This window comes from Salvelinus alpinus, chromosome 4 (genome assembly GCF_045679555.1).
Source record: "Salvelinus alpinus chromosome 4, SLU_Salpinus.1, whole genome shotgun sequence".
Classification (NCBI taxonomy): Eukaryota; Metazoa; Chordata; class Actinopteri; order Salmoniformes; family Salmonidae; genus Salvelinus; species Salvelinus alpinus.
Window position 1 is genome coordinate 102,989,649 of NC_092089.1, and position 70,518 is coordinate 103,060,166.

Genomic DNA, 70,518 nt, shown 5'->3' on the forward strand with positions numbered 1-70,518 from the left:
CGCACAGATAACGGCATCGTCCCGCACCCTCAAAGCTCTCAATGCTATCCACTCGATGATGGACACCCAGACACCGCCTGGGCTACTCCGACACCAACACTTGTCAACGTACCCCCTTCGGCACAGGGGGATACAACGGGGGAGCATCTCTGAGCGGGCCCTCCCATCACGAGCGGAGGCCCCAAGAACGGAGCATGGGAGAACCGAATTGGGAAGCTGTGTGGCACCTATACGGCACCACTAATCCCAATGACCATCGCAACAGATACTACATGGGACACCAGAGGACACCGGTACGCCATCGACAGCGACAGGGCGTTTGGGTAGCTGGGTGGACTTGTCTCCGTCGAGGGAGCCTCAGACACAGCAACGGGTGGATTGTTCACCGATCCGGTACCGCTGCAACGATGCCTCTAGGGGCTCTTCTTCACACAGCACGGCACGAAGCAACGTGGGAGCAGCAACACTACACAGCGGAGGGGGTGGGGCGGACACCAGCCACCCCTACAACAGAGAGGCTATGACCACGGCCTCCTCTGACTACTCCTCTCTCCTCCCCTTCTTCTCCTCCTCCCCCACCCCTCCCTTTCCTAGCGCCGGGCCAAACAGGGACAGCACCACTGCTACAAACCCAGGAGCACACCCGTTGCCCTCCAAGGCGCAGCTGCCAGCGCCTTCACCCTTCCCCTACCTTTCCCCCGTTGCCGCGCTGGGGCCACCAGGGACAGTGGAGAGGCGACAGACCCGATGCCCTTGAAAACGCTCTACCAACTCTACGGGGTTACCCACCCTCTTCCTCCTCCCTCCCCTCCCAACAGGCACCCTACGGTTGACAGGTACGGAGCGGATTGCACATGGCAAAGGGCACCGTATGCAACATCAGACGCAACATGGTACCAGTAGGAGACGACGGAGGGCAGACTTCCGACCAACGACCCGAAGTACTCTAGGGCAGCGTCTTGGGCATCAAGTTCACGGCCAAGCTCATCAGAGCCCGATACCACCTGGAGGAGATCAATAAACACCTCTCCGTCAGGCCCTTGCCGCCCGACTATCAACGAAAGGCAAGGGAGCTGATCGCCCTGTTCACCCTATCGGCGGCAACAGAGGAGACAACCGACGAGCTGTCGGTTGCTTTGTCGGATTGGCTGTGGCATAGCCACGAGGGAGGTACTACAGGGAGGAGGAGCAACGGCTGGACACGGCTCTACACAGTTACACAGAGTGCACCGACTGGAGGGAGGCTTGGTACCTGTGCAGCCGATGGGCACAGAAGCTGCTCAGCGGACCACTACGAGAGTCCCTCCTCGACAGCATCCGCAGCACGTTCCCAAGCCTCCGTGGAGGATGGTCCATGAGGGACACGAGCAGCAATGAGAAGGCATTTATTTTTAGGAGGGCCTGCAGATCTATGTCCAGAGAAAGCGTCCAGGGTGAAAAAGTTTAAATGAAAAAGACAAAACTAAGACCTTGGGAAACTTGTTAAATTCAGAGTTTGATTAAATAGTTAATAAAATAGTGAAGTGAAGGTAGTGAAGTGTAACCAACAGTACAGCAGCACGAGACATCGCGGAAGTATTGCATCATCAGTCATAATAACATCTGGCACGTTCTATCAGGGATGGAGTGGTATAGGGCCATAATAACATGTTGTATCAGGGATGGAGTGGTATAGGACCATAATAACATGTATCAGGGATGGAGTGGTATAGGGCCATAATAACATGTATCAGGGATGGAGTGGTATAGGGCCATAATAACATGTATCAGGGATGGAGTGGTATAGGGCCATAATAACATGTATCAGGGATGGAGTGGTATAGGGCCATAATAACATGTTGTATCAGGGATGGAGTGGTATAGGGCCATAATAACATGTATCAGGGATGGAGTGGTATAGGGCCATAATAACATGTTGTATCAGGGATGGAGTGGTATAGGACCATAATAACATGTTGTATCAGGGATGGAGTGGTATAGGGCCATAATAACATGTATCAGGGATGGAGTGGTATAGGGCCATAATAACATGTTGTATCAGGGATGGAGTGGTATAGGACCATAATAACATGTTGTATCAGGGATGGAGTGGTATAGGACCATAATAACATGTTGTATCAGGGATGGAGTGGTATAGGTCCATAATAACATGTTGTATCAGGGATGGAGTGGTATAGGGCCAAAATAACATGTATTAGGGATGGAGTGGTATAGTTCCATAATAACATGTTGTATCAGGGATGGAGTGGTATAGGGCCATAATAACATGTTGTATCAGGGATGGAGTGGTATAGGGTCATAATAACATGTTGTATCAGGGATGGAGTGGTATAGGGCCATAATAACATGTATTAGGGATGGAGTGGTATAGGTCCATAATAACATGTTGTATCAGGGATGGAGTGGTATAGGGCCATAATAACATGTATCAGGGATGGAGTGGTATAGGGCCATAATAACATGTATCAGGGATGGAGTGGTATAGGGCCATAATAACATGTTGTATTAGGGATGGAGTGGTATAGGGCCATAATAACATGTTGTATCAGGGATGGAGTGGTATAGGGCCATAATAACATGTTGTATCAGGGATGGAGTGGTATAGGGCCATAATAACATGTTGTATCAGGGATGGAGTGGTATAGGGCCATAATAACATGTATCAGGGATGGAGTGGTATAGGGCCATAATAACATGTTGTAACAGGGATGGATTGGTATAGGGCCATAATAACATGTTGTATCAGGGATGGAGTGGTATAGGGCCATAATAACATGTTGTATCAGGGATGGAGTGGTATAGGTCCATAATAACATGTATCAGGGATGGAGTGGTATAGGTCCATAATAACATGTATCAGGGATGGAGTGGTATAGGGCCATAATAACATGTTGTATCAGGGATGGAGTGGTATAGGGCCATAATAACATGTATCAGGGATGGAGTGGTATAGGTCCATAATAACATGTTGTATCAGGGATGGAGTGGTATAGGGCCATAATAACATGTTGTATCAGGGATTCAGTGGTATAGGGCCATAATAACATGTTGTATCAGGGATGGAGTGGTATAAGTCCATAATAACATGTATTTGGGATGGAGTGGTATAGGGCCATAATAACATGTTGTATCAGGGATGGAGATGTATAGGTCCATAATAACATGTTGTATCAGGGATGGAGTTGTATAGGTCCATAATAACATGTATCAGGGATGGAGTGGTATAGGGCCATATGAACATGTATCAGGGATGGAGTGGTATAGGGCCATAATAACATGTATCAGGGATGGAGTGGTATAGGGCCATAATAACATGTATCAGGGATGGAGTGGTATAGGGCCGTAATAACATGTTGTATCAGGGATGGAGTGGTATAGGGCCATAATAACATGTATCAGGGATGGAGTGGTATAGGGCCATAATAACATGTGTCAGGGATGGAGTGGTATAGGGCCATAATAACATGTTGTATCAGGGATGGAGTGGTATAGGGCCATAATAACATGTTGTATCAGGGATGGAGTGGTATAGGTCCATAATAACATGTTGTATCAGGGATGGAGTGGTATAGGTCCATAATAACATGTATCAGGGATGGAGTGGCATAGGTCCAAAATAACATGTTGTATCAGGGATGGAGTGGTATAGGGCCAAAATAACATGTTGTATCAGGGATGGAGTGGTATAGGGCCATAATAACATGTATCAGGGATGGAGTGGTATAGGGCCATAATAACATGTTGTATCAGGGATGGAGTGGTATAGGGCCATAATAACATGTTGTATCAGGGATGGAGTGGTATAGGGCCATAATAACATGTATCAGGGATGGAGTGGTATAGGTCCATAATAACATGTTGTATCAGGGATGGAGTGGTATAGGACCATAATAACATGTATCAGGGATGGAGTGGTATAGGGCCATAATAACATGTATCAGGGATGGAGTGGTATAGGTCCATAATAACATGTTGTATCAGGGATGGAGTGGTATAGGACCATAATAACATGTATCAGGGATGGAGTGGTATAGGGCCATAATAACATGTATCAGGGATGCAGTGGTATAGGTACATAATAACATGTTGTATCAGGGATGGAGTGGTATAGGGCCATAATAACATTTTGTATCAGGGATTGAGTGGTATAGGGCCATAATAACATGTTGTATCAGGGATGGAGTGGTATAGGTCCATAATAACATGTATCAGGGATGGAGTGGTATAGGTCCATAATAACATGTATCAGGGATGGAGTGGTATAGGGCCATAATAACATGTATCAGGGATGCAGTGGTATAGGTACATAATAACATGTTGTATCAGGGATGGAGTGGTATAGGGCCATAATAACATTTTGTATCAGGGATTGAGTGGTATAGGGCCATAATAACATGTTGTATCAGGGATGGAGTGGTATAGGTCCATAATAACATGTATCAGGGATTGAGTGGTATAGGGCCATAATAACATGTTGTATCAGGGATGGAGTGGTATAGGTCCATAATAGCATGTATCAGGGATGGAGTGGTATAGGGCCATAATAACATGTTGTATCAGGGATGGAGTGGTATAGGGCCATAATAACATGTTGTATCAGGGATGGAGTGGTATAGGTACATAATAACATGTTGTAACAGGGATGGAGTGGTATAGGGCCATAATAACATGTTGTATCAGGGATGGAGTGGTATAGGGCCATAATAACATGTTGTATCAGGGATGTAGTGGTATAAGACCATAATAACATGTATCAGGGATGGAGTGGTATAGTACCATAATAACATGTATCAGGGATGGAGTGGTATAGGGCCATAATAACATGTTGTATCAGGGGTGGAGTGGTATAGGGCCATAATAACATGTGTCAGGGATGGAGTGGTATAGGGCCATAATAACATGTTGTATCAGGGATGGAGTGGTATAGGGCCATAATAACATGTTGTATCAGGGATGGAGTGGTATAGGTCCATAATAACATGTTGTATCAGGGATGGAGTGGTATAGGGCCATAATAACATGTATCAGGGATGGAGTGGCATAGGTCCAAAATAACATGTTGTATCAGGGATGGAGTGGTATAGGGCCAAAATAACATGTTGTATCAGGGATGGAGTGGTATAGGGCCATAATAACATGTATCAGGGATGGAGTGGTATAGGGCCATAATAACATGTTGTATCAGGGATGGAGTGGTATAGGGCCATAATAACATGTTGTATCAGGGATGGAGTGGTATAGGGCCATAATAACATGTATCAGGGATGGAGTGGTATAGGTCCATAATAACATGTTGTATCAGGGATGGAGTGGTATAGGACCATAATAACATGTATCAGGGATGGAGTGGTATAGGGCCATAATAACATGTATCAGGGATGGAGTGGTATAGGTCCATAATAACATGTTGTATCAGGGATGGAGTGGTATAGGACCATAATAACATGTATCAGGGATGGAGTGGTATAGGGCCATAATAACATGTATCAGGGATGCAGTGGTATAGGTACATAATAACATGTTGTATCAGGGATGGAGTGGTATAGGGCCATAATAACATTTTGTATCAGGGATTGAGTGGTATAGGGCCATAATAACATGTTGTATCAGGGATGGAGTGGTATAGGTCCATAATAACATGTATCAGGGATGGAGTGGTATAGGTCCATAATAACATGTATCAGGGATGGAGTGGTATAGGGCCATAATAACATGTATCAGAGATGCAGTGGTATAGGTACATAATAACATGTTGTATCAGGGATGGAGTGGTATAGGGCCATAATAACATTTTGTATCAGGGATTGAGTGGTATAGGGCCATAATAACATGTTGTATCAGGGATGGAGTGGTATAGGTCCATAATAACATGTATCAGGGATTGAGTGGTATAGGGCCATAATAACATGTTGTATCAGGGATGGAGTGGTATAGGTCCATAATAACATGTATCAGGGATGGAGTGGTATAGGGCCATAATAACATGTTGTATCAGGGATGGAGTGGTATAGGGCCATAATAACATGTTGTATCAGGGATGGAGTGGTATAGGTACATAATAACATGTTGTATCAGGGATGGAGTGGTATAGGGCCATAATAACATGTTGTATCAGGGATGGAGTGGTATAGGGCCATAATAACATGTTGTATCAGGGATGTAGTGGTATAAGACCATAATAACATGTATCAGGGATGGAGTGGTATAGTACCATAATAACATGTATCAGGGATGGAGTGGTATAGGGCCATAATAACATGTTGTATCAGGGGTGGAGTGGTATAGGGCCATAATAACATGTTGTATCAGGGATGGAGTGGTATAGGGCCATAATAACATGTATCAGGGATGGAGTGGTATAGGGCCATAATAACATGTATCAGGGATGGAGTGGTATAGGGCCATAATAACATGTTGTAACAGGGATGGAGTGGTATAGGGCCATAATAACATGTTGTAACAGGGATGGAGTGGTATAGGGCCATAATAACATGTTGTATCAGGGATGGAGTGGTATAGGGCCATAATAACATGTTGTATCAGGGATTGAGTGGTATAGGTCCATAATAACATGTATCAGGGATGGAGTGGTATAGGGCCATAATAACATGTTGTATCAGGGATGGAGTGGTATAGGGCCATAATAACATGTATCAGGGATGGAGTGGTATAGGGCCATAATAACATGTTGTATCAGGGATAGAGTGGTATAGGGCCATAATAACATGTTGTATCAGGGATGGAGTGTTATAGGGCCATAATAACATGTTGTATCAGGGATGGAGTGGTATAGGTCCATAATAACATGTATCAGGGATGGAGTGGTATAGGGCCATAATAACATGTTGTATCAGGGATGGAGTGGTATAGGGCCATAATAACATGTTGTATCATGGATGGAGATGTATAGGTCCATAATAACATGTTGTATCAGGGATGGAGTGGTATAGGGCCATAATAACATGTATCAGGGATGGAGTGGTATAGGGCCATAATAACATGTATCAGGGATGGAGTGGTATAGGGCCATAATAACATGTTGTATCAGGGATGGAGTGGTATAGGGCCATAATAACATGTATCAGGGATGGAGTGGTATAGGGCCATAATAACATGTATCAGGGATGGAGTGGTATAGGGCCATAATAACATGTTGTATCTGGGATGGAGTGGTATAGGGCCATAATAACATGTGTCAGGGATGGAGTGGTATAGGTCCATAATAACATGTTGTATCAGGGATGGAGTGGTATAAGGCCATAATAACATGTTGTATCATGGATGGTGGTATAGGGCCATAATAACATGTATCAGGGATGGAGTGGTATAGGGCCATAATAACATGTTGTATCAGGGATGGAGTGGTATAGGGCCATAATAACATGTTGTTTCAGGGATGGAGTGGTATAGGTACATAATAACATGTTGTATCAGGGATGGAGTGGTATATGGCCATAATAACATGTTGTATCAGGGATGGAGTGGTATAGGGCCATAATAACATGTTGTATCAGGGATGGAGTGGTATAGGGCCAAAATAACATGTTTTATCAGGGATGGAGTGGTATAGGGCCATAATAACATGTATCAGGGATGGAGTGGGTATAGGTCCATAATAACATGTATCAGGAAAGGATTTGTATTGGAACATAATAAAGTTATCTGTTCATGCTCACCTCACCTGAAACTACACACTGCAAGCCTAGCACACTTTCATCATCATTTAGCTGCTACAGGCTAGCGATTAGCATGTCTCACTATGAAATGTGCTGATAATACAATGATCTGATAAGGTCTGCTGATGGCGATCTCTCTCAATAGCAAGGCCATGCTCACTGAGTCTGTACATAGTCAAAGCTTTCCTTAATTTTGATTCAGTTACAGTCGTCAAGTTTTCTGCCACTGTTATACTATCTGTTTAGGGCCAGTCACAGTGGTCAGGTATTCTGCCACTGTTGTACTCTCTGTTTAGGGCCAGTCACAGTGGTCAGGTATTCTGCCACTGTTATACTCTCTGTTTAGGGTCAGTCACAGTGGTCAGGTATTCTGCCACTGTGGACTCTCTGTTTAGGGTCAGTCACAGTGGTCAGGTATTCTGCCACTGTGTACTCTCTGTTTAGGGCCAGTCACAGTGGTCAGGTATTCTGCCACTGTTATACTCTCTGTTTAGGGTCAGTCACAGTGGTCAGGTATTCTGCCACTGTTATACTCTCTGTTTAGGGCCAGTCACAGTGGTCAGGTATTCTGCCACTGTTATACTCTCTGTTTAGGGTCAGTCACAGTGGTCAGGTATTCTGCCACTGTTATACTCTCTGTTTAGGGTCAGTCACAGTGGTCAGGTATTCTGCCACTGTTATACTCTCTGTTTAGGGCCAGTCACAGTGGTCAGGTATTCTGCCACTGTTATACTCTCTGTTTAGTTCCAGTCACAGTGGTCAGGTATTCTGCCACTGTTATACTCTCTGTTTAGGGTCAGTCACAGTGGTCAGGTATTCTGCCACTGTTATACTCTCTGTTTAGAGCCAGTCACGGTGGTCAGGTATTCTGCCACTGTTATACTCTCTGTTTAGGGCCAGTCACAGTGGTCAGGTATTCTGCCACTGTTATACTCTCTGTTTAGGGTCAGTCACAGTGGTCAGGTATTCTGCCACTGTCATACTCTCTGTTTAGAGCCAGTCACAGTGGTCAGGTATTCTGCCACTGTTGTACTCTCTGTTTAGGGCCAGTCACAGTGGTCAGGTATTCTGCCACTGTTATACTCTCTGTTTAGGGTCAGTCACAGTGGTCAGGTATTCTGCCACTGTGTACTCTCTGTTTAGGGTCAGTCACAGTGGTCAGGTATTCTGCCACTGTGTACTCTCTGTTTAGGTCCAGTCACAGTGGTCAGGTATTCTGCCACTGTTATACTCTCTGTTTAGGGCCAGTCACAGTGGTCAGGTATTCTGCCACTGTGTACTCTCTGTTTAGGGCCAGTCACAGTGGTCAGGTATTCTGCCACTGTTATAATCTCTGTTTAGGGTCAGTCACAGTGGTCAGGTATTCTGCCACTGTTATACTCTCTGTTTAGGGCCAGTCACAGTGGTCAGGTATTCTGCCACTGTTATACTCTCTGTTTAGGGCAAGTCACAGTGGTCAGGTATTCTGCCACTGTGTACTCTCTGATTAGGGTCAGTCACAGTGGTCAGGTATTCTGCCACTGTTATACTCTCTGTTTAGGGCCAGTCACAGTGGTCAGGTATTCTGCCACTGTGTACTCTCTGTTTAGGGCCAGTCACAGTGGTCAGGTATTCTGCCACTGTTATACTCTCTGTTTAGGGCCAGTCACAGTGGTCAGGTATTCTGCCACTGTTATACTCTCTGTTTAGGGCCAGTCACAGTGGTCAGGTATTCTGCCACTGTTATACTCTCTGTTTAGGGCCAGTCACAGTGGTCAGGTATTCTGCCACTGTGTACTCTCTGTTTAGGGTCAGTCACAGTGGTCAGGTATTCTGCCACTGTTATACTCTCTGTTTAGGGCCAGTCACAGTGGTCAGGTATTCTGCCACTGTGTACTCTCTGTTTAGTTCCAGTCACTGTGGTCAGGTATTCTGCCACTGTTATACTCTCTGTTTAGGGCCAGTCACAGTGGTCAGGTATTCTGCCACTGTTATACTCTCTGTTTAGGGCCAGTCACAGTGGTCAGGTATTCTGCCACTGTTATACTCTCTGTTTAGGGCCAAATAACATTCTAGTTTGCTCTGTTTTGTTGTTGATTCTTTCCAATGTGTCAAGGAATTATCTTTTAGTTTTCTCATGATTTGGTGAGGTCTAATCGTGTTGCTCTCTTATGGCTCTGTGGGGTCTGTGTTTGTGAGCAGAGCCCCAGGACCAGAAGGTTTGATAATCACTTTGTTTTAGGTGGTGGTAGAATTTAATTGCTGTTTTCTGGATTGTGATAATTACTGGGAATCGTCCTAATTCTGCTCTACATGCATTATTTGGTGTTTTAAGGTGTACACGGGATATTTTTGCAGAAGTCTCAGTTTGATGTTTGTCTCATTTAGTAAATTCTTGGTTGGTTGAGTGGACCCCAGACCTCACAACCATAGAGGCCAATGGGTTATATAACTGATTCGTTTATTTTTTGCCAGATCCTAATTGTGATGTGAAATGTTATGTTCCTTTTGACAGCGTAGAAGGCTCTTCTTGCCTTGGATCTCAGATCAGTCACATCTTTGTGGAAGTTATATGGTGTTGATGTTTAACAATAGCTATTGGTTTAGCTATGTGTGTGTTCTCTAGGGCAACAGTGTCGAGGTGGAATTTGTTTTTATGGTCCTGGCAACTGGACCTTTTTTGGAACACCATTATTTTTGTCTTATTGAGATTCACTGTCATGGCCCAGGTCTGACAGAATCTGTGCAGAAGATGTAGGTTCTACTGTAGGCCCTCCTTGGTTGGGGACAGAAGCACAATATCACCTGTTATGTGGTGTTGCTGTTTAGGTATAGTGTGTGTGCTCTTGGGCAAAAGTGTTGAGGTGGAATTTGTATTTATGATCCTGGCAACTATGCTGAACAAAAATATAAATGTAATGTGCAACAATTTCAATGCATTTACCAAGTTACAGTACAAGGAATTCATTAAATTGAAATAAATTGATTAGGCCCTAATCCATAGATTGCACATGACTGGGCAGGGGCACAGCCAATCCGATTGAGTTTTCCCCACAAAGGGCTTTATTATAGCCATAAATACTCCTCAGTTTAATCAGCTGTCCGAGACGATCCCGTAGCTGAAGATGCCAGATGTGGAGGTCCTTGGCTGGCGTGGTTACACGTGGATTGCGGTGGACATTCCTGCAGTCAGCATGCCAATTGTACGCTCCTTCAAAACTTGAGACATTTGTGGCATTGTGTTGTGTGACAAAACTGCATTTAAATTTTTATTTATTTAGCCTTTATTTAACTAGGCAAGTCAGCTAAGGACAAGTTCTTATTTACAATGACGGCCTACATTTGTGACCAACCACCTGGATTCGGTCCTATGGAGCAACATTTGAAATGGTGTTTTTTACATTGGATAAAAGTAGAGAAAATGGTATATCAATCTCTGCAGTTGAGGAACAATGGAAAAGTAATTCTGCTTTGAAAGTTGAAATCCCACTTTTGAGAAAATGGCCCTTGAATGTTTTGGTACACCTACTGGAGAGTTCTTCCTTGTCTACACCCAATCAGCATCGTTTACACCCTCTTAAGTCTTAGCCCCACCCATCTCTTTAAGGATTTACGTGTGAGGCTATGCGCTAAACAACCAAAGATTTCAAGACTAAAGGCTGGTTTATACTACGTACAGTTGAAGTCAGAAGTTTACATACACTTAGGTTGGAGTCATTAAAACTCGTTTTTCAACCACTTCACAAATTTCTTGTTAACAAACTATAGTTTTGGCAAGTCGGTTAGGACATCTACTTTGTGCATGACATAAGTAATTTTTCCAACAATTGTTTACAACAGATTATTTCACTTATAATTCACTGTATCACAATTCCAGTGGGTCAGAAGTTCACATGCACAAAGTTGACTGTGCCTTTAAATAGCTTGGAAAATTCCAGAAAATTATGTCATGGCTTTAGAAGCTTCTGATAGGCTAATTGACCTCATTAGAGTCAATTGGAGGTGTACCTGTGGATGTATTTCAAGGCCTACCTTCAAACTCAATGCCTCTTTGCTTGACATCAGGGGAAAATCTAACGAAATCAGCCAAGACCTCAGAAGAAAAATTGTAGACCTCCACAAGTCTGGTTCATCCTTGGGAGCAATTTCCAAACACCTGAAGGTACCACGTTCATCTGTACAAGCAACAGTACGCAAGTATAAACACCATGGGACCACGCAGCCATCATACCGCTCAGGAAGGAGACACGTTCTGTCTCCTAGAGATGAATGTACTTTGGTGCAAAAAGTGCAAATCAATCCCAAAACAACAGCAAAGGATCCTGTGAAGATGCTGGAAGACACAGGTACAAAGTATCTATATCCACAGTAAAATTTACATTTTACATTACATTTTAGTCATTTAGCAGACGCTCTTATCCAGAGCGACTTACAGTAGAGTGCATACATTTTATTACATTTTACATACTGAGACAAGGATATCCCTACCGGCCAAACCCTCCCTAACCCGGACGACGCTATGCCAATTGTGCGTCGCCCCACGGACCTCCCGGTTGCGGCCGGCTGCGACAGAGCCTGGGCGCGAACCCAGCCCAGCCTGGGCGCGAACCCAGAGACTCTGGTGGCGCAGCTAGCACTGCGATGCAGTGCCCTAGACCACTGCGCCACCCGGGAGGCCGGGTGAGTCCGATATAGGCCAAAATGAGTCCTATATCGACATAACCTGAAAGGCAGCTCAGCAAGGAAGAAACCACTACTCCAAAACCGCCATAAAAAAGCCAGACTACGGTTTGCAACTGCACATGGGGACAAAGATCGTACTTTTTGGAGAAATGTCCTCTGGTCTGATGAAACAAAAATAGAACTGTTTGGCCATAATGACCATCGTTATGTTTGGAGGAAAAACGGGGAGGCTTGCAAGCCGAAGAACACCATCCCAACCGTGAAGCACAGGGGTGGCAGCATCATGTTGTGGGGGTGCTCTGCTGCAGGAGGGACTGGTGCACTTCACAAAATAGATGCCATCATGAGGGAGGAAAATTATGTTGATATGTTGAAGCAACATCTCAAGACATCAGTCAGGAAGTTATAGCTTGGTCGCAAATGGGTCTTCCAAATGGACAATGACCCCAAGCATACTTCCAAAGTTGTGTCAAAATGGCTTAAGGACAAGAAAGTCAAGGTATTGGAGTGGCCATCACAAAGCCCTGACCTCAATCCCATAGAAAATTTGTTGGCAGAACTGAAAAAGCGTGTGCGAGCAAGGAGGCATACAAACCTGACTCAGTTACACCAGCTCTGTCAAGAGGAATGTGCCAAAATTCACCCAACTTTTTGTTGGAAGCTTATGGAAGGCTACCAGAAACATTTGACCCAAGCTAAACAATTTGAAGGCAATGCTACCAAATACTAATTGAGTGTATGTAAACTTCTGACCCACTGGGAATGTGATGAAAGAAATAAAAGCTGAAATAAATCATTCTCTATACTATTAATCTGACATTTCACAATCTTAAAATAAAGTGGTGATCCTAACTGACCTAAAACAGGGAATTTTTACCAGGATTAAATGTCAGGAATTGTGAAAAACTGCGTTTAAATGTATTTGGCTAAGGTATATGTAAACTTCCAACTTCAACTGTATATCGATGTGTTTGAAGACAGTTGTCGCAGTGACATCATGAACATTCTAATGTCAGCCAACATTAAACTTGTCGTTATTGTTATGAAACAGTATAAACACAAAAACGACAGGCTGTAACGGCTGTCGTCCTCTTCTTCCTCTGAAGAGGTGTAGCAAGGATCGGACCAATACGCAGCGTGGTAGGTGTCCATGTTTTAATAGGGAAAACTGAACATTAACACAAATACAAAAACAATAAACGTGAACAAACCGAAACAGTCCCATGTGGCACAAACACTGACACAGGAAACAATCACCCACAAAATACCCAAAGAACATGGCTGCCTAAATATGGTTCCCAATCAGAGACAACGATAAACACCTGCCTCTAATTGAGAACCAATCTAGGCAACCATAGACTTACATAAACACCTAGAATGAACACAACCCCATTAATCTACAAAAAAAAACCTAGACAGTACAAACACCCTAGACGAGACAAAAACCACACAAACCACCCTCGTCACACCCTGACCTAACCAAAATATAAAAGAAAACAAAGAATACTCAGGTCAGGGCGTGACACAGGCTGCATGTCATCAGCAGCCTGGTGGTCCAAAATAGCATAACTGGTGTATTTTAACACCAACAAACACATCCGTTTAAAAATGGATTTAGGATATGTCAATCTACCAAACCAGGCAACTAAAAGCAATTTCTAAACTATATTTTGGTTCATTTCTAGCTTGTTAGCTAGCTAGCTAATGTTAAATTATCTGTATAAACGTTAAGTTAGCTGGGTAGCTAACGTTAAGTTAGCTGTATAAACGTTAAGTTAGCTAGCTAGCTAACGTTAAGTTAGCTGTATAAACTTTAAGTTAGCTGGCTAGCCAGTTCAAATCATGACCATATCATAGCTGACAACGTCTTAACTTTAGCTAATTTGTCTTCATTATTACAGGAAAATAAACTCACAACAAGATCATTATATACAGAAAATAACTTATGTGTCACGGCCGTCGAAAGAAGTGGACCAAAGTGCAGAGTGGTGAGCGTACATTTCCTTTTTTTTTTTAGAATGTCGCCAACAAAACAAGAAACAAAATAAACGACCGTGAAGCTTACGAGGACAATAGTGCCATTAACAAAGATAACTACCCACAATCACAGGTGGGAAAAAAAGACAGCTGTCCCTGATTGAGAACCATACTAAAACATAGAAACATAGAAACACAAATCATAGAAATAAAGAACATAGAATGCCCACCCAAATCACACCCTGACCAAATCAAATAGAGACATAAAAAGGCTCTCTACGGTCAGGGCGTGGCAGTATGGTTGTGAGTGTGACTAAATAAAAGCAGGGCATTCTATCGGAGAACTTGTAACGTAAGCTCACCCCATTCCGTACAAATGTGCGCAACCACGACATTCAAACGAGGCTGCAAAGAAAACTAATGGGACTGTAGCGACTGTGTTGACTTCAATATCTGGGGTGTGAACTACTTTTCTATTCAAGCGTTGATTGACATGGTAATGGCTCTATAGTATTGGAGAAAAGTTGAAAAAACTGACCCTCCGTTACATCATGACGTGTCATGCCGTAACGTACAGCACGCATAAAGCTACTATTTCTGTCTTACAATCTCTCACCACCAGGTGTAGCACTTCTCTCATCGTTTAAAAACAAGAAATGGACAGTGACGGGGGTAAGGGGGATACCTAGTAATTTTTTGCGTCATCACTGCATGCAATCATGACTCTCAAAGCCGCTGTTTACTTCTGAAGATCACTTTAGCACCGCCCTAAAAACCCGATTCAAATTCGACACAAACCTTCAAATAGGTATGCAATGACACATTATTTTAACTCTTTATAGTGTTTTATTTACATTTTAGAGGCGATAAGGTGATAAGTTGGACAGATCGAGTGAAAAAAAGCAGTTTTCCCACACGACAACTGTCCTTCTCACTATCACGCATTAGTTTCGCTTCCCCACCAGCCATTTTTAAAAAGACACGACGGAGCTCATTGCCTTGTTGAATTATGCAGAAACGGGCAGCGTGGAGCTCATGTCAGTGATTTTGTTGGAAAGGGGAGAAATTGTGCTTTACATTGGTATTAATATTACAGTTGATCTGGAAGTATTACGTTTTTGGGACTCTAAAATAAGGTCAATTGTACGGACCAAGGCGATGTACAAAAGTGAGTGAGTTTACGTTACACAGTCTCGTTGGCCTAACATTATATCCTAATTTGACTTTGGTGCAGGTCATGTTGTTCTTCACATTACCGTCTCTGGTAAACACACACTATATCAAATAAAATCAAAGTTTTTTTGTCACATGCACAGGATAGAGAAGGTGTAAATGGCACAGTGAAATGTTTTCTTGCATAGTGGAGTCTTTTGTTTAGACATGTAGCTAGCTAGCTAGCTAAACAATGAACCATAATCCCAACTCATAACGTTAATACATGCATGAATCTGGAGGTAACTAAATTTAACCAACTAGGTTCAATGTTAGCTAGCTAGCTAACAGTATGCTTTAACTTGCAATGAAAATGACTTTGACAAAATTAGAAACATACAATATCTGAAAATGTAGCTAGCTAGATTCTCTTACCCATGGATGAACGCTTTCCCCTCTCGGTCACAGATGCCATGGTTGCCCTTAGTTTGAAGATGTAATCCGGAGACAGGTGTTCTCTTTTCGACTCCCTCTGCATAATATTTGCAATCAAACGCCAGAAATTTCTCCATCTCCTTAGCCATCATACTTCCACCGGGCATTCCACTAATTTCAAAACTCGGTCAACTTCTTTGTTGCAGTTCTTTGTGATATCTTTCAAAAAAGCTTTGTTAGAAAGGATTACCTACACATACTGAGCAGCTCATGTTATAGACAGAAGCATGCTACATGACAGACCAATCCGAACTCATCTCTCAGCATATCCAGCCCATCCATTAGCCAATCATGGCTAGCGGAAAGGTTCCCCGACTTTTTCCGTGGCTAACCCAACTAGGCTGGTAATTTAACAATTGTATTCGTATTTACAGATGGCATATACGTTTCTTATTTAGGCACATGAAAGTTCACAAGTTCCAGAAGGCATTTCTGCCAAAAACAAAACCACATTTTGATTAAAATGTATGTTTACTTTCAAATGCCTCTCCTGTGAAGTAGTAACGTGCGACATACGCCTAGTTTCCTGAAACGAGTCACATTTTAGAGTGGCCTTTTATTGTCCCCAGCACAAGGTGCACCAGTGTAATGAGCATGCTATTTAATCTGGCAAGTGGATGGATTATTTTGGCAAGTGGATGGATTATTTTGGCAAATGGGGATTTGTTCACTAACAGGGATGTAAACAAGTTTGTGTCATTTATTTTTTGAGGATTACGTTTTTTGTGCATAGGGAACATTTCTGGGATATTTTATTTCAGTTCATTAAACATGGGACCAACACTTTACATGTTGCGTTTATATTTTTGTTCAGTATAAAGATTTTCTCTCTCTCCTCCCCACATAGTCACCGCTGGGCGGGACATCACTGGGTTGAATGTCACAGCCCTGATTTCAAGATCTAATTGGCTTCTGTCTGCGAATACGTCACGATCATGATTAGAATTGATGATCGGATGTTTAGATTTCATTGTCTGGCTAGGGGACTGCTGAAGAAATCTGCTGAATTAGAGCGGTCGTTTGATTTGACGACAAAAACAGGTACATGCCAAACTGATTTTACACTTCACTGTGACAGATTTCGACGAGTTCTGGATTCAGTTCGCTGTAGGCAGGGGTTGAGAGACTGACCATGTTAGAACAGGAGAAATCAGAGATTTAAAGGAAAAGTTTAGTCGGCTCCAGTGGTCTGGGTATGGCAGACATGGCCTGTCTTTCTAGTATGGCGTGCTCTAGGCGTTATAGTTGTGTTGCTTTCAGCTGGTTGTTGACTGTCTGTCGGAAAATTAAATCGTTCTGCTTTCTGTGTGGGAATCCTATTTCTTCCCCTCTCTCTGCCCTTGTGGCGGAATGGGTGGATGTGCGTTTTCTACATCAATTTGCTATGCAATGTTTCCATTTTTTCATTCGTGACCATGCGCACTGAGCTTGCCAAAATGCTGAAACGGGAGGGGAAGGATGTTGTGTTAAAAGAGACTGGCTAGCAGCAGCAGCAGAATCATCAAACTATTGCTTTTCAACGAGTCTACAATGTTTTCTCTAACTTTTTTGGAGTTGCAACCTCCAAGTTATAACGCGTTACAGTAGTTGCATGGCTCCATATAGCCGATACGCTGATTTGGTAGTAGCAACGTTAGCAAGACACATCCTTCACATCTCACATGCTACCAAGGAAAGATTGAACAGGTCCACTAGCTAGGTCTGATCCAGGTCCCACTCAACTAGCTAAATTAGGTCTGATCCAGGTCCCACTCAACTAGCTAAGTTAGCTCTGATCCAGGTCCCACTCAGCTAGCTAAGTTAGCTCTGGTCCAGGTCCCACTCAGCTTGCTAAGTTAGCTCTGATCCAGGTCCCACTCAACTAACTAAGTTAGCTCTGGTCCAGGTCCCACTCAACTAGCTAAGTTAGCTCTGATCCAGGTCCCACTCAACTAGCTAAGTTAGCTCTGATCCAGGTCCCACTCAACTAGCTAAGTTAGCTCTGATCCAGGTCCCACTCAACTAGCTAAGTTAGCTCTGATCCAGGTCCCACTCAACTAGCTAAGTTAGCTCTGATCCAGGTCCCACTCAGCTAGCTAGCTCTGATCCAGGTCCCACTCAACTAGCTAAGTTAGCTCTGATCCAGGTCCCACTCAACTAGCTATGTTAGCTCTGATCCAGGTCCCACTCAACTAGCTAAGTTAGCTCTGATCCAGGTCCCACTCAGCTAGCTAAGTTAGCTCTGATCCAGGTCCCACACAACTAGCTAAGTTAGCTCTGATCCAGGTCCCACTCAGCTAGCTAAGTTAGCTCTGATCCAGGTCCCACTCAGCTAGCTAGCTCTGATCCAGGTCCCACTCAGCTAGCTAGCTCTGATCCAGGTCCCACTCAACTAGCTAAGTTAGCTCTGATCCAGGTCCCACTCAGCTAGCTAAGTTAGCTCTGATCCAGGTCCCACTCAGCTAGCTAAATTAGTTCTGATCCAGGTCCCACTCAACTAGCTAGCTCTGATCCAGGTCCAACTCAACTAGCTAGCTCTGATCCAGGTCCCACTCAGCTAGTTAAGTTAGCTCTGGTCCAGGTCCCACTCAACTAGCTAAGTTAGCTCTGGTCCAGGCCCCACTCAACTAGCTAAGTTAGCTCTGATCCAGGTCCCACTCATCTAGCTAGCTCTGATCCAGGTCTCACTCAACTAGCTAAGTTAGCTCTGATCCAGGTCTCACTCAGCTAGCTAAGTTAGCTCTGGTCCAGGTCCCACTCAACTAGCTAAGTTAGCTCTAATCCAGGTCCCACTCAGCTAGCTAAGTTAGCTCTGATCCAGGTCCCACTCAACTAGCTAAGTTAGCTCTGATCCAGGTCCCACTCAGCTAGCTAAGTTAGTTCTGGTCCAGGTCCCACTCAACTAGCTAAGTTAGCTCTGGTCCAGGTCCCACTCAACTAGCTAAGTTAGCTCTGATCCAGGTCCCACTCAACTAGCTAAGTTAGCTCTGATCCAGGTCCCACTCAACTAGCTAGCTCTGATCCAGGTCCCACTCATCTAGCTAGCTCTGATCCAGGTCTACTTTACTACTATAGTTTTATAATCTGAGTGTATGAAATGTCCACAGGTGTGTTACCTGTCCAACTACATTTCATGTGATGGTCAAGTGACAACTCTCTTCCAGTCTATTAAAACCATAGTGATCACTAGTGCCTAAAAGACAGTTTTAACATGGGCAGTGCCATTGATGACTTTCACCACTTTGAAGTAGTCAACTGGGTGGGACTTCCTATTGGTTAAGGAAGGATCACATAATTCCAACCATGTCATTGGGAGGGATCAGCCAATGAAATATACTTGTGAGCAAACATTCCATAACTGCAAGTGACAGTAAATTGCCAACCTTGGCTTTATACCTGTTCAGACAACACCCTCCAGGGGACAGTAAACCACCAACCTTGTCTTTATACCTGTTCAGACAACACCCTCCAGGGGGCAGTATGCACCCTTTCAGTTTGATTACCAACTCATAGAAGTCGTAGAAGCAGGAAATGTACCACTTCAAAATGGAGATGGCCTTAATGGTGCTGCCCATGCCCACACAGACGCTGTAATGGGACAGATAAAAGACGAGTCCTGTATCATTCTCTATGATTAAAACACACCACCATAGAATAAGTGTGATGTTATAAAAATTATATGACAACTCTAAATATAAACATATAAAGCAGTCTATTATGGAAAAGCTGAAATGAGATCTTCTGGTTAATAAAGTTTCCATTGATTCCACTCTAACTGATGACACTCTCGTGTCTTGCAGCACCTCAGGGAGACAAAGACACCGCACCATGTCTCAGCCCCTGCACCCTGCAGCCCAGGAGACTGAGCTAGCATGACCAGCTAGACCACCATAACCCCCGGACAGACAGTATCTGCTGCCTGGCCGTAGGCCTATCTGGCCCTGCTGCCTAGACCTCACCCCGGCCCTGCTGCCTAGACCTCACCCCGGCCCTGCTGCCTAGACCTCACCCCGGCCCTGCTGCCTAGACCTCACCCCGGCCCTGCTGCCTAGACCTCACCCCGGCCCTGCTGCCTAGACCTCACCTGGCCCGGCCCTGCTTCCTAGACCTCACCTGGCCCGGCCCTGCTTCCTAGACCTCACCCCGGCCCGGCCCTGCTTCCTAGACCTCACCCCGGCCCTGCTGCCTAGACCTCACCCCGGCCCTGCTGCCTAGACCTCACCCGGCCCGGCCCTGCTTCCTAGAGCTCACTCCGGCCCGGCCCTGCTTCCTAGACCTCACCCCGGCCCTGCTTCCTAGACCTCACCCCGGCCCTGCTTCCTAGACCTCAACCCGGCCCTGCTTCCTAGACCTCACCCCGGCCCTGCTTCCTAGACCTCACCCCGGCCCGGCCCTGCTTCCTAGACCTCACCCCGGCCCGGCCCTGCTTCCTAGACCTCACTCCGGCCCGGCCCTGCTTCCTAGACCTCACTCCGGCCCTGCTGCCTAGACCTCACCCCGGCCCGGCCCTGCTTCCTAGACCTCACCCCGGCCCGGCCCTGCTCGTGGTTCTGCTGTATGGCTGATCTGCCCCCCTGCAGTAGGAGCAGTATGGAGGAATGGCAGGAGAAACGAGGCCTGCAGACAGTAAGTAGAGAAACCACCACCTGGACTACAGGCCTTAATATTCTAATGTTCCTATTACATACACTGGGTTCATGTGTGTTATAATACACTGACTGTACAAAACATTAGGAACACCTGCTCTTTCCTTGACATGGACTGACCAGGTGAATCCAGGTGAAAGATATGACTGGGTACAGACTGGAAGCATGTTTTATCCACTGTGTATATAGGTCTACATACAGACTGGGTACAGACTGGAAGCATGTTTTATCCACTGTGTATATAGGTCTACATACAGACTGGGTACAGACTGGAAGCATGTTTTATCCACTGTGTATATAGGTCTACATACAGACTGGAAGCATGTTTTATCCACTGTGTATATAGGTCTACATACAGACTGGAAGCATGTTTTATCCACTGTGTATATAGGTCTACATACAGACTGGAAGCATGTTTTATCCACTGTGTATATAGGTCTACATACAGACTGGAAGCATGTTTTATCCACTGTGTATATAGGTCTACATACAGACTGGGTACAGACTGGAAGCATGTTTTATCCACTGTGTATATAGGTCTACATACAGACTGGAAGCATGTTTTATCCACTGTGTATATAGGTCTACATACAGACTGGAAGCATGTTTTATCCACTGTGTATATAGGTCTACATACAGACTGGAAGCATGTTTTATCCACTGTGTATATAGGTCTACATACAGACTGGAAGCATGTTTTATCCACTGTGTATATAGGTCTACATACAGACTGGAAGCATGTTTTATCCACTGTGTATATAGGTCTACATACAGACTGGAAGCATGTTTTATCCACTGTGTATATAGGTCTACATACAGACTGGGTACAGACTGGAAGCATGTTTTATCCACTGTGTATATAGGTCTACATACAGACTGGGTACAGACTGGAAGCATGTTTTATCCACTGTGTATATAGGTCTACATACAGACTGGAAGCATGTTTTATCCACTGTGTATATAGGTCTACATACAGACTGGAAGCATGTTTTATCCACTGTGTATATAGGTCTACATACAGACTGGAAGCATGTTTTATCCACTGTGTATATAGGTCTACATACAGACTGGAAGCATGTTTTATCCACTGTGTATATAGGTCTACATACAGACTGGAAGCATGTTTTATCCACTGTGTATATAGGTCTACATACAGACTGGAAGCATGTTTTATCCACTGTGTATATAGGTCTACATACAGACTGGAAGCATGTTTTATCCACTGTGTATATAGGTCTACATACAGACTGGAAGCATGTTTTATCCACTGTGTATATAGGTCTACATACAGACTGGAAGCATGTTTTATCCACTGTGTATATAGGTCTACATACAGACTGGAAGCATGTTTTATCCACTGTGTATATAGGTCTACATACAGACTGGAAGCATGTTTTATCCACTGTGTATATAGGTCTACATACAGACTGGGTACAGACTGGAAGCATGTTTTATCCACTGTGTATATAGGTCTACATACAGACTGGAAGCATGTTTTATCCACTGTGTATATAGGTCTACATACAGACTAGAAGCATGTTTTATCCACTGTGTATATAGGTCTACATACAGACTGGAAGCATGTTTTATCCACTGTGTATATAGGTCTACATACAGACTGGGTACAGACTGGAAGCATGTTTTATCCACTGTGTATATAGGTCTACATACAGACTGGGTACAGACTGGAAGCATGTTTTATCCACTGTGTATATAGGTCTACATACAGACTGGGTACAGACTGGAAGCATGTTTTATCCACTGTGTATATAGGTCTACATACAGACTGGAAGCATGTTTTATCCACTGTGTATATAGGTCTACATACAGACTGGGTACAGACTGGAAGCATGTTTTATCCACTGTGTATATAGGTCTACATACAGACTGGAAGCATGTTTTATCCACTGTGTATATAGGTCTACATACAGACTGGGTACAGACTGGAAGCATGTTTTATCCACTGTGTATATAGGTCTACATACAGACTGGAAGCATGTTTTATCCACTGTGTATATAGGTCTACATACAGACTGGGTACAGACTGGAAGCATGTTTTATCCACTGTGTATATAGGTCTACATACAGACTGGAAGCATGTTTTATCCACTGTGTATATAGGTCTACATACAGACTGGGTACAGACTGGAAGCATGTTTTATCCACTGTGTATATAGGTCTACATACAGACTGGGTACAGACTGGAAGCATGTTTTATCCACTGTGTATATAGGTATACATACAGACTGGGTACAGACTGGAAGCATGTTTTATCCACTGTGTATATAGGTCTACATACAGACTGGAAGCATGTTTTATCCACTGTGTATATAGGTCTACATACAGACTGGGTAGAGACTGGAAGCATGTTTTATCCACTGTGTATATAGGTCTACATACAGACTGGAAGCATGTTTTATCCACTGTGTATATAGGTCTACATACAGACTGGGTACAGACTGGAAGCATGTTTTATCCACTGTGTATATAGGTCTACATACAGACTGGAAGCATGTTTTATCCACTGTGTATATAGGTCTACATACAGACTGGAAGCATGTTTTATCCACTGTGTATATAGGTCTACATACAGACTGGGTACAGACTGGAAGCATGTTTTATCCACTGTGTATATAGGTCTACATACAGACTGGGTACAGACTGGAAGCATGTTTTATCCACTGTGTATATAGGTCTACATACAGACTGGGTACAGACTGGAAGCATGTTTTATCCACTGTGTATATAGGTCTACATACAGACTGGAAGCATGTTTTATCCACTGTGTATATAGGTCTACATACAGACTGGAAGCATGTTTTATCCACTGTGTATATAGGTCTACATACAGACTGGGTACAGACTGGAAGCATGTTTTATCCACTGTGTATATAGGTCTACATACAGACTGGGTACAGACTGGAAGCATGTTTTATCCACTGTGTATATAGGTCTACATACAGACTGGAAGCATGTTTTATCCACTGTGTATATAGGTCTACATACAGACTGGAAGCATGTTTTATCCACTGTGTATATAGGTCTACATACAGACTGGGTACAGACTGGAAGCATGTTTTATCCACTGTGTATATAGGTCTACATACAGACTGGGTACAGACTGGAAGCATGTTTTATCCACTGTGTATATAGGTCTACATACAGACTGGAAGCATGTTTTATCCACTGTGTATATAGGTCTACATACAGACTGGAAGCATGTTTTATCCACTGTGTATATAGGTCTACATACAGACTGGGTACAGACTGGAAGCATGTTTTATCCACTGTGTATATAGGTCTACATACAGACTGGAAGCATGTTTTATCCACTGTGTATATAGGTCTACATACAGACTGGGTACAGACTGGAAGCATGTTTTATCCACTGTGTATATAGGTCTACATACAGACTGGAAGCATGTTTTATCCACTGTGTATATAGGTCTACATACAGACTAGAAGCATGTTTTATCCACTGTGTATATAGGTCTACATACAGACTGGGTACAGACTGGAAGCATGTTTTATCCACTGTGTATATAGGTCTACATACAGACTGGAAGCATGTTTTATCCACTGTGTATATAGGTCTACATACAGACTGGAAGCATGTTTTATCCACTGTGTATATAGGTCTACATACAGACTGGGTACAGACTGGAAGCATGTTTTATCCACTGTGTATATAGGTCTACATACAGACTGGGTACAGACTGGAAGCATGTTTTATCCACTGTGTATATAGGTCTACATACAGACTGGAACCATGTTTTATCCACTGTGTATATAGGTCTACATACAGACTGGGTACAGACTAGAAGCATGTTTTATCCACTGTGTATATAGGTCTACATACAGACTGGAAGCATGTTTTATCCACTGTGTATATAGGTCTACATACAGACTGGGTACAGACTGGAAGCATGTTTTATCCACTGTGTATATAGGTCTACATACAGACTAGAAGCATGTTTTATCCACTGTGTATATAGGTCTACATACAGACTGGAAGCATGTTTTATCCACTGTGTATATAGGTCTACATACAGACTGGGTACAGACTGGAAGCATGTTTTATCCACTGTGTATATAGGTCTACATACAGACTGGGTACAGACTGGAAGCATGTTTTATCCACTGTGTATATAGGTCTACATACAGACTGGAAGCATGTTTTATCCACTGTGTATATAGGTCTACATACAGACTGGAAGCATGTTTTATCCACTGTGTATATAGGTCTACATACAGACTGGAAGCATGTTTTATCCACTGTGTATATAGGTCTACATACAGACTGGGTACAGACTAGAAGCATGTTTTATCCACTGTGTATATAGGTCTACATACAGACTGGAAGCATGTTTTATCCACTGTGTATATAGGTCTACATACAGACTGGAAGCATGTTTTATCCACTGTGTATATAGGTTTACATACAGACTGGAAGCATGTTTTATCCACTGTGTATATAGGTCTACATACAGACTGGAAGCATGTTTTATCCACTGTGTATATAGGTCTACATACAGACTGGGTACAGACTGGAAGCATGTTTTATCCACTGTGTATATAGGTCTACATACAGACTGGAAGCATGTTTTATCCACTGTGTATATAGGTCTACATACAGACTGGAAGCATGTTTTATCCACTGTGTATATAGGTCTACATACAGACTGGAAGCATGTTTTATCCACTGTGTATATAGGTCTACATACAGACTAGAAGCATGTTTTATCCACTGTGTATATTGGTCTACATACAGACTGGAAGCATGTTTTATCCACTGTGTATATAGGTCTACATACAGACTGGGTACAGACTGGAAGCATGTTTTATCCACTGTGTATATAGGTCTACATACAGACTGGGTACAGACTGAAAGCATGTTTTATCCACTGTGTATATAGGTCTACATACAGACTGGAAGCATGTTTTATCCACTGTGTATATAGGTCTACATACAGACTGGAAGCATGTTTTATCCACTGTGTATATAGGTCTACATACAGACTGGAAGCATGTTTTATCCACTGTGTATATAGGTCTACATACAGACTGGAAGCATGTTTTATCCACTGTGTATATAGGTCTACATACAGACTGGAAGCATGTTTTATCCACTGTGTATATAGGTCTACATACAGACTGGGTACAGACTGGAAGCATGTTTTATCCACTGTGTATATAGGTCTACATACAGACTGGAAGCATGTTTTATCCACTGTGTATATAGGTCTACATACAGACTGGAAGCATGTTTTATCCACTGTGTATATAGGTCTACATACAGACTGGAAGCATGTTTTATCCACTGTGTATATAGGTCTACATACAGACTGGAAGCATGTTTTATCCACTGTGTATATAGGTCTACATACAGACTGGAAGCATGTTTTATCCACTGTGTATATAGGTCTACATACAGACTGGAAGCATGTTTTATCCACTGTGTATATAGGTCTACATACAGACTGGAAGCATGTTTTATCCACTGTGTATATAGGTCTACATACAGACTGGGTACAGACTGGAAGCATGTTTTATCCACTGTGTATATAGGTCTACATACAGACTTTAATAATGTTTACATACTCTACATTACTCATCTCATATGTAAATACTGTACTCTACACCATCTACAGCATCTTGCCTATGCATATCATTAGTCACTTTAAATTACACCTCTTTAATAATGTTTACATACTCTACATTACTCATCTCATATGTATATACTGTACTCTACACCATCTACAGCATCTTGCCTATGCCACATGGCCATCGCTCATCCATATATCTTTATGTACATATTCTTGTTCATCCCTTTACATTGTGTGTATAAGGTAGTTGTTGTGAATTTGTTAGATTAGTTGTTAGATATTACTTGTTAGATATTACTGCATGGTCTGAACTAGAAGCACAATCATTTCGCTACACTCGCATTAACATCTGCTAACCATGTGGATGTGACCAATAACATCTGCTAACCATGTGTATGTGACCAATAACATCTGTTAACCATGTGTATGTGACCAATAACATCTGTTAACCATGTGTATGTGACCAATAAAATTTGATATGATTAGTGAACTCAATGTCGTCTTCATTGGCTAGTTTATTGACCAATTACATGTTTCTGTCAGATGAACCTGCGGTCTGTGTTCACACTGGAGCAGCAGCGAGTCCTGGATAGCTACTATGACAACGGGATGACCAATCAGAGCAAGAGCTGCTTCCAGCTGATCCTTCGGTGTGCTCAGGAGACCAAGCTGGACTTCAGCGTGGTGCGGGTACGTAGGGCTCTATACAATTCAGAAATGCTTTCGTTTTTTCCCGAAATTCAGTTTTCTCCGTTTTTTGTTTTTCCAGGTGTCTGTTTTCCTCAGTTTTTGCTCTCACTTTAATTGAAAAACAACTCAATTGGATAAGTCCACAACCGTGCTTAAACCAAATCAGGAGACAACTTTTGCGGTCTGGGAAAATTGAGAAATGTACATTTTTTGTGTGTAGTAACCCTTTAATTCCAGTGTGCACCTAGCAAGAGGCTGTTTAAGTGGTGTTTTTGTAGCGCACGTGATGGTAGAGTTGATTTTAAAATAATCATGATCTCATTCTGCGAGGCTACGAAGGTTTTTGGGAAAGCCTTATCATCTACTAGAATACTTTTCATTAGCATCGTCGCTAACGGCGCACCGCTCATTTTGTCGGTTTCCTCTATCGTAATCGCTCCTCTTTCACCCCAGCTGACAAACTCACCCTGATTCAGATGACCCTCCTACCCATGCTAGATTACGGAGACATCATTTATAGATCGGCACGTTAGGTTGCTCTCGAGCAGCTAGATGTTCTTTACCATTCGGCCATCAGATTTGCCACCAATGTTCCCTATAGAACACATCACTGCACTCTATACTCCTCTGTAAACTGGTCATCTCTGTATACCTGTTCGAAGACCCACTGGTTGATGCTTATTTATAAAACCCTCTTAGGCCTCACTCCCCCCTCTCTGAGATATCTACTGCAGCCCTCATCCTCCACATACAACACCCGTTCACTCCCCCCTCTCTGAGATATCTACTGCAGCCCTCATCCTCCCCATACAACACCCGTTCACTCCCCCCTCTCTGAGATATCTACTGCAGCCCTCATCCTCCCCATACAACACCCGTTCACTCCCCCCTCTCTGAGATATCTACTGCAGCCCTCATCCTCCCCATACAACACCCGTTCACTCCCCCCTCTCTGAGATACCTACTGCAGCCCTCATCCTCCACATACAACACCCGTTCACTCCCCCCTCTCTGAGATATCTACTGCAGCCCTCATCCTCCCCATACAACACCCGTACACTCCCCCCTATCTGAGATATCTACTGCAGCCCTCATCCTCCACATACAACACCCGTTCACTCCCCCCTCTCTGAGATATCTACTGCAGCCCTCATCCTCCCCATACAACACCCGTTCACTCCCCCCTCTCTGAGATATCTACTGCAGCCCTCATCCTCCCCATACAACACCCGTTCACTCCCCCCTCTCTGAGATACCTACTGCAGCCCTCATCCTCCCCATACAACACCCGTTCACTCCCCCCTCTCTGAGATATCTACTGCAGCCCTCATCCTCCCCATACAACACCCGTTCACTCCCCCCTCTCTGAGATATCTACTGCAGCCCTCATCCTCCACATACAACACCCGTTCACTCCCCCCTCTCTGAGATATCTACTGCAGCCCTCATCCTCCCCATACAACACCCGTTCACTCCCCCCTCTCTGAGATATCTACTGCAGCCCTCATCCTCCCCATACAACACCCGTTCACTCCCCCCTCTCTGAGATATCTACTGCAGCCCTCATCCTCCCCATACAACACCCGTTCACTCCCCCCTCTCTGAGATATCTACTGCAGCCCTCATCCTCCCCATACAACACCCGTTCACTCCCCCCTCTCTGAGATACCTACTGCAGCCCTCATCCTCCCCATACAACACCCGTTCACTCCCCCCTCTCTGAGATATCTACTGCAGCCCTCATCCTCCCCATACAACACCCGTTCACTCCCCCCTCTCTGAGATACCTACTGCAGCCCTCATCCTCCCCATACAACACCCGTTCACTCCCCCCTCTCTGAGATACCTACTGCAGCCCTCATCCTCCACATACAACACCCGTTCTGCCAGTCACATTCTGTTAAAGGTCCCCAAAGCACACACATCCCTGGGTCGCTCGTCTTTTCAGTTCGCTGCAGCTAGCGACTGGAACGAGCTGCAACAAACACTCAAACTGGACAGTTTTATCTCAATCTCTTCATTCAAAGACTCAATCATGGACACTCTTACTGAGAGTTGTGGCTGCTTTGTGTGATGTATTGTTGTCTCTACCTTCTTGCCCTTTGTGCTGTTGTCTGTGAACAATAATGTTTGTACCCTGTTTTGTGCTGCTGCCATGTTGTGTTGCTATCATGCTGTGTTTTCATGTGTTGCTACCATGCTGTGTTTTCATGTGTTGCTACCATGCTGTGTTTTCATGTGTTGATACCATGCTATGTTGTTGTCTTAGGTCTCTCTTTATGTTGTGTTGTGGTGCTACTTGCTACCATGCTGTGTTGTCATGTGTTGCTACCATGCTGTGTTGTCATGTGTTGCTACCATGTTGTATTGTCATGTGTTGCTACCATGCTGTGTTGTCATGTGTTGCTACCATGTTGTATTGTCATGTGTTGCTACCATGCTGTGTTGTCATGTGTTGCTGCCATGCTGTGTTGTCATGTGTTGCTGCCATGCTGTGTTGTCATGTGTTGATACCATGCTGTGTTGTTGTCTTAGGTCTCTCTTTATGTTGTGTTGTCTCTCTTGTGTTTTGTTCTATATTTTTATGTTTAATCCCAGCCCCCGTCCCCGCAGGAGGTCATTTGCCTTTTGGTAGGCCGTCATTGTAAATAAGAATTTGTTCTTAACTGACTTGCCTATTTAAATAAATGTTAAATACATTTTTAAAAATTAGGTGTAGCCTTTTCCAATTTTCATTTAGATTTAAGGTTAACCACATTACAATGGTTTTGAGATACAAAGATGAGATTATAATACATTATATATAAAAAAGTATGTGGACACCCCTTCAAATTAGTGGGTTCGGCTATTTCTACCACACCTGTTGCTGACAGGTGTATAAAATCAAGCACACAGTGATGCAATCTCCATAGACAAACATTGGCAGTAGAATGGCCTTACTGTAGAGCTCAGTGACTTTCAACGTGGCACCGTCATAGGATGCTACCTTTCCGTTTGTCAAATTTCTGCCCTGCTAGAGCTTCCCTGGTCAACTGTAAGTGATGTTATTGTGAAGTGGAAACGTCTAGGAGCAACAACGGCTCAGCCATGAAGTGGTAGGCCACACATGCTCACAGAACGGGACCGCAGAGTGCTGAAGCACGTAGCACATAAAAATCGTCTGTCCTCGGTTGCAACACTCACTACCGAGTTCCGAACTGCCTCTGGAAGAAACGTCAGCACAAGAAATGTTAGTCGGGAGCTTCGTGAAATGGGTTTCCATGGCCGAGCAGCCGCACACAAGCCTAAGATCACCATGCGTAATGCCAAGCGTCGGCTGGAGTGGTGTAAAGCTCAACGCCATTGGACTCTGGAGCAGTGGAAACGTGTTCTCTAGAGTGATGAATCACACTTCACCGTCTGACAGATGAATCTGGGTTTGGCGGATGCTACCTGTCCCAATGTATAGTGCCAACTGTAAAGTTTGGTGGAGGAGGAATAATGGTCTGGGGCTGTTTTTCATGGTTCGGGCCTCTTAGCTCCAGTGAGGGGAAATATTAATGCTACATTCTAGACGATTCTGTGCTTCCAACTTTGTGGCAACAGTTTGGGGAAGGACCTTTCCTGTTTCAGCAAGACAATGCCCGTGCACAAAGCAAGGTCTGTACAGATATGGTTTGTCGAGTTTGGTGTGAAAGAACTTGCTTGGCCTGCACAGAACCCAGCCCTCAACCGATTAGGCGTCCACATATCTTTGGAGATTGCATGGCGGTGTGCTCGATTTTATATACCTGTCAGCAATGGGTGTGGCTGAAATAGCCAATTTTAAGGGGTGTCTATATACACACATACATACAGTGCATTCGGAAAGTACATTAAAAAAACATTCCTTACTTCTACGTCACATGGTCGCTCGGCCAAACTGAGCAATCGGGGGAGAAGGGCCTTGGTCAGGGAGGTGACCAAGAACCTGATGGTCACTCTCACAGAGCTCCAGAGTTCCTCAGTGGAGATGGTTGTCCTTCTGGTAGGTTCTCCCATCTCAGCAGCACTCCACCAATCAGGACTTTATAGTAGAGTGGCCAGACAGAAGCCACTCCTCAGTAAAAGGCACATGACAGCCTGCTTGTAGTTTGCCAAAAAGCACCTAAAGGACTCTGACCATGAGGAACAAGAATCTCTGGTCTGATGAAACCAAGATTGAACTCTTTGGCCTGAATGCCAAGTGTCTGAAGGAAACCTGGCACCATCCCTAAGGTGAAGCATGGTGGTGGCAGCATCATGCTGTGGGGATGTTTTTCAGCAGCAGGGACTGGGAGACTAGTCAGGATCGAGGGAAAGATGAACGGCGCAAAGTACAGAGAGATCCTTGATGAAAATCTGCTCAGGACCTCAGACTGGGGCAAATGTTCACCTTCCAACAGGACAACAAACCTAAGCACACAGCCAAGACAACGCAGGAGTGGCTTCCGGACAAGTCTTTGAATGTCCTTGAGTGGCCCAGCCAGAGCCCGGACTTGAACCCGATCGAACATCTCTGGAGAGATCTGAAAATAGCTGTGCAGCGACACTCCCCATCCAACCTGACAGAGATTGAGAGAATCTGCAGAGAAGAATGGGAGAATCTCCTCAAATACAGGTGTGCCGAGCTTGTAGCGTCATACCCAAGAAGACTCGAGGCTTTAATCGCTGCCAAAAGTGCTTCAACAAAGTACTGAGTAAAGAGTCTGAATACCTACAGTGGGGAGAACAAGTATTTGATACACTGCCGATTTTGCAGGTTTTCCTACTTACAAAGCATGTAGAGGTCTGTAATTTTTATCATAGGTACACTTCAACTGTGAGAGACAGAATCTAAAACAAATATCCAGAAAATCACATTCTATGATTTTTAAGTAATTAATTTGCATTTTATTGCATGAAATAAGTATTTGATACATCAGAAAAGCAGAACTTAATATTTGGTACAGAAACCTTTGTTTGCAATTACAGAGATCATACATTTCCTGTAGTTCTTGACCAGGTTTGCACACACTGCAGCAGGGATTTTGGCCCACTCCTCCATACAGACCTTCTCCAGATCCTTCAGGTTTGGGGGCTGTCGCTGGGCAATACGGACTTTCAGCTCCCTCCAAAGATTTTCTATTGGGTTCAGGTCTGGAGACTGGCTAGGCCACTCCAGGACCTTGAGATGCTTCTTACGGAGCCACTCCTTAGTTGCCCTGGCTGTGTGTTTTGGGTCGTTGTCATGCTGGAAGACCCAGCCACGACCCATCTTCAATGCTCTTACTGAGGGAAGGAGGTTGTTGGCCAAGATCTCGCGATACATGGCCCCATCCATCCTCCCCTCAATACGGTGCAGTCGCCCTGTCCCCTTTGCAGAAAAGCATCCCCAAAGAATGATGTTTCCACCTCCATGCTTCACGGTTGAGATGGTGTTCTTGGGGTTGTACTCATCCTTCTTCTTCCTCCAAACACGGCGAGTGGAGTTTAGACCAAAAAGCTATATTTTTGTCTCATCAGACCACATGACCTTCTCCCATTCCTCCTCTGGATCATCCAGAGGGTCATTGGCAAACTTCAGAAGGGCCTGGACATGCGCTGGCTTGAGCAGGGGGACCTTGCGTGTGCTGCAGGATTTTAATCCATGACGGCGTAGTGTGTTACTAATGGTTTTCTTTGAGACTGTGGTCCCAGCTCTCTTCAGGTCATTGACCAGGTCCTGCCGTGTAGTTCTGGGTTGATCCCTCACCTTCCTCATGATCATTGATGCCCCACGAGGTGAGATCTTGCATGGAGCCCCAGACCAAGGGCGATTGACCGTCATCTTAAACTTCTTCCATTTTCTAATAATTGCGCCAACAGTTGTTGCCTTCTCACCAAGCTGCTTGCCTATTGTCCTGTAGTCCATCCTAGCCTTGTGCAGGTCTACAATTTTATCCCTGATGTCCTTACACAGCTCTCTGGTCTTGGCCATTGTGGAGAGGTTTGAGTCTGTTTGATTGAGTGTGTGGACAGGTGTCTTTTATACAGGTAACGAGTTCAAACAGGTGCAGTTAATACAGGTAATGAGTGGAGAACAGGAGGGCTTCTTAAAGAAAAACGAACAGGTCTGTGAGAGCCGGAATTCTTACTGGTTGGTAGGTGATCAAATACTTATGTCATGCAATAAAATGCAAATTAATTACTTAAAAATCATACAATGTGATTTTCTGGATTTTTGTTTTAGATTCCGTCTCTCACAGTTGAAGTGTAACTATGATAAAAATTACAGACCTCTACATGCTTTGTAAGTAGGAAAACCTGCAAAATCGGCAGTGTATCAAATACTTGTTCTCCCCACTGTATGTAAATGTGATATTTAACTTTTTTTTTTATCCATTTCCAAAAATTCAAACCAGTTTTTGTTTTGTCATTATGGGGTATTGTGTGTAGATTTGATTACAGATTATTATTTTTTGTTTGAATGTTTAAGGTTGTATGGTAACAAAATGTGGAAAAAGGGAAGGGGTCTGAACACTTTCCGAGTTCGATGTGTGTATATGTACCAGTCAAAATTTAGACGCTCCTACTCATTCAAGGTTTTTCTTTATTTTTACTGTTTTCTACATTGTAGAATAATGGTGAAGACATGAAACTATGAAATAACACATATGGAATCATGTAGTAACCAAAAAAAAGTATATATTAGATTCTTCAAATTAGCCACTCTTTGCCTTGATAACCAACTTCATTAGGATTGCTTTTCCAACAGTCTTGAAGGAGTTCCCACATATGCTGAGCACTTGTTTGCTGCTTTTCCTTCACTCTGCGGTCCAACTCATCCCAAACCATCTCAATTGGCTGGAGGTCAGGTGATTGTGGAGGCCAGGTCATCTGATGCTGCACTCCATCACTCTCCTTCTTGGTCAGATAGCCCTTATACAGCCTGGAGGTGTGTTGGGTCATTGTCCTATTGAAAATCAAATGATCGTCCCACTAAGCGCAAACCAGATGGGATGGCCTATTGCTGCAGAATGCTGTGGTAGCCATGCTGGTTAACTGTGCCTTGAATTTTAAATAGATTACCGACAGTGTCACCAGCAGAGCACCATCACCTCCTCCATGCTTCACGGTGGGAACCACACATGCGGAGTTCATCCGTTCACCTACTCTGTGTCTCACAAAGACAAGGCGGTTGGAACCAAAAATATCAAATTTGGACTCATCAAACCAAAGGACAGATTTCCACCAGTCTAATGTCCATTGCTCATGTTTCTTGGACCAAACAAGTCTCTTCTTCTTATTGGTGTCCTGTAGTAGTGGCTGCTTTACAAAAAAATCATTAAATTCAACCATGAAGGCCTGATTCACGCAGTCTCCTCTGAACAGTTGATGTTGAGATGTGTCTGTTACTTCAACTCTGTGAAGCATTTATTTGGGATGCAATTTCTGAGGCTGCTAACTCTAATAAACTTATCCTCTGCAGGAGAGGTAACTCTGGGTCTTCCTTTTCTGTGGCGGTCTTCATGAGAGCCAGTTTCATCATAGCGCTTGATGGTTTTTGCGACTGCACTTGAAGGAACTTTCAAGGTTCTTTACATTTTCCGGATTGACTGACCATCATGTCTTAAAGTAATGATGGACTGTCGTTTCTCTTTGCTTATTTGAGTTGTTCTTGCCGTAATATGGACTTGGTTTTTTACCAAATAGGGCCATCTTCTGTATACCACCACTACCTTGTCAAAACACAACTGGTTGGCTCAAACGCATTAAGAAGAAAGTCCACAAATTAACTTTTAACAAGGCACACCTGTTAATTGAAATGTATTCCAGGTGACTATCTCATGAAGCTGGTTGAGAGAATTCCAAGAGTGTGCAAAGCTGTCAAGGCAAAGGGTGGTTACTTTGAAGAATCTCAAATATAAAATATATTAAGATTTGTTTAACACTTTGGTTACTACATGATTCCATGTGTTATTTCATAGTTTTGATGTCTTCACTATTATTCTACAATATAAAGAAAAACCCTGGAATGAGTAGGTGTGTCAGCTTTTGACTGGTACTATATTTACATGCATACATATACATGGCGTAGCAGTGTAGACGTGTATTTTTTAGTGCTCTCGTGCACATTGTATTTTTTCGTACTTCTTGTATATATTTATTATTTTTTTTTCTATCTCTTTTCGATTTTCAATTCGATTATACCTTCCGGTAACCTACCTCACCCAATGTGGTACGGAATCGCTATAATTTTTTATCTTTGGAACACATTCACGAACCCCCAGTAGCTAACCAGCTACAAGCTACCAGCTACAAGCTACTTAGCCATTTTTAACCGATGCTAGCAGCTTTTACCGTTGGAACTGTGGAACACATTCAAGAACCCCCAGTAGCTAACCAGCTACAAGCTACCAGCTACAAGCTACTTAGCCATTTTTAACCGATGCTAGCAGCTTTTACTTTCGGCACAGACACCAGCCCTGTTATTAGCCTGGATATTACTCACCAATTTAACAGCATCGGACTGTCTCTCGACAACAACGCCGGATTCCTGCCGTAATCCCTGAGCCACTACTTCTGATCCTCACAGCTAGCCTGCAGCTAACGCAGCTAGCACAGCTAGTGCCACTGCTACGAAGCTAGCATCAGTTAGCAAACACAATTCTACAATCACAACCTCTCTCTCGCCATCCGGCCTGGATTCTCTGTCGACACGACCACATCTGGTCTGCAGACGATTACCCCATCCGCTGTACCCTCAACCGGCCTCCGTCTGAGCAGACCCCCTTCGTCTGAGCAGACTCACCCCCCCGGGCTACTAACTTTAAACACCGCGTGCTAGCTTAGCGGCGACTTCCCTGCTCCATCTACGGCTGCCCCCTGGACACTATGATCACCTGGCTACATAGCTGATGCCTACCGGACTGTCCATTAATTTACGGTACTCCATTCTGTTTACTTGTGTTTTATCTGTCGGCTCTGTGTTTTAACTCAGGCTCTGTGTGTAGTTAATCCGACCCTCTCTGCCTAGTCGTCGCCATTTTTACCTGCTGTTGCTGTGTTAGCTGACTAGCTGCTGTTATCTCACCTGTTGTTTTAGCTAGCTCTCCCAATCAAGACCTGCAATCACTTTATGCCTTACTGTATGTCTCTGCCAAATATCAATATGCCTTGTATACTGTTGTTCAGGCTAGTTATCATAGTTATCATTGTTTTGGTTTGCAATGGACCCCGTAGTTCCACTCTCCGTACCTCTGATACCCCCTTCGTCCCACCTCCCACACATGCGGTGACCTCACCCATTGAGACCAGCATGTCCAGAGATACAACCTCTCTTATCATCACCCAGTGCCTGGGCTTGCCTCCGCTGTACCCGTGCCCCACCATACCCCTGTCTGCACATTATGCCCAGAATCTATTCTACCACGGCCATAAATCTGCTCCTTTTATTCCTTGTCTCCAACGCTCTAGGCGACCAGTCTTGATAGCCTTTAGCCGCACCCTCATCCTACTACTCCTCTGTTCCTCGGGTGATGTGGAGGTTAACCCAGGCCCTGCATGTCCCCAGGCACCCTCATTTGTTGACTTCTGTGATCGAAAAAGCCTTGGCCTCATGCATGTCAACATCAGAAGCCTCCTCCCTAAGTTTGTCTTACTCACCGCTTTAGCACACTCTGCCAACCCTGATGTCCTTGCCGTGTCTGAATCCTGGCTTAGGAAGGCCACCAAAAACTCTGAGATTTCCATACCCAACTATAACACTTTCCGTCAAGATAGAACTGCCAAAGGGGGAGGAGTTGCAATCTACTGCAGAGATAGCCTGCAAAGTTCTGTCATACTTTCCAGGTCTATGCCCAAACAGTTCGAACTTCTAATTTTAAAAATTAATCTCTCCAGAAATAAGTCTCTCACTGTTGCCGCCTGCTACCGACCCCCCTCAGCTCCCAGCTGTGCCCTGGACACCATCTGTGAATTGATCGCTCCCCATCTAGCTTCAGAGTTTGTTCTGTTAGGTGACCTAAACTGGGATATGCTTAACACCCCGGCAGTCCTACAATCTAAGCTAGATGCCCTCAATCTCACACAAATCATCAAGGAACCTACCAGGTACAACCCTAAATCCGTCAGCATGGGCACCCTAATAGACATTATCCTGACCAACCTGCCCTCCAAATACACCGCTGCTGTCTTCAATCAAGATCTCAGCGATCACTGCCTCATTGCCTGTATCCGCTGCGGGTCCGCGGTCAAACGACCACCCCTCATCACTATCAAACGCTCCCTAAAACACTTCTGCGAGCAGGCCTTTCTAATCGACCTGGCCCGGGTACCCTGGATGGATATTGACCTCATCCCGTCAGTTGAGGATGCCTGGTCATTCTTTAAAAGTTACTTCCTCACCATATTAGACAAGCATGCTCCGTTCAAAAAATGCAGAACTAAGAACAGATATAGCCCTTGGTTCACTCCAGACCTGACTGCCCTCGACCAGCACAAAAACATCCTGTGGCGAACTGCAATAGCATCGAAGAGCCCACGCGATATGCAACTGTTCAGGGAAGTCAGGAACCAATACACGCAGTCAGTCAGGAAAGCAAAGGCCAGCTTTTTCAAGCAAAAATTTGCATCCTGTAGCTCTAACTCCAAAAAGTTCTGGGATAATGTAAAGTCCATGGAGAACAAGAGCACCTCCTCCCAGCTGCCCACTGCACTGAGGCTAGGTAACACGGTCACCACCGATAAATCCGTGATGATCGAAGACTTCAACAAGCATTTCTCAATGGCTGGCCATGCCTTCCTCCTGGCGACTCCAACCTTGGCCAACAGCCCCCCCCCCCCCCCCCCGCTGCTACTCGCCCAAGCCTCCCCAGCTTCTCCTTTACCCAAATCCAGATAGCAGATGTTCTGAAAGAGCTGGAAAACCTGGACCCATACAAATCAGCTGGGCTTGACAATCTGGACCCCCTATTTCTGAAACTGTCCGCCGCCATTGTCGCACCCCCTATTACCAGCCTGTTCAACCTCTCCTTCGTATCATCTGAGATCCCCAAGGATTGGAAAGCTGCCGCGGTCATCCCCCTCTTCAAAGGGGGAGACACCCTGGACCCAAACTGTTACAGACCTATATCCATCCTGCCCTGCCTATCTAAGGTCTTCGAAAGCCAAGTCAACAAACAGATCACTGACCATCTCGAATCCCACCGTACCTTCTCCGCTGTGCAATCCGGTTTCCGAGCCGGTCACGGGTGCACTTCAGCCACGCTCAAGGTACTAAATGATATCATAACCGGCATCGATAAAAGACAGTACTGTGCTGCCGTCTTCATCGACCTGGCCAAGGCTTTCGACTCTGTCAATCACCATATTCTTATCGGCAGACTCAGTAGCCTCGGTTTTTCTAATGACTGCCTTGCCTGGTTCACCAACTACTTTGCAGACAGAGTTCAGTGCGTCAAATCGGAAGGCATGCTGTCCGGTCCTCTGGCAGTCTCTATGGGGGTACCACAGGGTTCAATTCTCGGGCCGACTCTTTTCTCTGTATATATCAATGATGTTGCTCTTGCTGCGGGCGATTCCCTGATCCACCTCTACGCAGACGACACCATTCTGTATACTTCTGGCCCTTCTTTGGACACTGTGATAACCAACCTCCAAACGAGCTTCAATGCCATTCAACACTCCTTCCGTGGCCTCCAACTGCTCTTAAACGCTAGTAAAACCAAATGCATGCTCTTCAACCGTTCGCTGCCTGCACCCGCACGCCCGACTTGCATCACCACCCTGGACGGTTCTGACCTAGAATATGTGGACATCTATAAGTACCTAGGTGTCTGGCTAGACTGCAAACTCTCCTTCCAGACTCATATCACACATCTCCAATCCAAAATCAGATCTAGAGTCGGCTTTCTATTTCGCAACAGAGCCTCCTTCACTCACGCCGCCAAACTTACCCTAGTGAAACTGACTATCCTACCGATCCTCGACTTCGGCGATGTCATCTACAAAATGGCTTCCAATACTCTACTCAGCAAACTGGATGCAGTTTATCACAGTGCCATCCGTTTTGTTACTAAAGCACCTTATTCGACCCACCACTGCGACCTGTATGCCCTAGTCGGCTGGCCCTCGCTACATGTTCGCCGTCAGACCCACTGGCTCCAGGTCATCTACAAGGCTATGCTAGGTAAAGTGCCGCCTTATCTCAGTTCACTGGTCACGATGGCTACACCCACCCGTAGCACGCGCTCTAGCAGGTGTATCTCACTGATCATCCCTAAAGCCAAAACCTCATTTGGACGCCTTTCCTTCCAGTTCTCTGCTGCCTGCGACTGGAACGAATTGCAAAAATCTCTGAAGTTGGAGACTTTTATCTCCCTCAACAACTTTAAACATCTGCTATCCGAGCAGCTAACCGATCGCTGCAGCTGTACATAGTCCATCGGTATATAGCCCACCCAATTTACCTACCTCACCCCCCCATACTGCTTTTATTTCCTTTTCTGCTTTTTTTGCACACCAGTATCTCTACTTGCACATGACCATCTGATGATTTACCACTCCAGTGTTAATCTGCTAAATTGTAATTATCTGATTTATTGCCTACCTCCTCATGCCTTTTGCACACATTGTATATAGATTCTCTTTTTTTCTTTTTTTCTACCATGTTATTGACTTGTTTATTGTTTACTCCATGTGTAACTCTGTGTTGTTGTCTGTTCACACTGCTATGCTTTATCTTGGCCAGGTCGCAGTTGCAAATGAGAACTTGTTCTCAACTAGCCTACCTGGTTAAATAAAGGTAAAATAAAATAAATAAATAAATAAAATACATAAAAACAAGGACATTTCGAAGTGACCCTAAACTTTTGAACGGTAGTGTACACAGTTGAAGTCTGAAGTTACACACACCTTAGCCAAATACATTTAAACTCAGTTTTTCACAATTCCTGACATTTAATCCTAGTAAAAATGTCTTTCTTAGGTCAGTTAGGATCACCACTTTATAATAGTACAGTCGTGGCCGAAAGTTTTGAGAATGACACAAATATTAATTTCCACAAAGTTTGCTGCTTCAGTGTCTTTAGATATTTTTGTCAGATGTTACTATGGAATACTGAAGTATAATTACAAGCATTTCATAAGTGTCAAAGGCTTTTATTGACAATTACATGAAGTTGATGCAAAGAGTCAATATTTGAATGGACTGATGGCAGCCCATTCTTGCATAATCAATGCTTGGAGTTTGTCAGAATTTGTGGGCTTTTGTTTGTCCATCCGCCTCTTGAGGATTGACCACAAGTTCTCAATGGGATTAAGGTCTGGGGAGTTTCCTGGCCATGGACCCAAAATAACAATGTTTTGTTCCCCGAGCCACTTAGTTATCACTTTTGCCTTATGGCAAGGTGCTCCATCATGCTGGAAAAGGCATTGTTCGTCACCAAACTGTTCCTGGATGGTTGGGAGAAGTTGCTCTTTGGGGATGTGTTGGTACCATGCTTTATTCATGGCTGTGTTCTTAGGCAAAATTGTGAGTGAGCCCACTCCCTTGGCTGAGAAGCAACCCCACACATGAATGGTCTCAGGATGCTTTACTGTTGGCATGACACAGGACTGATGGTAGTGCTCACCTTGTCTTCTCCGGACAAGCTTTTTTCCGGATGCCACAAACAATCGGAAAGGGGATTCATCAGAGAAAATGACTTTACCCCAGTCCTCAGCAGTCCAATTCCTGTACCTTTTGCAGAATATCAGTCTGTCCCTAATGTTTTTCCTGGAGAGAAGTGGCTCCTTTGCTGCCCTTCTTGACACCAGGCCATCCTCCAAAAGTCTTCGCCTCACTGTGCGTGCAGATGCACTCACACCTGCCTGCTGCCATTCCTGAGCAAGCTCTGTACTGGTGGTGCCCCGATCCCGCAGCTGAATCAACTTTAGGAGACGCTCCTGGCGCTTGCTGGACTTTCTTGGGCGCCCTGAAGCCCTTTTCACAACAATTGAACCGCTCTCCTTGAAGTTCTTGATGATTCGATAAATTATTGATTTAGGTGCAATCTTACTGGCAGCAATATCCTTGCCTGTGAAGCCCTTTTTGTGCAAAGCAATGATGACGGCACGTTTCCTTGCAGGCAACCATGGTTGACAGAGGAAGAACAATGATTCCAAGCACCACCCTCCTTTTGAAGCTTCCAGTCTGTTATTCAAACTCAATCAGCATGACAGAGTGATCTCCAGCCTTGTCATCGTCAACACTCACACCTGTGTTAACGAGAGAATCACTGACATGATGTCAGTTGGTCCTTTTGTGACAGGGCTGAAATGCAGTGGAAATGTTTTTTGGGGATTCAGTTAATTTGCATGGCAAAGAGGGACTTTGCAAGTAATTGCAATTCATCTGATCACTCTTCATAACATTCTATAGTATATGCAAATTGCCATCATACAAACTGAGGCATCAGACTGTGAAAATGAATTAATTCATTAACTGTAGAGTGATTTATTTCAGCTTTTTTTTCTTTCATCACGTTCCCAGTGGGTCAGAAGTTTACATACACTCAAGTAGTATTTGGTAGCATTGCCTTACAATTGTTCAACTTGGGTCAAACGTTTCAGGTAGCTTTCCACGAGCTTCCGACAATAAGTTGGGTGAATTTTGGCCCATTCCTCCTGACAGAGCTGGTGTAACTGAGTCAGGTTTGTAAGCCTCCTTGCTCGCACACGCCTTTTCAGTTCTGCCCATAAACTTTCTATGGGATTAAGGTCAGGGCTTTGTGATGGCCATTCCAATACCTTGACTTTGTTGGCCATTTTGACACAACTTTGGAAGTATGCTTGGGGTCATTGTCCATTTGAAATACCCTTTGCGATCAGGCTATAACTTGCTGATTGATGTCTTGAGATGTTGCTTCAATATATCCACATCATTGTCCTCCCTCATGATTTTCCTCCCTATTTTGTGAAGTGCACCAGTCCCTCCTGCAGCAGAGCACCCCCACAACATGATGCTGCCACCCCCGTGCTTTACGGTTGGGATGGTGTTCTTCGGCTTGCAAGCTTTCCCCTTTTTCCTCCAAACATAACGATGGTCATTATGGCCAAACAGTTCTATTTTTGTTTCATCAGACCAGAGGACATTTCTCCAAAAAGTACCATCTTTGTCCCCATGTGCAGTTGGAAACCACAGTCTGGCTTTTTTATGGTGGGTTTGGAGCAGTGGCTTCTTCCTTGCTGAGCAGACTTTCAGGTTACGTCTATATAGGACTCGTTTTACTGTGGATATAGATACTTTTGTACCCTTTTCCTCCAGCATCTTCACAGGGTCCTTTGCTGTTGTTTTGGGATTGATTTGCACTTTTTGCACCAAAGTACATTAATCTCTAGGAGACAGAACGCGTCTCCTTCCTGAGCGGTATGACTGCTGCGTGGTCCCATGGTGTTTATACTTGCGTTCTATTGTTTGTACAGATGACCTACTACCTTCAGGTGTTTAGAAATTGCTCTCAAGGATGAACCAGACTTGTGGAGGTCTTGGCTGATTTCTTTAGATTTTCCCATGATGTCAAGCAAAGAGGCACTGAGTGTGAAGGTAGGCCTTGAAATACATCCACAGGTACACCTCCAATTGACTCAAATTATGTCAATTAGCCTATCAGAAGCTTCTAAAGCCATGACATCATTTTCTAGAATATTCCAAGCTGTTTAAAACTTCTTGTCAATAGGGGGGCGCTGTTTTCACTTTGGAAAAAATCGTGCCCAAATGAAACGGCCTCGTACTCTTTTCTAGATCATACAATATGCATATTATTATTACTATTGGATAGAAAACACTCAAGTTTCTAAAACTGTTTGAATTATATCTGTGAGTAAAACAGAACTCATTTTGCAGCAAACTTCCATACAGGAAGTGAAAAATCTGAAAACGAGGCTCTGTTTCAGGGCCTGCCTATTCAACTGGCTTTTATTTATCGATATGCATGCACTTCATACGCCTTCCACTAGATGTCAACAGGCAGTGGAAGGTGGAATGGGGTGTCTAGCTTGATCTGAGGCCGAACAAGAGCTTTTGGAGTGACAGGTCCGGAATTTTCTTTGTCTTCTCAGGCGCGCGGCGGAGCTCGACATTGTCTTCTGAAAAGCGTTCGGTTTACACTGCGAATATCTCCGGCTCTGATTTTATTTGATACATATGATAATAACATCATAAAGTAGTTTTTTTCAACCAAGTTTTATCAGTTTATTCAACGTTTATTGGGACTTTTGGAGTTTTCCGTTCTTTGCGTCAAGAGAGGATGGGAATGTTAGCAACCTTGGCTAGCATTGTGGCGCGAATTCGACAGAAGAAATGGACATTCTAAAACCAAACAACGATTTATTCTGGACCAAGGACTCCTTGCACAACATTCTGATGGAAGCTCAGCAAAAGTAAGAAAACATTTATGATGTTATTTCGTATTTCTGTGTAAAATGTTGACTCCTATTTGGTGAGCGCTGTCTCACAATAACGCAAGCTGTATGTTATGGTAAAGTTATTTTAAAAATATCTAACACAGCGGTTGCATTAAGAACCAGTGTATCTTTCATTTGCCATACAACAAGTATTTTTATGTAAAGTTTATGATGAGTTCTTTGGTCAGATTAGGTGAGTGTCCAAAATATCTCAGGAGATTCTGGTGAATCGATGCTACGTATTCACAATGTATAATCAGGATTTGTAGCTCTAAATATGCACATTTTCGAACAAAACATTGTATATTGTATAACATGATGTTATAAGACTGTCATCTGATGAATCTGTTCAAGGTTAGTGATTAATTTTATCTCTATTTTGTCGGTTTTGTGCAAGCTATTTTTGCGGGGAGTAAATTGCGTTGTGTGTTTGGCTACTGTAGTGAGCTAATAGAAATATATGTTGTGTTTTCGCTGTAAAACACTTAAAAAATCGGAAATTTTGGCTGGATTCACAAGATGTTTATCTTTCATTTGCTGTATTGGACTTGTGATTTCATGAAAATTATATTATATGATATCCCTGTCCCGTTAGGCTAGGCTATGCTAGTCAGCTTTTTTGATGAGGAGGATCCCGGATCCGGGATGGGTATCAAGAAAATTAAAGGCACAGTCAACTTAGTGTATGTAAACTTCTGACCCACTGGAATTGTGACACGGTGAATTATAAGTGAAATAATCTGTCTGTAAACAATTGGTGGAAAAAATGACTTGTGTCATACACAAAGTAGATGTCCTAAACAACTTGCCAAAACTATAGTTTGTTAACAAGAAATTTGTGGAGTGGTTGAACAACAAGTTTAAATGACTCCAACCTAAGTGTACGTAAACTTCAACTGTCTCTCTCCAGACCTGGGTGGTGATAGTGGTGGTGGTGGTGTTAACTATGTGTCTCTCTCTCCAGACCTGGGTGGTGATAGTGGTAGTAGTGGTGGTGATAGTGGTGGTAGTGGTGTTAACTATGTGTCTCTCTCTCTCCAGACCTGGGTGGTAGTGGTAGTAGTAGTGTTAACTATGTGTCTCTCTCTCTCCAGACCTGGGTGGTAGTAGTGGTGGTGGTGGTGTTAACTATGTGTCTCTCTCTCTCCAGACCTGGGTGGTGGTAGTGGTGGTGGTGTTAACTATGTGTCTCTCTCTCTCCAGACCTGGGTGGTAGTAGTGGTGGTGGTGGTGTTAACTATGTGTCTCTCTCTCTCCAGACCTGGGTGGTGATAGTGGTAGTAGTGGTGTTAACTATGTGTCTCTCTCTCCAGACCTGGGTGGTGGTAGTGGTGGTGGTGTTAACTATGTCTCTCTCTCTCTCCAGACCTGGGTGGTAGTAGTAGTGTTAACTATGTCTCTCTCTCTCCAGACCTGGGTGGTAGTAGTGGTGGTGGTGTTAACTATGTCTCTCTCTCTCTCCAGACCTGGGTGGTAGTAGTAGTGTTAACTATGTCTCTCTCTCTCCAGACCTGGGTGGTAGTAGTGGTGGTGTTGGTGTTAACTATGTGTCTCTCTCTCCAGACCTGGGTGGTAGTAGTGGTGGTGGTGGTGTTAACTATGTGTCTCTCTCTCTCCAGACCTGGGTGGTGGTAGTGGTAGTAGTAGTGTTAACTATGTCTCTCTCTCTCTCCAGACCTGGGTGGTGGTAGTGGTGGTGGTGTTAACTATGTCTCTCTCTCTCTCCAGACCTGGGTGGTAGTAGTAGTGTTAACTATGTCTCTCTCTCTCCAGACCTGGGTGGTAGTAGTGGTGGTGGTGTTAACTATGTCTCTCTCTCTCTCCAGACCTGGGTGGTAGTAGTAGTGTTAACTATGTCTCTCTCTCTCTCCAGACCTGGGTGGTGGTAGTAGTGGTGGTGGTGGTGTTAACTATGTGTCTCTCTCTCTCCAGACCTGGGTGGTGGTGGTGGTGTTAACTATGTCTCTCTCTCTCTCCAGACCTGGGTGGTGGTAGTAGTGGTGGTGGTGGTGTTAACTATGTGTCTCTCTCTCCAGACCTGGGTGGTGATAGTGGTAGTAGTGGTGGTGATAGTGGTGGTAGTGGTGTTAACTATGTGTCTCTCTCTCTCCAGACCTGGGTGGTAGTGGTAGTAGTAGTGTTAACTATGTGTCTCTCTCTCTCCAGACCTGGGTGGTAGTAGTGGTGGTGGTGGTGTTAACTATGTGTCTCTCTCTCTCCAGACCTGGGTGGTGGTAGTGGTGGTGGTGGTGTTAACTATGTGTCTCTCTCTCTCCAGACCTGGGTGGTGATAGTGGTAGTAGTGGTGTTAACTATGTGTCTCTCTCTCCAGACCTGGGTGGTGGTAGTGGTGGTGGTGTTAACTATGTCTCTCTCTCTCTCCAGACCTGGGTGGTAGTAGTAGTGTTAACTATGTCTCTCTCTCTCCAGACCTGGGTGGTAGTAGTGGTGGTGGTGTTAACTATGTCTCTCTCTCTCTCCAGACCTGGGTGGTAGTAGTAGTGTTAACTATGTCTCTCTCTCTCTCCAGACCTGGGTGGTGGTAGTAGTGGTGGTGGTGGTGTTAACTATGTGTCTCTCTCTCTCCAGACCTGGGTGGTGGTGGTGGTGTTAACTATGTCTCTCTCTCTCTCCAGACCTGGGTGGTGGTAGTAGTGGTGGTGGTGGTGTTAACTATGTGTCTCTCTCTCCAGACCTGGGTGGTGATAGTGGTAGTAGTGGTGGTGATAGTGGTGGTAGTGGTGTTAACTATGTGTCTCTCTCTCTCCAGACCTGGGTGGTAGTGGTAGTAGTAGTGTTAACTATGTGTCTCTCTCTCTCCAGACCTGGGTGGTAGTAGTGGTGGTGGTGGTGTTAACTATGTGTCTCTCTCTCTCCAGACCTGGGTGGTGGTAGTGGTGGTGGTGGTGTTAACTATGTGTCTCTCTCTCTCCAGACCTGGGTGGTAGTAGTGGTGGTGGTGGTGTTAACTATGTGTCTCTCTCTCTCCAGACCTGGGTGGTGATAGTGGTAGTAGTGGTGTTAACTATGTGTCTCTCTCTCCAGACCTGGGTGGTGGTAGTGGTGGTGGTGTTAACTATGTCTCTCTCTCTCTCCAGACCTGGGTGGTAGTAGTAGTGTTAACTATGTCTCTCTCTCTCCAGACCTGGGTGGTAGTAGTGGTGGTGTTGGTGTTAACTATGTGTCTCTCTCTCCAGACCTGGGTGGTAGTAGTGGTGGTGGTGGTGTTAACTATGTGTCTCTCTCTCTCCAGACCTGGGTGGTGGTAGTGGTAGTAGTAGTGTTAACTATGTCTCTCTCTCTCTCCAGACCTGGGTGGTGGTAGTGGTGGTGGTGTTAACTATGTCTCTCTCTCTCTCCAGACCTGGGTGGTAGTAGTAGTGTTAACTATGTCTCTCTCTCTCCAGACCTGGGTGGTAGTAGTGGTGGTGGTGTTAACTATGTCTCTCTCTCTCTCCAGACCTGGGTGGTAGTAGTAGTGTTAACTATGTCTCTCTCTCTCCAGACCTGGGTGGTGGTAGTGGTAGTAGTAGTGTTAACTATGTCTCTCTCTCTCTCCAGACCTGGGTGGTAGTAGTAGTGTTAACTATGTCTCTCTCTCTCTCCAGACCTGGGTGGTAGTAGTAGTGTTAACTATGTCTCTCTCTCTCCAGGCCTGGGTGGTAGTAGTGGTGGTGGTGTTAACTATGTCTCTCTCTCTCTCCAGAGCTGGGTGGTAGTAGTAGTGTTAACTATGTCTCTCTCGCTCTCCAGACCTGGGTGGGCAACAAGAGGCGGAAGCAGACCTCCAGGGCCGACCAGAACACAGGCGTGTCCCACTCCTTTTCCTTCTCCAATCACGGCCTTTCTCTGGGAGCTCTGTCCAATCACAGCCTGGCTGGGGGAGCTCTGTCCAACCACATGCTAACGGGCGGGGCTCTAGTGGCGGGCGCAATGCTGACAGGGGCGATGGCGGCAGCTCAGAATATCCAGAGAGGCCCCTCCCACCTTCTCCCTCCATCCTCCTCTTCCTCCTCTTCTTCCTACTCTCCTCTCAGCTCTGTCAACAACAACAACGATGTCATCCTGACAGGGATTTACTCTCTAGGCTCCACTTCTCGTTCCCGGCCCACTGTTAAGCCCCTCCCCTGTCACTCTGACCCTGAGCTCCCTGCACACGTCCATCAAACTCTGCTCAACCAATCACAGCACAGGAGGAATAGTTCTGCCTCCTCCCCCCTCCAGCTCCACTCTAGATCGGGTACCATGTCACTTCCTCGCTGTAAACCCCTCTCCCTCTCCTCTTCCCCCTCCTTCTCCTCACCCCCCGGCCGCCCCATCCACAGCCTGTCCAATAGGTGTGGTTTCACCACTGGTGGGGCAGGGGGGGCAGTAGGAAGGGCTGGGTCAGGAGGGGCGGTACCTCGGAGCTGGGCTAGACAGTATGATTCTCTCCAGTCTGGCCCCTGGCCCTCCCAGCTCCAGCCCAGGCCTCACTCCAACCCCCAGACTCCCCAACCTCACCCCCCCAGGCCCCATCTCTCCAACCCTCCCCCTTCAGACAACTCCCCCCGCATTCATCAGGTCTTCAGCCTATTAGAGAGGGGGGAGGGGGAGGGACTAGGACAAGGACAGCTTTCTGATAGCAGCAGGCAAGAGAGACACAGACAGTCTACCTGCCCCTTGGACGCTAGTGGCTGCCTCTCTATCGCCATGGAGACGGGTGATGAAGAGGATGAGTGGCAGAGGGAGGAAGAGTTATCCAACATGGCTGCCATGGCCCACTTGGACCTCCAGAGAGGCCAGGGGGGGAGGGACAGCCCCAGCAGCGAACAGGGATCTGGGGGTAGAGACCCCACATCCCCCTCCCTGGTCCTCAGCAGCTCCAGGCCTGGTCCCTACCCTCGGGACAGCTACCCAGTTACTACAACACTACAGACCTCCCCTAGTATACAGGTAGGGTTACTACTACTACTACTACTACTACTACTACTACTACTACTACTACTACCCAGTTACTACAACACTACAGATCTCCCCTAGTATACAGGTAGGGGTTACTACTACTACTACTACTACCCAGTTACTACAACACTACAGACCTCCCCTAGTATACAGGTAGGGTTACTACTACTACTACTACTACTACTACTACTACCCAGTTACTACAACACTACAGATCTCCCCTAGTATACAGGTAGGGGTTACTACTACTACTACTACTACTACTACCCAGTTACTACAACACTACAGACCTCCCCTAGTATACAGGTAGGGTTACTACTACTACTACTACTACTACTACTACTACTACTACCCAGTTACTACAACACTACAGACCTCCCCTAGTATACAGGTAGGGTTACTACTACTCCTACTACTACTACTACCCAGTTACTACAACACTACGGACCTCCCCTAGTATACAGGTAGGGTTACTACTACTACTACTACTACTACTACCCAGTTACTACAACACTACAGACCTCCCCTAGTATACAGGTAGGGTTACTACTACTACTACTACTACTACTACCCAGTTACTACAACACTACAGATCTCCCCTAGTATACAGGTAGGGGTTACTACTACTACTACTACTACCCAGTTACTACAACACTACAGACCTCCCCTAGTATACAGGTAGGGTTACTACTAGTACTACTACTACTACTACTACTACTACTACTACTACCCAGTTACTACAACACTACAGATCTCCCCTAGTATACAGGTAGGGGTTACTACTACTACTACTACTACTACTACCCAGTTACTACAACACTACAGACCTCCCCTAGTATACAGGTAGAGTTACTACTACTACTACTACTACTACTACTACCCAGTTACTACAACACTACAGACCTCCCCTAGTATACAGGTAGGGTTACTACTACTACTACTACTACTACTACTACCCAGTTACTACAACACTACGGACCTCCCCTAGTATACAGGTAGGGTTACTACTACTACTACTACTACTACTACCCAGTTACTACAACACTACAGACCTCCCCTAGTATACAGGTAGGGTTACTACTACTACTACTACTACTACTACTACTACTACTACTACTACTACTACTACCCAGTTACTACAACACTACAGACCTCCCCTAGTATACAGGTAGGGTTACTACTACTACTACTACTACTACTACTACTACTACTACTACCCAGTTACTACAACACTACAGACCTCCCCTAGTATACAGGTAGGGTCACTACTACTACTACTACTACTACTACTACCCAGTTACTACAACACTACAGATCTCCCCTAGTATACAGGTAGGGGTTAATACTACTACTACTACTACTACTACCCAGTTACTACAACACTACAGACCTCCCCTAGTATACAGGTAGGGTTACTACTACTACTACTACTACTACTACTACTACTACTACTACTACCCAGTTACTACAACACTACAGACCTCCCCTAGTATACAGGTAGGGGTTAATACTACTACTACTACTACTACTACTACTACCCAGTTACTACAACACTACAGACCTCCCCTAGTATACAGGTAGGGTTACTACTACTACTACTACTACTACTACCCAGTTACTACAACACTACAGATCTCCCCTAGTATACAGGTAGGGGTTAATACTACTACTACTACTACTACCCAGTTACTACAACACTACAGATCTCCCCTAGTATACAGGTAGGTTTACTACTACTACTACTACTACTACCCAGTTACTACAACACTACAGACCTCCCCTAGTATACAGGTAGGGGTTAATAATACTACTATTACTACTACTACTACTACCCAGTTACTACAACACTACAGACCTCCCCTAGTATACAGGTAGGGTTACTACTACTACTACTACCCAGTTACAACACTACAGACCTCCCCTAGTATACAGGTAGGGGTTAAAACTACTACTACTACTACTACTACCCAGTTACTACAACACTACAGATCTCCCCTAGTATACAGGTAGGGGTTAAAACTACTACTACTACTACTACTACCCAGTTACTACAACACTACAGACCTCCCCTAGTATACAGGTAGGGGTTAATACTACTACTACTACTACTACTACCCAGTTACTACAACACTACAGATCTACCCTAGTATACAGGTAGGGTTACTACTACTACTACTACTACTACTACTACCCAGTTACTACAACACTACAGACCTCCCCTAGTATACAGGTAGGGTTACTACTACTACTACTACCCAGTTTCTACAACACTACAGATCTCCCCTAGTATACAGGTAGGGGTTAAAACTACTACTACTACTACTACTACCCAGTTACTACAACACTACAGACCTCCCCTAGTATACAGGTAGGGGTTAATACTACTACTACTACTACTACTACTACCCAGTTACTACAACACTACAGATCTCCCCTAGTATACAGGTAGGGGTTAAAACTACTACTACTACTACTACTACTACTACTACCCAGTTACTACAACACTACAGATCTCCCCTAGTATACAGGTAGGGGTTAATACTACTACTACTACCACTACTACTACCCAGTTACTACAACACTACAGATCTCCCCTAGTATACAGGTAGGGGTTAATACTACTACTACTACTACTACTACTACCCAGTTACTACAACACTACAGATCTCCCCTAGTATAGAGGTAGGGGTTAAAACTACTACTACTACTACTACTACTACCCAGTTACTACAACACTACAGACCTCCCCTAGTATACAGGTAGGGGTTAATACTACTACTACTACTACTACTACTACTACCCAGTTACTACAACACTACAGATCTCCCCTAGTATACAGGTAGGGGTTAAAACTACTACTACTACTACTACTACTACTACCCAGTTACTACAACACTACAGACCTCACCTAGTATACAGGTAGGGGTTAATACTACTTCTACTACTGCTACTACTACTACTACTACCCAGTTACTACAACACTACAGACCTCACCTAGTATACAGGTAGGGGTTAATTCTACTACTACTACTACTACTACTACCCAGTTACTACAACACTACAGACCTCACCTAGTATACAGGTAGGGGTTAATACTACTACTACTACTACTACTACCCAGTTACTACAACACTACAGACCTCACCTAGTATACAGGTAGGGGTTAATACTACTACTACTACTACCCAGTTACTACAACACTACAGACCTCAACTAGTAAACATGTAGGGGTTAATACTACTACTACTACTACTACTACTACTACTACCCAGGTACTACAACACTACAGACTTCCCCTAGTATACAGGTTGGGGTTAATACTACTACTACTACTACTACTACTACTACTACTACTACCCAGTTACTACAACACTACAGACCTCAACTAGTATACAGGTAGGGGTTAATACTACTACTACTACTACTACTACCCAGTTACTACAACACTACAGACCTCACCTAGTATACAGGTAGGGGTTAATACTACTACTACTACTACCCAGTTACTACAACACTACAGACCTCAACTAGTATACAGGTAGGGGTTAATACTACTACTACTACTACTACTACTACCCAGTTACTACAACACTACAGACTTCCCCTAGTATACAGGTAGGGGTTAATACTACTACTACTACTACTACTACTACCCAGTTACTACAACACTACAGGCCTCACCTAGTATACATGTAGGGGTTAATACTACTACTACTACTACTACTACTACTACTACACTACAGACCTCACCTAGTATACAGGTAGGGGTTAATACTACTTCTACTACTACTACTACTACTACCCAGTTACTACAACACTACAGACCTCACCTAGTATACAGGTAGGGGTTAATACTACTACTACTACTACTACTACTACTACCCAGTTACTACAACACTACAGACCTCACCTAGTATACAGGTAGGGGTTAATACTACTTCTACTACTACTACCCAGTTACTACAACACTACAGACCTCACCTAGTATACAGGTAGGGGTTAATACTACTACTACTACTACTACTACCCAGTTACTACAACACTACAGACCTCCCCTAGTAAACAGGTAGGGGTTAATCCTCCCCTCTTTCTTCCTCTCTCCTGCTCTCTCCTTTCCTCCACACCTCTCCCCTCTTTCCTCCTCCACACCTCTCCCCTCTTTCCTCTTCCTCCCTCCTCTTTCCTCCTCTCACCTCCTCTTTCCTCCTCCCTCCTCCTCTTTCCTCCTCCCCTCTTTCCTCCTCCCTCCTCCTCTTTCCTCCCTCCTCCTATTTCCTCCTCACCTCTCCCCTCTTTCCTCCTCACCTCTCCCCTCTTTCCTCCTCCCACCTCTTTCCTCCTCACCTCTCCCTCTCTTCCCCTCACCTCTCCCTCTCTTTCCTCCTCCCTCCTCTTTCCTCACCTCTCCCTCTTTCCCCCTCACCTCTCCCCTCTTTCCTCCTCACCTCTCCCCTCTTTCCTCCCCTCCTCTCCCCTTTTTCCCCCTCACCTCTCCCCTCTTTCCCCCTCACCTCTCTCCTCTTTCCCCCTCCCCTCTTTCCCCCTCTTTCCTCCTCCTCCTCCCTCCTCCTCTTCCCTCCCCTCTCACCACCTCCTCCCCTCTGTAGGTTCCAGTCAGTCCCTCTGCTCCGTGGCTCATCAATAACTCCAGGAAGAGAACTGTAAGTCGTCTTCATATATCATTCTGTCTTACCTAACAGTATACAAGTGTGCACTCACTACAGTAAGTCGCTCTGGATAAGAGCGTCTGCTAAATGACTCATACGTAAATGTAGGAGATTGGAGCACTGTCACCATCTATTCTGTTCCATGTTCTTTAACGTGTGTGTGTGTGTGTGTGTGTGTGTGTGTGTGTGTGTGTGTGTGTGTGTGTAGCTACAGGACAGGACCCAGTTCAGTGATGTGGACCTGGGCCAGTTGAAGCGGTACTGGGACCGAGGGATGACCAGTCTGGGTTCTGTCTGCAGAGAGAAGATCAACGCAGCAGCCAATCAGCTCAACGTAGACACTGAGATAGTCAAGGTAGCAACCAATCAGAGGCTTCCTCTCAGCTGTGTCAGCCAATCACACACTCCCTCTGACTGTTGTACAGTATTAACAGTAGTTGTGTAATTGACATTAACAGTATATTATATGTTGTGCTGTGTGTTTTATTGACAGACGTGGATCGGGAACCGGAGGAGGAAGTACCGTCTGATGGGCAGAAAGATCCCGCTCCCTAAAGGTGGGCCGGCCTTGTTCCTGACATCACAGGAAGGAGAGGATTCTCCCTCTGCACTGAGTTCCGATGGGGAGGGGCTTAGAACGCCCGAGCTGGGAGACAACCTAAACGACGGAGCGTCCTTCTGTCTGTCCGAGGGTGAGACACACACACACACACACACACACACACACAAAACCTCCCCCAGTAGCAGTGACAGTGTTGTTGTTTTAGATGGGACCAGTCAGTCGTACCAGAGAGAAGAAGAGAACGGAGTAGAGGAGGAGAGCAGCAGCGCCCCCATGGCTCACAGTGTGGTACTGCAGTATACACTCTGTTACTACACTAGAGATACACTAGTACAATATACTGTTATTACACTAGTACTATATACTGTTATTACACTAGTACTATATACTGTTATTACACTAGTACTATATACTGTTATTACACTAGTACTATATACTGTTATTACACTAGTACTATATACTGTTATTACACTAGTACTATACACTGTTATTACACTAGTACAATATACTGTTATTACACTAGTACTATATACTGTTATTACACTAGTACTATATACTGTTATTACACTAGTACTATATACTGTTATTACACTAGTACTATACACTGTTATTACACTAGTACAATATACTGTTATTACACTAGTACTATATACTGTTATTACGCTAGTACTATATACTGTTATTACACTAGTACAATACACTGTTGTTACACTAGTACTATATACTGTTATTACACTAGTACTATATACTGTTATTACACTAGTACAATATACTGTTATTACACTAGTACAATATACTGTTGTTACACTAGTACTATATACTGTTATTACACTAGTACAATACTGTTACACTAGTACAATACACTGTTATTACACTAGTACAATATACTGCTGTTACACTAGTACTATATACTGTTGTTACACTAGTACAATATACTGTTATTAAACTAGTACAATATACTGTTATTACACTAGTACAATTCACTGACACTAGTACAATATACTGTTATTACACTAGTACAATACACTGTTATTACACTAGTACAATATACTGCTGTTACACTAGTACGATATACTGTTATTACACTAGTACAATATACTGTTATTACACTAGTACAATACTGTTACGCTAGTTCAATTCACTGTTGTTACACTGGTACTATATACTGTTGTTACACTGGTACTATATACTGTTGTTACACTGGTACTATATACTGTTATTACACTAGTACTATATACTGTTATTACACTAGTACAATATACTGTTATTACACTAGTACTATATACTGTTATTACACTAGTACAATACACTGTTATTACACTAGTACAATATACTGTTATTACACTAGTACTATATACTTATTACACTAGTACTATATACTGTTATTACACTAGTACAATATACTGTTATTACACTAGTACAATACTGTTACGCTAGTTCAATTCACTATTGTTACACAAGTACTATATACTGTTGTTACACTGGTACTATATAATGTTACACTGGTACTATATACTGTTATTACACTAGTACTATATACTGTTATTACACTAGTACTATATACTGTTATTACACTAGTACAATACGCTGTTATTACACTAGTACAATACGCTGTTATTACACTAGTACAATACGCTGTTATTACACTAGTACTATACATTGTTATTACACTAGTACAATATACTGTTATTACACTAGTACAATACACTGTTATTACACTAGTACTATATACTGCTGTTACACTAGTACAATATACTGTTATTACACTAGTACTATATACTGTTATTACACTAGTACTATATACTGTTATTATATTAGTACTATATACTGTTATTACACTAGTACTATATACTGTTATTACACTAGTACTATATACTGTTATTACACTAGTACTATATACTGTTACTACACTAGTACAGTATACTGTTATTACACTAGTACTGTATACTGTTATTACACTAGTACTATATACTGTTATTACGCTAGTACTATATACTGTTATTACGCTAGTACAATATACTGTTATTACACTAGTACTATATACTGTTATTACACTAGTACAATATACTGTTATTACACTAGTACAATATACTGCTATTACACTAGTACTATATACTGTTATTACACTAGTACTATATACTGCTGTTACACTAGTACTATATACTGTTATTACACTAGTACTATATACTGTTATTACACTAGTACTATACACTGTTATTACACTAGTACAATATACTGTTATTACACTAGTACTATATACTGTTATTACACTAGTACTATATACTGTTATTACACTAGTACTATATACTGTTATTACACTAGTACTATATACTGTTATTACACTAGTACTATACACTGTTATTACACTAGTACAATATACTGTTATTACACTAGTACTATATACTGTTATTACACTAGTACTATATACTGTTATTACGCTAGTACTATATACTGTTGTTACACTAGTACTATATACTGTTATTACACTAGTACTATATACTGTTATTACACTAGTACTATATACTGTTATTACACTAGTACTATATACTGTTATTACACTAGTACAATATATTGTTATTACACTAGTACAATATACTGTTGTTACACTAGTACTATATACTGTTATTACACTAGTACAATACTGTTACACTAGTACAATACACTGTTATTACACTAGTACAATATACTGCTGTTACACTAGTACTATATACTGTTGTTACACTAGTACAATATACTGTTATTAAACTAGTACAATATACTGTTATTACACTAGTACAATTCACTGACACTAGTACAATATACTGTTATTACACTAGTACAATACACTGTTATTACACTAGTACAATATACTGCTGTTACACTAGTACGATATACTGTTATTACACTAGTACAATATACTGTTATTACACTAGTACAATACTGTTACGCTAGTTCAATTCACTGTTGTTACACTGGTACTATATACTGTTGTTACACTGGTACTATATACTGTTGTTACACTGGTACTATATACTGTTATTACACTAGTACTATATACTGTTATTACACTAGTACAATATACTGTTATTACACTAGTACTATATACTGTTATTACACTAGTACAATACACTGTTATTACACTAGTACAATACACTGTTATTACACTAGTACAATATACTGTTATTACACTAGTACTATATACTGTTATTACACTAGTACAATATACTGTTATTACACTAGTACTATATACTGTTATTACACTAGTACTATATACTTATTACACTAGTACTATATACTGTTATTACACTAGTACAATATACTGTTATTACACTAGTACAATACTGTTACGCTAGTTCAATTCACTATTGTTACACAAGTACTATATACTGTTGTTACACTGGTACTATATAATGTTACACTGGTACTATATACTGTTATTACACTGGTACGATATAATGTTACACTGGTACTATATACTGTTATTACACTAGTACTATATACTGTTATTACACTAGTACTATATACTGTTATTACACTAGTACAATACGCTGTTATTACACTAGTACAATACGCTGTTATTACACTAGTACAATACGCTGTTATTACACTAGTACAATACGCTGTTATTACACTAGTACAATACGCTGTTATTACACTAGTACTATACATTGTTATTACACTAGTACAATATACTGTTATTACACTAGTACAATACACTGTTATTACACTAGTACTATATACTGCTGTTACACTAGTACAATATACTGTTATTACACTAGTACTATATACTGTTATTACACTAGTACTATATACTGTTATTACACTAGTACTATATACTGTTATTATATTAGTACTATATACTGTTATTACACTAGTACTATATACTGTTATTACACTAGTACTATATACTGTTACTACACTAGTATAGTATACTGTTATTACACTAGTACTGTATACTGTTATTACGCTAGTACTATATACTGTTATTACGCTAGTACTATATACTGTTATTACGCTAGTACAATATACTGTTATTACGCTAGTACAATATACTGTTATTACGCTAGTACAATATACTGTTATTACACTAGTACAATATACTGTTATTACACTAGTACAATATACTGTTATTACACTAGTACAATATACTGTTATTACACTAGTACTATATACTGTTATTACACTAGTACTATATACTGCTGTTACACTAGTACTATATACTGTTATTACACTAGTACTATATACTGTTATTACACTAGTACTATATACTGTTACTACACTAGTACTATATACTGTTACTACACTAGTACTATATACTGTTACTACACTAGTACTATATACTGTTATTACACTAGTACAATACTGTTACGCTAGTTCAATTCACTATTGTTACACAAGTACTATATACTGTTGTTACACTGGTACTATATAATGTTACACTGGTACTATATACTGTTATTACACTGGTACGATATAATGTTACACTGGTACTATATACTGTTATTACACTAGTACTATATACTGTTATTACACTAGTACTATATACTGTTATTACACTAGTACAATACGCTGTTATTACACTAGTACAATACGCTGTTATTACACTAGTACAATACGCTGTTATTACACTAGTACAATACGCTGTTATTACACTAGTACAATACGCTGTTATTACACTAGTACTATACATTGTTATTACACTAGTACAATATACTGTTATTACACTAGTACAATACACTGTTATTACACTAGTACTATATACTGCTGTTACACTAGTACAATATACTGTTATTACACTAGTACTATATACTGTTATTACACTAGTACTATATACTGTTATTACACTAGTACTATATACTGTTATTATATTAGTACTATATACTGTTATTACACTAGTACTATATACTGTTATTACACTAGTACTATATACTGTTACTACACTAGTATAGTATACTGTTATTACACTAGTACTGTATACTGTTATTACGCTAGTACTATATACTGTTATTACGCTAGTACTATATACTGTTATTACGCTAGTACAATATACTGTTATTACGCTAGTACAATATACTGTTATTACGCTAGTACAATATACTGTTATTACACTAGTACAATATACTGTTATTACACTAGTACAATATACTGTTATTACACTAGTACAATATACTGTTATTACACTAGTACTATATACTGTTATTACACTAGTACTATATACTGCTGTTACACTAGTACTATATACTGTTATTACACTAGTACTATATACTGTTATTACACTAGTACTATATACTGTTACTACACTAGTACTATATACTGTTACTACACTAGTACTATATACTGTTACTACACTAGTACTATATACTGTTACTACACTAGTACAATATACTGTTATTACGCTAGTACAATATACTGTTATTACGCTAGTACTATATACTGTTATTACGCTAGTACTATATACTGTTATTACGCTAGTACTATATACTGTTATTACGCTAGTACTATATACTGTTATTACACTAGTACTATATACTGTTATTACGCTAGTACTATATACTGTTATTACGCTAGTACTATATACTGTTATTACGCTAGTACTATATACTGTTATTACACTAGTACTATATACTGTTATTACACTAGTACTATATACTGTTATTACACTAGTACTATATACTGTTATTACACTAGTACTATATACTGTTATTACACTAGTACTATATACTGTTATTACACTAGTACTATATACTGTTATTACACTAGTACTATATACTGTTATTACACTAGTACTATATACTGTTATTACACTAGTACTATATACTGTTATTACACTAGTACAATATACTGTTATTACACTAGTACAATACACTGTTGTTACGCTAGTACAATACACTGTTGTTACACTAGTACTATACACTGTTGTTACACTAGTACTATATACTGTTATTACACTAGTACTATATACTGTTATTACACTAGTACTATATACTGTTATTACGCTAGTACAATATACTGTTATTACGCTAGTACAATATACTGTTATTACACTAGTACTATATACTGTTATTACACTAGTACAATATACTGTTATTACGCTAGTACAATATACTGTTATTACACTAGTACAACATACTGTTATTACACTAGTACTATATACTGTTATTACACTAGTACTATATACTGTTATTACACTAGTACAATATACTGTTATTACACTAGTACTATATACTGTTATTACACTAGTCCAATGGGGTTGTGTTTCCTAACAGATTTAGCCACTGATTAATTAGGGTTGTGTTTCCTGACAGATTTAGCCACTGATTAATTAGGGTTGTGTTTCCTAACAGAAGATAGAGGTGATTGATGATGATGATGATGGTGTTGAGATGGTCGGATCTGATATGGATAACATGCATAATCTCGTGGAGTTCAAGGTAATGGAACACACACACCCCTCACACCCCTCCCACCCCCTGATGTCTATAGGCCTTTATGCTGTGTGTGTGTGTGTGTGTGTGTGTGTGTGTGTGTGTGTGTGTGTGTGTGTGTGTGTGTGTGTGTGTGTGTGTGTGTTTCAGCTTGAGGAGGTGCAGTATCTGGAGAGCCAACTAGAGAATCAGAATCAGAGATATTATGAGTTGGAGACCTTCACCAAGAGTCTTCTGACCGCTGTACGGACCAACAACCTGAACAGACAACAGGTACACACACACACACACACACACACACTCTCACTTACACACACACACACACACACACACACACACGCACTCTCACTTACACACACACAATCATTCCGAAACAGCATAGTGTGTTTCTGACTGTGTGTAGGAGCTCCTAGCCAGTCTACCTCAGCCTGCAGATCAGGACTGGGACATGAGTCCAGAGGGAGGAGCCAACTCCATCTCCATAACAACACACTCTGCAGACAATCACGATTCCGACGAGACGCCATTGGTCAACCCCAACAAGGACCTCCCATTGGTCACTCTAAACGAAGACGGTTCGTTGATTGCTGAGCTCAACGAGTCGTCTGTATCAGAGGATCTTGAGACTGAGACCGGACCAGAGTGACTGTACTGACACACACAAACACACCCTGTGCCTGTGGAAGGATCCTCAACTAGCTGGGCTCACAATGCCTTTTATATTACTTATCACTACGCCTTGTCTGGTCTAGTTTCAGACACAACAATAAACAGACTCCATAATAACTGACCTGACGACTCTGTCTGTTGTTACTCTGCCAGAATGTCTGTTACTGTCTAGTGCCATACAGAATGTGTTACTCTGTTACTGTCTGCTGCCATCCAGAATGTCTGTGACTGTCTGTTGCCATCCATAATGTCTGTTACCATCCAGAATGTCTGTGACTGTCTGTTACCATCCAGAATGTCTGTGACTGTCTGTTACCATCCAGAATGTCTGACTGTCTGTTACCATCCAGAATCTCTGTGACTGTCTGTTACCATCCAGAATCTCTGTGACTGTCTGTTACCATCCAGAATGTCTGTGACTGTGTTACCATCCAGAATGTCTGTTGCCATCCAGAATGTCTGTGACTGTCTGTTACCATCCAGAATGTCTGTGACTGTCTGTTACCATCCAGAATGTCTGTTGCCATCCAGAATGTCTGTTGCCATCCAGAATGTCTGTGACTGTCTGTTACCATCCAGAATGTCTGTGACTGTCTGTTACCATCCAGAATGTCTGTGACTGTGTTACCATCCAGAATGTCTGTTACCATCCAGAATCTCTGTGACTGTCTGTTACCATCCAGAATCTCTGTGACTGTCTGTTACCATCCAGAATGTCTGTGACTGTGTTACCATCCAGAATGTCTGTTGCCATCCAGAATGTCTGTGACTGTCTGTTACCATCCAGAATGTCTGTGACTGTCTGTTACCATCCAGAATGTCTGTTACTGTCCTTTGGCCATCCAGAATGTCTGTTGACTGCCTTTTACCATCCAGAATGTCTGTGACCATCTAGAATGTCTGGGGCGGCAGGTAGCCTAGGGGTTAGAGCGTTGGGCCAGTAACCGAAAGGTTGCTGGATCGAATCCCCGAGCTGACAAGGTACAAATCTGTCGTTCTGCCCCTGAAAATGGCAGTTAACTCACTGTTCCCCGGGTGCCGAAGACGTGGATATCGATTAAGGCAGCCCCCGCACCTCTCTGGGTTAAATGCGGATGACACATTTCAGTTGAAGGCATTCAGATGTACAACTGACTAGGTGTCCCCCTTTCCCTTGACTGTCTGTTACCATCCAGACTGTCTGTTGCCCTCAGAATGTTTCCTTCCAGACTGTCTGTTGTGTCACGTTCTGACCTTAATTCTTTTGTTATGTCTTTGTTTTAGTATAGTCAGGGCGTGAGTTGGGTGTTCGTTTTTCTATGTTGTGTTTTGCGTTTGGCCTGGTATGGTTCTCAGAGGCAGGTGTCGTTAGTTGTCTCTGATTGAGAATCAAACTTAGGTAGCCTTTTTCCACCTGTGTTTCGTGGGTGATTATTTTCTGTTCTGTGTTTGTATTTTCACCGTTCAGAACTGTTTCGTTCTCGTGTTTTGTTGTTTTTGTTCGAGTATTCGTTTTCATTAAAAGAGATAATGAATACTTACCACGCTGCACCTTGGTCCTCCTCTCTTTCTCCCAACGACGAACGTTACATGTTGACTGTCTGTTACCATGCAGACTGTCTGTTCCTCTGCATCTGTGGCTGGTGCTGTTGGGAAGGTATGTGACTCTGTTACCATCCAGGATGTCTGTTCCTCTGCATCTGTGGCTGGTGCTGTTGGGAAGGTATGTGACTCTGTTACCATCTAGGATGTCTGTTCCTCTGCATCTGTGGCTGGTGCTGTTGGGAAGGTATGTGACTCTGTTACCATCCAGGATGTCTGTTCCTCTGCATCTGTGGCTGGTGCTGTTGGGAAGGTATGTGACTCTGTTACCATCCAGGATGTCTGTTCCTCTGCATCTGTGGCTGGTGCTGTTGGGAAGGTATGTGACTCTGTTACCATCCAGGATGTCTGTTCCTCTGCATCTGTGGCTGGTGCTGTTGGGAAGGTATGTGACTCTGTTACCATCCAGGATGTCTGTTCCTCTGCATCTGTGGCTGGTGCTGTTGGGAAGGTATGTGACTCTGTTACCATCCAGGATGTCTGTTCCTCTGCATCTGTGGCTGGTGCTGTTGGGAAGGTATGTGACTCTGTTACCATCCAGGATGTCTGTTCCTCTGCATCTGTGGCTGGTGCTGTTGGGAAGGTATGTGACTCTGTTACCATCTAGGATGTCTGTTCCTCTGCATCTGTGGCTGGTGCTGTTGGGAAGGTATGTGACTCTGTTACCATCCAGGATGTCTGTTCCTCTGCATCTGTGGCTGGTGCTGTTGGGAAGGTATGTGACTCTGTTACCATCTAGGATGTCTGTTCCTCTGCATCTGTGGCTGGTGCTGTTGGGAAGGTATGTGACTCTGTTACCATCTAGGATGTCTGTTCCTCTGCATCTGTGGCTGGTGCTGTTGGGAAGGTATGTGACTCTGTTACCATCCAGGATGTCTGTTCCTCTGCATCTGTGGATGGTGCTGTTGGGAAGGTATGTGACTCTGTTACCATCCAGGATGTCTGTTCCTCTGCATCTGTGGCTGGTGCTGTTGGGAAGGTATGTGACTCTGTTACCATCCAGGATGTCTGTTCCTCTGCATCTGTGGATGGTGCTGTTGGGAAGGTATGTGACTCTGTTACCATCTAGGATGTCTGTTCCTCTGCATCTGTGGCTGGTGCTGTTGGGAAGGTATGTGACTCTGTTACCATCCAGGATGTCTGTTCCTCTGCATCTGTGGATGGTGCTGTTGGGAAGGTATGTGACTCTGTTACCATCCAGGATGTCTGTTCCTCTGCATCTGTGGCTGGTGCTGTTGGGAAGGTATGTGACTCTGTTACCATCCAGGATGTCTGTTCCTCTGCATCTGTGGCTGGTGCTGTTGGGAAGGTATGTGACTCTGTTACCATCCAGGATGTCTGTTCCTCTGCATCTGTGGCTGGTGCTGTTGGGAAGGTATGTGACTCTGTTACCATCTAGGATGTCTGTTCCTCTGCATCTGTGGCTGGTGCTGTTGGGAAGGTATGTGACTCTGTTACCATCCAGGATGTCTGTTCCTCTGCATCTGTGGCTGGTGCTGTTGGGAAGGTATGTGACTCTGTTACCATCCAGGATGTCTGTTCCTCTGCATCTGTGGATGGTGCTGTTGGGAAGGTATGTGGTGGAAGACTTATATAGCAGGGCCGCGAAAAAGTATTTGCCCCGTTTCTAATTTTCTTTACTTTTGCGTAGTTTTTTTATACTAAATTATCAGATTTTCAACCAAAACCTAAAGGGAACCTGAGTGAACAAATAACACAACAATGACGTACTTATTTAATGAACAAAGTTATGCAACACCCAATTCCCCTGTGTGAAAAATTAATTGCCCACTTAACCTCAATAACTGGTTTTATCAACTTTGGCTGCAGTGTCCACATCACCAATGAACTATCATGGTCCAAACACACCAAGACAGTCGTGAAGAGGGCACGACAAAACCTTTTCCCCCTCAGGAGACTGAAAAGATTTGGCATGGGTCCCCAGATCCTCAAAAAGTTCTACAGCTGCACCATCGAGAGCATCCTGACTGGTTGCATCACCAGCTGGTATGGCAACTGCTCAGCATCTTACCGTAAGGCGCTACAGAGGGTAGTGCGTACTGCCCAGTACATACCTGGGGCCAAGCTTCCTGCCATCCAGGACCTATATAATAGGCGGTGTCAGAGGAAAGCCCATATAGTTGTCAGACTCCAGTCACCCAAGTCATAGACTGTTTTCTCTGCTACCGCATGACAAGCGGTACCAGAGTGCCAAATCTAGGACCGAAAGGCTCCTTAACAGTTTCTACCCCCAAGCCATAAGACTGCTGAACAATTAATCAAATGGCCACCTGGATTATTTGCACTGACAACCCCCATCCTTTTTTGTACACTGCTGCTACTCTCTGTTTATTATCTATGCATAGTCACTTCACCCCTACCTACATGTAGAAATTACCTCAACTACCCTGTACCCCCGCACACTGACTCATTATTGTTACTTTTTATTATTTTTTACTTTAGTTTATTTGGTCAATATTTTCTTAACTCTCTTGTAAGCATTTCACGGTAAGGTCTACACTTGTTGTATTCAGCATTTCACAGTAAAGTCTACACTTGTTGTATTCAGCAGTTCACGGTAAGGTCTACACTTGTTGTATTCAGCATTTCACAGTAAAGTCTACACTTGTTGTATTCAGCAGTTCACGGTAAGGTCTACACTTGTTGTATTCAGCATTTCACGGTAAGGTCTACACTTGTTGTATTCAGCATTTCACAGTAAGGTCTACACTTGTTGTATTCAGCATTTCACGGTAAGGTCTACACTTGTTGTATTCAGCATTTCACGGTAAAGTCTACACTTGTTGTATTCAGCATTTCACAGTAAGGTCTACACTTGTTGTATTCAGCATTTCACAGTAAGGTCTACACTTGTTGTATTCAGCATTTCACAGTAAGGTCTACACTTGTTGTATTCAGCATTTCACGGTAAAGTCTACACTTGTTGTATTCAGCAGTTCACGGTAAAGTCTACACTTGTTGTATTCAGCAGTTCACGGTAAGGTCTACACTTGTTGTATTCGGCATTTCACAGTAAGGTCTACACTTGTTGTATTCAGCATTTCACGGTAAAGTCTACACTTGTTGTATTCAGCATTTCACAGTAAGGTCTACACTTGTTGTATTCAGCATTTCACAGTAAAGTCTACACTTGTTGTATTCAGCATTTCACGGTAAGGTCTACACTTGTTGTATTCAGCATTTCACGGTAAAGTCTACACTTGTTGTATTCAGCATTTCACAGTAAGGTCTACACTTGTTGTATTCAGCATTTCACAGTAAGGTCTACACTTGTTGTATTCAGCATTTCACAGTAAGGTCTACACTTGTTGTATTCAGCATTTCACGGTAAAGTCTACACTTGTTGTATTCAGCAGTTCACGGTAAAGTCTACACTTGTTGTATTCAGCAGTTCACGGTAAGGTCTACACTTGTTGTATTCGGCAGTTCACGGTAAGGTCTACACTTGTTGTATTCGGCATTTCACGGTAAGGTCTACACTTGTTGTATTCGGCATTTCACGGTAAAGTCTACACTTGTTGTATTCAGCATTTCACGGTAAGGTCTACACTTGTTGTATTCAGCATTTCACAGTAAAGTCTACACTTGTTGTATTCAGCATTTCACGGTAAGGTCTACACTTCTTGTATTCAGCATTTCACTGTAAGGTCTACACTTGTTGTATTCAGCATTTCACGGTAAAGTCTACACTTGTTGTATTCAGCATTTCACGGTAAGATCTACACTTGTTGTATTCAGCAGTTCACGGTAAGATCTACACTTGTTGTATTCAGCAGTTCACGGTAAGGTCTACACTTGTTGTATTCAGCAGATCACAACAAGTGTAGACCTTACCGTGACGTGGATGGCACTCTCCTAAATCCGACCACAACTCTATCCTGATTCCTGCTTACAAGCAAAAATTAAAGCAGGAAGCACCAGTGACTCGGTCTATAAGAAAGTGGTCAGATGAAGCAGATGCTGAACTACAGGACTGTTTTGCTATCACAGACTGGAACATGTTCTGGGATTCTTCCGATGACATTGAGGAAAACACCACATCAGTCACTGGCTTTATCAATAAGTGCATTGAGGACATCGTCCCCACAGTGACTGTACGTACATACCCCAACCAGAAGCCATGGATTACAGGCAACATTTGACCTTTCAAGGTGCGGGACTCTAACCTGGAAGCTTACAAGAAATCCTGCTATGCCCTGCGACTAACCATCAAACAGGCAAAGCGTCAATACAGATTGAGAGACAGGCTAAGATTGAATCATACTACACCGGCTCCGACGCTCGTCTTATGTGGCAGGGCTTGCAAACTATTACAGACTACAAAGGGAAGCACAGCCGCGAGCTGCCCAGTGACACGAGCCTACCAGACAAGCTAAATTACTTCTATGCTCGCTTCGAGGCAAGCAACACTGAGGCATGCCTGAGAGCATCAGCTGTTCCGGACGACTGTGTGGTCATGCTCTCCGTAGCCGACGTGAGTAAGACCTTTTAAACAGGTCAACATACACAAGGCTGCGAGGCCAGACGGATTACCAGGACGTGTGCTCCGGGCATGTGCTGACCAACTGGCAGGTGTCTTCACTGACATTTTCAACATGTCCCTGATTAAGTCTGTAATACCAACATGTTTCAAGCAGACCACCATAGACCCTGTGCCCAAGAACACAAAGGCAATCTGCCTAAATGACTACAGACCCGTAGCACTCATGTCTGTAGCCATGAAGTGCTTTGAAATGTTGGTAATAGCTCACATCAACACCATTATCCCAGAAACCTTAGACCCACTCCAACTTGCATCCGCCCAAACAGATCCACAGATGATGCAATCTCTATTGCACTCCACACTGCCCTTTCCCACCTGGACAAAAGGAAAACTTATGTAAGAATGTTATTAATTGACTACAGCTCAGCGTTCAACACCATGGTACCCTCAAAGCTCATCACTAAGCTAAGTATCCTGGGACTAAACACCTCCCTCTGCAACTGGATCCTGGACTTCCTGACGGGCCACCCCCATCCCTCAACGTACCCAAGACTAAGGAGATGATTGTGGCCTACAGGAAAAGGAGGACCGAGCACGCCCCCATTATCATCGACGCGGCTGTAGTGGAGCAGGTTGAGAGCTTCAAGTTCCTTGGTGTCCACATCAACAACAAACTAGAATTGTCCAAACACACCAAGACAGTTGTGAAGAGGGCACGACAAAGCCTATTCCCCCTCAGGAAACGAAAAAGATTTGGTATGGGTCCTCAGATCCTCAACAGGTTCTACAGCTGCAACATCGAGAGCATCCTGACTGGTTGCATCACTGCCTTGTACGGCAACTGCTCGGCCTCTGACCGCAAGGCACTACAGACGGTAGTGCGTACGGCCCAGTACATCACTGGGGCTAAGCTGCCTGCCATCCAGGACCTCTACACCAGGCGGTGTCAGAGGAAGGCCCTAAAAATTGTCAAAGACCCCAGCCACCCTAGTCATAGACTGTTCTCTCTACTACCGCATGGCAAGTGGTACCGGAGTGCCAAGTCTAGGACAAAAAGGCTTCTCAACAGTTTTTACCCCCAAGCCATAAGACTCCTGAACAGGTAACCAAATGGCTACCCGGACTATTTGCATTGTGTGCCCCCCCCCCCCCCCCCCCAAACCCTCTTTTTACACTGCTGCTACTCTCTGTTTATCATATATGCATAGTCACTTTAACTATACATTCATGTACATACTACCTCAAATGGGCCGTCCAATCAGTGCTCCCGCACAGTGGCTAACCGGGCTATCTGCATTGTTTCCCGCCACCCGCCAACCCATCTTTTACGCAACTGCTACTCTCTGTTCATCATTTATGCATAGTCACTTTAACCATATCTACATGTACATACTACCTCAATCAGCCTGACTAACCAGTGTCTGTATGTAGCCTCGCTACTTTTATAGCCTCGCTACTGTATATAGCCTGTCTTTTTACTCTTGTTTTATTTCTTTACCTACCTATTGTTCACCTAATACCTTTTTTGCACTTTTGGTTAGAGCCTGTAAGTAAGCATTTCACTGTAAGGTCTACGTGTCTACCTGTTGTAATTAGCGCACGAGACAAATTAACTTTGATTTGATTTTGGACATTCAACAAGCACACCACTGGAAGGATAATGACCTCATCCCGTCAGTAGAGGATGCCTGGTCTTTCTTTAAGTGCCTTCCTCGCCATCTTAAATAAGCATGCCCCTTTCAAAAAATGTAGAACCAGGAAAAGATATAGTCCTTGGTTCTCTCCAGACCTGTCTGCCCTTGACCAGCACAAAAACATCCTGTGGCGGACTGCAATAGCATCGAATAGCCCCCGCGATATGCAACTTTTCAGGGAAGTTAGGAACCAATATACTCAGGCAGTTAGGAAAGCTAAGGCTAGATTTTTCAAACAGAAATTTGCATCCTGTAGCACAAACTCAAAAAGGTTCTGGGACACTGTAAAGTCCATGGAGAATAAGAGCACCTCTTCCCAGCTGCCCACTGCACTGAGGCTAGGAAACACTGTCACCACCGATAAATCCACGATAATTGAGAATTTCAACAAGCATTTTTCTATGGCTGGCTATGCTTTCCACCTGGCTACCCCTACCCCGGTCAACTGCCATGCACTCCCCACAGCAACTCGCCCAAGCCTCCCCGATTTCCCCTTCACCCAAATCCAGATAGCTGATGTTCTGAAAGAGCTGAAAAATCTGGACCCGTACAAATCAGCCGGGCTAGACAATTTGGACCCTCTCTTTCTAAAATGATCTGCCGAAATTGTTGCAACCCCTATTACTAGCCTGTTCAACCTCTCTTTCGTATCGTCTGAGATCCCCAAAGATTGGGAAAGCTGCTGTGGTCATCACCCTCTTCAAAGGGGGAGACACTCTAGACCCAAACTGCTACAGACTACCGACCATTTCGAATCCCACTGTACCGTCTCCGCTATGCAATCTGGTTTCTGAGCTGGTCATGGGTGCACCACAGCCACGCTCAAAGTCCTAACCTATATCATAACCGCCATCGATAAAAGACAATACTGTGCAGCCGTATTCATCGACCTGGCCAAGGCTTTCGACTCTGTCAATCACCGCATTCTTATTGGCAGACTCAACAGCCTTGGTTTCTCAAATGATTGCCTCGCCTGGTTTACCAACAACATCTCTGATAGAGTTCAGTGTGTCAAATCGGAGGGCCTGTTATCCGGACCTCTGGCAGTCTCTATGGGGGTGCCACAGTGTTCAAATCTCGGCCCGACTCTCTTCTCTGTATACATCAATGATGTCGCTCTTGCTGCTGGTGATTCTCTGATCCACCTCTACACAAACGACACCATTCTGTACACTTCTGGCCCTTCGTTGGACACTGTGTTAACTAACCTCCAGACGAGCTTCAATGCCATACAACTCTCCCTCCGTGGCCTCCAACTGCTCTTAAATGCAAGTAAAACTAAATGCATGCTCTTCAACCGATCGCTGCCCGCACCCACCCGCCCGTCCAACATCACTACTCTGGAAGGTTCTGACTTAGAATATGTGGACAATTACAAATACCTAGGTGTCTGGTTAGACTGTAAACTCTCCTTCCAGACTCACATTAAGCATCTCCAATCCAAAATTAACTCTAGAATCGGCCTTCAATATCGCAACAAAGCATCCTTCATTCATGCTGCCAAATATACCCTTGTAAAACTGACCATCCTACCGATTCTCGACTTTGGCGATGTCAATTACAAAATAGCTTCCAACACTCTACTCAACAAATTGGATGCAGTCTATCACAGTGCCATCCGTTTTGTCACCAAAGCCCATATACTACCCACCACTGCGACCTGTACGCTCTCGTTGGCTGGCCCTCGCTTCACTCTCCTCGCCAAACCCACTGGCTCCAGGTCATCTACAAGTCTCTGCTAGGTAAAGCCCCGCCTTATCTCAGTTCACTGGTCACCATAGCAGCACCCACTCGTAGCACGCGCTCCAGCAGGTATATCTCACTGGTCACCCCCAAAGCCAATTCATCCTTTGGCCGCCTCTCCCTCCAGTTGTCTGCTGCCAATGACTGGAACGAACTGCAAAAATCACTGAAGCTGGAGACTCATATCTCCCTCACTAGCTTTAAGCACCAGCTGTCAGAGCAGCTCACAGGTCACTGCACCTGTGCATAGCCCATCTATAATAATTGCTATATTGTAATTACTTCGCCACCATGGCCTATTTATTGCCTTACCTCCCTTACCTCATTTGCACTCACTGTATATAGACTTTTTGTTTTCTTTTCTACTGTATTATTGACTGTATGTTTTGTTTATTCCATGTGTAACTGTGTTGTTGTTTGTGTCACACTGCTTTGCTTTATCTTGGCCAGGTTGCAGTTGCAA

General features: G+C 43.5%; 1 protein-coding gene across 3 annotated transcripts; it reads left to right on the forward strand.

Moving 5' to 3' along the window:
- Positions 1-16,847: 16,847 nt before the first annotated feature.
- Positions 16,848-60,654, forward strand: LOC139574872 (highly divergent homeobox-like). 3 transcript variants are annotated; one of them, XM_071399841.1, is made up of 11 exons: positions 16,848-17,003; positions 19,742-20,567; positions 26,737-26,883; positions 47,041-48,222; positions 52,839-52,892; positions 53,107-53,253; positions 53,392-53,590; positions 53,666-53,748; positions 59,784-59,870; positions 60,015-60,137; positions 60,268-60,654. In XM_071399841.1, the coding sequence occupies exons 2-11, from the start codon at positions 20,499-20,501 to the stop codon at positions 60,508-60,510; spliced, it is 2,334 nt and encodes a 777-aa protein (XP_071255942.1). In that variant the 5' UTR covers positions 16,848-17,003; positions 19,742-20,498; the 3' UTR covers positions 60,511-60,654. The 3 variants fall into 3 exon arrangements, with proteins under 3 accessions (XP_071255942.1, XP_071255943.1, XP_071255944.1); XM_071399842.1 differs by having other exon boundaries at positions 59,787-59,870; XM_071399843.1 differs by lacking the exon at positions 52,839-52,892.
- The last annotated feature ends 9,864 nt before the right edge of the window (positions 60,655-70,518 follow it).

Excerpts from the sequence above, each read along its gene's own strand:
- LOC139574872 (XM_071399841.1), top strand. The coding sequence starts at position 20,499 with ATGGCTGATCTGCCCCCCTGCAGTAGGAGCAGTATGGAGGAATGGCAG. Across the intron at positions 26,884-47,040 it reads TGGACTTCAGCGTGGTGCGG|ACCTGGGTGGGCAACAAGAG; the intron begins GTACGTAGGGCT and ends CTCGCTCTCCAG. Across the intron at positions 53,254-53,391 it reads TAGACACTGAGATAGTCAAG|ACGTGGATCGGGAACCGGAG; the intron begins GTAGCAACCAAT and ends TTTTATTGACAG.